At 42.4% G+C, this 72,089-nt stretch overlaps 1 protein-coding gene across 1 annotated transcript; it reads left to right on the top strand.

The window, feature by feature from the left end:
- Positions 1-18,666: 18,666 nt before the first annotated feature.
- Positions 18,667-57,118, top strand: LOC139377234 (RNA-binding Raly-like protein). The gene is made up of 7 exons (XM_071120240.1): positions 18,667-18,922; positions 51,739-51,817; positions 52,206-52,253; positions 52,376-52,584; positions 56,258-56,371; positions 56,473-56,609; positions 57,023-57,118. Exons 1-7 carry the CDS (start codon positions 18,667-18,669, stop codon positions 57,053-57,055), a joined length of 876 nt encoding a protein of 291 aa, XP_070976341.1. The 3' UTR covers positions 57,056-57,118.
- The last annotated feature ends 14,971 nt before the right edge of the window (positions 57,119-72,089 follow it).

The raw sequence follows: 72,089 nt of genomic DNA, 5'->3' as shown, positions 1-72,089 counted from the left end.
TAGCATAAACAATAACATAATCCCATTTACCCTTACTGAGCTTTAGGAATAACATATCTTTAGTCATACCTAGCATAAACAATAACATAATCCCCTTTACCCCTACTGAGAATAAGCAATAACATATCTTTAGTCATACCTAGCATAAACAATAACATAATGCCCTTTACCCCTACTGAGCTTTAGCAATAACATATCTTTAGTCATACCTAGCATAAACAATAACATAATCCCCTTTACCCCTACTGAGCTTTAGCAATAACATAATCCCCTTTACCCCTACTGAGCTTTAGCAATAACATATCTTTAGTCATACCTAGCATAAACAATAACATAATGCCCTTTACCCCTACTGAGCTTTAGCAATAACATAATCCCCTTTACCCCTACTGAGCTTTAGCAATAACATATCTTTAGTCATACCTAGCATAAACAATAACATAATCCCCTTTACCCCTACTGAGAATAAGCAATAACATATCTTTAGTCATACCTAGCATAAACAATAACATAATGCCCTTTACCCCTACTGAGCTTTAGCAATAACATATCTTTAGTCATACCTAGCATAAACAATAACATAATCCCATTTACCCTTACTGAGCTTTAGGAATAACATATCTTTAGTCATACCTAGCATAAACAATAACATAATCCCCTTTACCCCTACTGAGAATAAGCAATAACATATCTTTAGTCATACCTAGCATAAACAATAACATAATGCCCTTTACCCCTACTGAGCTTTAGCAATAACATATCTTTAGTCATACCTAGCATAAACAATAACATAATCCCCTTTACCCCTACTGAGCTTTAGCAATAACATATCTTTAGTCATACCTAGCATAAACAATAACATAATGCCCTTTACCCCTACTGAGCTTTAGCAATAACATATCTTTAGTCATACCTAGCATAAACAATAACATAATGCCCTTTACCCCTACTGAGCTTTAGCAATAACATATCTTTAGTCATACCTAGCATAAACAATAACATAATCCCCTTTACCCCTACTGAGTATAAGCAATAACATAATGCCCTTTACCCCTACTGAGCTTTAGCAATAACATAATCCCCTTTACCCCTACTGAGCTTTAGCAATAACATATCTTTAGTCATACCTAGCATAAACAATAACATAATGCCCTTTACCCCTACTGAGCTTTAGCAATAACATAATCCCCTTTACCCCTACTGAGCTTTAGCTTTAGCATAAACAATAACATAATCCCCTTTACCCCTACTGAGAATAAGCAATAACATATCTTTAGTCATACCTAGCATAAACAATAACATAATGCCCTTTACCCCTACTGAGCTTTAGCAATAACATATCTTTAGTCATACCTAGCATAAACAATAACATAATCCCATTTACCCTTACTGAGCTTTAGGAATAACATATCTTTAGTCATACCTAGCATAAACAATAACATAATCCCCTTTACCCCTACTGAGAATAAGCAATAACATATCTTTAGTCATACCTAGCATAAACAATAACATAATGCCCTTTACCCCTACTGAGCTTTAGCAATAACATAATGCCCTTTACCCCTACTGAGCTTTAGCAATAACATATCTTTAGTCATACCTAGCATAAACAATAACATAATGCCCTTTACCCCTACTGAGCTTTAGCAATAACATAATGCCCTTTACCCCTACTGAGCTTTAGCAATAACATATCTTTAGTCATACCTAGCATAAACAATAACATAATGCCCTTTACCCCTACTGAGCTTTAGCAATAACATAATCCCCTTTACCCCTACTGAGCTTTAGCAATAACATATCTTTAGTCATACCTAGCATAAACAATAACATAATCCCCTTTACCCCTACTGAGAATAAGCAATAACATAATCCCCTTTACCCCTACTGAGCTTTAGCAATAACATATCTTTAGTCATACCTAGCATAAACAATAACATAATCCCCTTTACCCCTACTGAGAATAAGCAATAACATAATCCCCTTTACCCATACTGAGTATAAGCAATAACATAATGCCCTTTACCCCTACTGAGCTTTAGCAATAACATAATCCCCTTTACCCCTACTGAGCTTTAGGTATAACATAATCCCCTTTACCCCTATTGAGCTTTAGCAATAACATAATCCCCTTTACCCCTACTGAGCTTTAGCAATAACATAATCCCATTTACCCTTACTGAGCTTTAGGAATAACATATCTTTAGTCATACCTAGCATTAACAATAACATAATCCCCTTTACCCCTACTGAGAATAAGCAATAACATAATCCCCTTTACCCATACTGAGTATAAGCAATAACATAATGCCCTTTACCCCTCCTGAGCTTTAGGAAAAACATAATGCCCTTTACCCCTACTGAGCTTTAGGAATAACATAATGACCTTTACCCCTAATGAGCTTTAGGAATAACATAATGACCTTTACCCCTACTGAGCTTTAGGAATAACATAATCCCCTTTACCTTCTACTGAGTTTAAGGAATAACATCATGCCCTTTACCCCTACTGAGTTTAAGGAATAACATCATGCCCTTTACCCCTACTGAGCTTTAGGAATAACATAATGCCCTTTCACTCGGATATGTTCCGTTAATGGTGAGTAATTATGGTGGGAAATAATGCTGAGTAACTATGTCTGAGCTAAGCTGAGATGCAGTTTTAAACAGAAAGCTGTGTGAAGAAAGCCTTCTCTTTTTCAGTTGTACAGTCATCACAGCATTACACCAAAACACTGACACTCTCTCTCTCCATGTCTCTCTCAGTCACAAACAAGCTGAGTACATTCACCATAAGGCCAATGTGAGTAGAAAAGGTTATCCTGTGACATGTCAGGAAACTTCTCCTGACTAGGGCACTGAGTATTCCTAACCACCTGACCATCACTGCTAACACATCAACTAATGGCAGCTACTGACCATGAAAGGGGCAATCGGCAGTTGATAGATCCATTTTTGGACTTATAAATGAATATGTACCCATTGATTCTTGAAGAATATAACTTATAAATGCTTTATGAGATTAGTTCAACTGCCATACCCCATCAGAGCCCAAAATATAAGCTCAAGTTTAAAGTTTTATTAGTCGTACGTATGGGATACATCGTCCAAGGAAATGCTTACTTACAGGTTCCTGCTCGATAATACAGCCACAAGAAATAAGAAAAGATAAAAATACAAACAAAATACATTTCTCAGTAGAATAGAATAAACATTTTAGCATAAGTATAATACAGGAAGGCACAATTTATAGTCCAACATTTACTGTATTGGAGAAGGGGGGGGGGGGGGGGGGGGGTGTATTAACTGACCAGTAGAATTAGAGTCTGGTAGCAGCAGTTGTATGTACATTACCTGTTAAAAAGTTTGGACACACCTACTTTCTTTATTTTTATTATTTTCTACATTGTAGAATAATAGTGAAGACATCAAAACTATGAAAAACTATTAAATAACACATATGGAATCATGTAGTATCCAAAAAAGGGTTCAACAAATTAAAATAGATTTTATATTTTTCAAAGTAGCCACCGCTTAGCTTGATGACAGCTTTGCACACTCTTGGCATTCTCTCAACCAGCTTCATGAGGTAGTCACCTGGAATGCATTTCAATTAACAGGTGTGCCTTGATAAAAGTAAATTTGTTGATTTTCTTTCCTACTTAATGCATTTGAGCCAGTCAGTTGTGTTGTGACAAATTAGGGCTGGTATACAGAAATAGTCCTATTTGGTGAAAGACCAAGTCCATATTATGGCAAGAACAATTCAAATAAGCAAAGAGAAACGACAGTCCATCATTACATGAACTTCAGTCAATATGTAAAATGTGAAGAACTTTTGAAGTTTCTTCAAGTGCAGTTGCAAAAACTATCATGCGCTATGATGAAACTGGCTCTCATGAGGACCACCACAGGAAAGGAAGACCCAGAGTTACCTCTGCTGCAGAGTTACGCAGCAGAGGTTCATTGGAGTTACCAGTTTCAGAAATTGCCGCCCAAATAAATGCTTATAGAGTTCAAGTAACAGACACATTTCAACATCAATTGTTTAGAGGAGACTGTGTGAATCAGGCCTTCATGGTCGAATTGCTGCAAAGAAACCAATACTAAAGGACACCAATAAGAAGAAGATACTTGCTTGGGCCAAGAAACATGAGCAATGGACATTAGACCGGTGGAAATATGTCCTTTGGTCTGATGAGTCGAAGTTTGAGATTTTTGCTTCCAACAGCTGTGTCTTTGTGAGACGCAAAGTAGGTGAACGGATGATCTCTGCATGTGTGGTTACCACCGTGAAGCATGAAGGAGGTGTGATGGTGTGGGGGTGCTTTGCTGTTGACACTGTTGGTGATTAATTTAGAATTCAAGGGACACTTAACCAGCATAGTCACCACAGCATTCTGCAGCAATACGAAGTCCCATCTGGTTTGCGCTTAGTGGGACTATCATTTATTTTTCAACAGGACAATGACCCAAAACACACCTGACCAAGAAGGAGAGTGATGGAGTGCTGCATCAGATGACCTGGCCTCCACTATCACCCAACCTCAACCCAGTTGAGATGGTTTGGGATGAGTTGGACTGCAGAGAGAAGGAAAAGCTTCCAACAAGTGCTCAGCATATCTGGGAACTCCAAGACGGTTGAGAAAATGCCAAAAGTGTGCAAAGCTGTCATCAAGGTAAAGGGTGGCTACTTTGGAGAATCTAAAATTTATTTTGATTTGTTTCACACTTTTTGGTTACTACATGATTCCACGTGTGTGATTTCATAGTTTTGATGTCTTCACTATTATTGTACAATGTAGAAAATAGTAATAAAAAAAAACACTTTTGACTGGTACTGTATATGTGTCTGGGTGCGTGTGTGCGTGAATGACTGAGTGTATGTGTACTAAGGTGTGGAGAATCAGAGCAGGTGGTCAGTCCAGATTGTTTTACTCCAATGTTTATTGCCAAAATCAATTTAAAACAAACACCGTATAGCCTTAAAACATGGTTAGAACTACAATTGTGATATCATAAGAGTGGTTACATTTCTCCAGACCCATCCCATAGCTTTTTAGTGAAACAGGGACGGGGAGTTATTGTTTCAACTGCTGATTGGCGCTTTAATGATGGTTACTTACCTCAGGGCCCCTAATGACTGTAATGAAGTGTCGCCGGAGAGATTAGCTCTCTCCTACAGTAGCTAGCCCAGTTCAGTGAACAGACAGACAGCTCTGAGACAGCTCTCATCTCCTCCCATTAGAACCACTTATGACAGGACCCCTGGATGGTTGATTAGTCAGCTAATGGACTCACCACTGTAAACCTCAGACTGGAACTGTGACATGCCCAACAGAGTTAGTAGGTTTCGATTAGAGAGCAGAGCACATCTAATGCACTCTACAGTTCACACCTACTCATCACCTGCAATGTTCTATAGAGCAGCGGTCGCCAACCTTAACAATCAAGGTTAGGTTCATTACCCTGGTCACAGATTAGTTTGTCTGTTTTCTGTCTTGCCATTCTTTATATTCTGTGGCTGTGAATAGCAGGATAACATTGCAGTGTGTGACAGCTGAGGAGAGACTTGGCTGTTGAGAGAAATGGAGAAATGGAGTGAAAAGGGAGGATGGGATGGTGAGAATTGTGTGGAAAGATAATGTCTTAGAGAGAGGAGATTAATTGTTGATAGGGTTCTCAGGCAGACTCTTCTTTGAGTGTGTGTGTGTGTGTGTTTGTGTGTGCGAGCTGGACTAGCCCCAGTCTCACAGCTCATGTTCTGCCTGCCACTCCAGTGGAATCAGCTGTTGTTACCAACAGTTATCACTACAGTGCTGTGAAAGGTTGTGAAAGGTGTCTGCTGAGAGACGACCTTCCAATCAGAAGTAGGCACAAATAGTTGAGATGCGCTTGATTTGGCTTTCACTGTCCTGTGGAGTAGTCCTAAGTCCTAAGCTCCATGCAAAATCAGACAGACCTCAGGGTGTTTTCACGTATTGTCCTCTTAAAAAGAGCCAATCTCAGTCGTCGTTGAAGTGAACTCAGTTCTCTTTGTGTTCGTGTTCACAATGCCCTTGCCTTTGAATGAGGACTCAACTCTTTTGCCAGGTCACTTCACCTATTTTGTGGTCTGAGTCCTCTTTGCATTCACATTGCTATGTTTAGAATGGAAACAAGTTATTTTTCCAAACATTCACTCAATGCAATGTGGATTTTTACAAAGTGCAGGAATGGCCATACCATCAGATCGTGTTATCGGACAGCTAGATGTAATTTTGGAAGCAAATAGATTTCATTTAGTTAAAAGATGAGACATGGGATAGTTCCGGTTTAGCAGGTGAATGGAGAAGAAGCTTGTGGACGAGGCTCCTACGCATTAGTTAATTTTGCCAAATTTGTACTTTGCATTCCACTTTCTTACATATCATATATTTATTTGATTGATGAGTTCGTAAGTTACCTTTTTGATTCAAATGTCACACGACATTGTGACATTGGCCGAAGACCTGTTACTAACGTTTCAACCGCGATGGCAAACGTGAATGGTAATAATGGAGCCGACTCCAGTCCAACTGTTACAGAGCCTCATGCGGTCACACTCATGTCAGAATTCTTTGCGGATGTGCTGGGTACGGCCATCGTTCCATCACCCCCAAAGCTGGACAGAGCCCACCGCATGCGGCGAAGACGACAACTCCAAGCCTAGAGTGTTTATCGTCCTTGTCACTACTACGGTGACAAGGAGCGCATCCTCCAGAGGCTGAGGTCTTTCCTGACCTGAGCACAAATGTCGCCAAGAAAATAGTTAAATTCCTCGATGTGAAATGCAAGCTTCATGAGAAGAAAGGGAAATTCTCACTCTGCATTTTGACTCCCATGAGGATGCCCAGCATTGGTTCGACAGTCACTTCTGAGCCGTATCCGGGATCTATGACCTATTATTTTGACAGGTAGCATGCATAGCCTAGCCTTTAATTCGTATCCTGGATCTATGACCTATTATTTTGACAAGTAGCATGCATAGCCTAGCCTAGCCTAGCATAGCATAGCCTAGCCTAGCCTTTAAGTCAAAGGTATGTTTGACTTTGGCCTACAGTTGTGGCTGTTGGCCTACAGTTGTGGCCAAAAGTTTTAAGAATGACACAAATATTAATTTCCACAAAGTTTGCTGCTTCAGTGTCTTCAGATATTTTTGACAGAATGTTACTATGGAATACTGAAGTATAATTACAAGCATTTCATAAGTGTCAAAGGCTTTTATTGACAATTAGATGAAGTTGATTCAGAATCAATATTTGCAGTGTTGACCCTTCTTTTTCAAGACCTCTGCAATCCGCCTAGGCATGATGTCAATTAACTTCTGGGCCACATCCAGACCGATGGCAGCCCATTCTTGCATAATCCATGATTGGAGTTTGTCAGAATTTGTGGGTTTTTGTTTGTCTACCCGCCTCTTGAGGATTGACCACAAGTTCTCAATGGGATTAAGGTCTGTGGAGTTTCCTGGCCATGGACCCAAAATATCGATGTTTTGTTCCCCGAGCCACTTAGTTATCACTTTTGCCTTATGGCAAGGTGCTCCATCATGCTGGAAAATGGCATTGTTCGTCACCAAACTGTTTCTGGACGGTTGGGAGAAGTTACTCTCGGAGGATGTGTTGGTACCATTCTTTATTCATGGCTGTGTTCTTAGGCAAAATTGTGAGTGAGCCCACGCCTTTGGCTGAGAAGCAACACCACACATGAATGGTCTCAGGATGCTTTACTGTTGGCATGACACAGGACTGATGGTAGGGATCACCTTGTCTTCTCCGGACAAGCTTTTTTCTGGATGCAATAAACAATCGGAAAGGAGATTCAGAGAACTTTACCCCAGTCATCAGCAGTCCAATCCCTGTACCCTTTGCAGAATATCAGTCTGTCCCTGATGTTTTTCTTGGAGAGCAGTGGCTTCTTTGCTTCCCTTATTGACACCAGGCCATCCTCCAAAAGTCTTCACCTCACTGTGCGTGCAGATGCACTCACACCTGCCTGCTGCCATTCCTGAGCAAGCTCTGTACTGGTGGTGCCCCGATCCCGCAGCTGAATAAACTTTAGGAGACGGTCCTGGCGCTTGCTGTTCTTTCTTGGGCGCCCTGAAGCCTTCTTCATAACAATTGAACCGCTCTCCTTGAAGTTCTTGATGATCCAATAAATGGTTGATTTAGACGCAATCTTACTGGCAGCAATATCCTTGCCTGTTAAGCCCTTTTTTGTGCAAAGCAATGATGACAGCACATGTTTCCTTTCAGGTAACCGTGTTTGACAGAGGAAGAAGAATGATTCCAAGCACCACCCTCCTTTTGAAGCTTCCAGTCTGTTATTCGAACTCAATCAGCATGACAGAGTGATCTCCAGCCTTGTCCTCGTCAACACTCACACCTGTGTTAACGAGAGAATCACTGACATGATGTCAGCTGGTCCTTCTGTGGCAGGGCTGAAATGCAGTGAAAATGTTTTTTGTCGATTCAGTTCATTTGCATGGCAAAGAGGGACATTGCAATTAATTGCAATTCATCTGATCACTCTTCATTACATTCTGGAGTATATGCAAATTGCCACCATACAAACTGAGGCAGCAGACTTTGTGAAAATTAATATTTGTGTCATTCTCAAAACTTTTGGGCACGACTGTACTTTACCGTTTTGTGAATGCCTTTTCAAATGTATTTCACGACTGGTGCTATGGAGCCTCTCCATGTTAGGAAATGAAGGTTTTCTGTTTATATGCACCAAAGCTGCATAAACTTCAACCTGCTGTCTCCATTCGCTGGGGAAGGAGACTTTGGGTTTGGGTGGGAGGGGGAGTGACCTTTTTCAGTCCTATTTTTGTATTATTCTGTAATTTTTGCTTTGCTTTTTTTATCAGTTTTCTCTGTTAACTGACCAAGCATTTGCAAAGATTTCACAGCTTTTTCATTTCAATATTTTAGATGGCTAACAATGCTAAAAGTAGTACTATAGGTAGGCCCTAATCCCATAAAGTTTTTATCTTGAAATACTAAGGCAATGAACAATCCTGTCAAGAGGTCTAGGTGGTATTTTTACAAGAGACCCATTTACGCATTAAAGATCATTCAAGGCTACAAAACTCCAGGTTTAGTCAGGTTTCCATTCAGACTTTAACTCCAAAGCCAGAGGGGTTGCAATTTTGGTTAGTAAACGAATACACTTCTCTATTACTAATGTTATTTCAGACAGCAATGGGAGATATTTAATCATAACTGGCACCATTTGACACACACCTGTAGTATTGGTCAATGTATATGCTCCCAATTTTGATGATGTTGAATTTGATGTGGTACTTACTATGAACATGGCGACATGGCAAGGCGTCTGCTCGCACACCAATTAGAACGCAGTGCTGCTACCCGGCTGCTACCTGTATGATCTTTGTTTTTTGCTTCATCAGACCAGAGGACATTTCTCCAAAAAGTACGATTTGTGACCCCATGTGCAGTTGCAAACCATAGTCTGGCTTTTTTTATGGCGGTTTTGGAGCAGTGGCTTCTTCCTTGCTGAGCAGACATTCAGGTTATGTCGATATAGGACTCGTTTTACTGTGGATTTTGATACTTTTCTACCTGTTTCCTCCAGCATCTTCACAAGGTCATTTGCTGTGGTTCTGGGATTGATTTGCACTTTTCGCACAAAAGTATGTTCATCTCTAGGAGACAGAACGCATCTCTTTCCTGAGTGGTATGACGGCCATGGTGTTTATACTTGCATACTATTGTTTGTAGAGTACAAACGTGATACCTTCAGGAATTTGGACATTTCGTCCAAGGATGAACCAGACTTGTGGAGGTCTACAATTGTTTTTCTGAAGTCTTGGCTGATTTCTTTTGATTTTCCCATGATGTCAAGCAAAGAGGCACTGAGTTTGAAGGTAGGCCTTTAAATACATCCACAGGTACACCTCCAATTGACTCAAATTATGTCAATTAGCCTATCAGAAGCTTCTAAAGCCATGAACATTTTCTGGTATTTTCCAAGCTGTTTAAAAGCACAGTCAACTTAGTGTGTGTAAACTTCTGACCCACTGGAATTGTGATACAGTGAATTATAAGTGAACTAATCTGTCTATAAACAATTGTTGGAAGAATTATTGCACAAAGTAGATGTCCTAACCGACTTGCCAAAACTATAGTTTGTTAACATGAAATTTGTGGAGTGGTTGAAAAACGAGTTTTAATGACTCCTACCTAAGTGAATGTAAACTTCCGACTTCAACTGTACGTCTGAATTTCCATCAGATACTGCCAATATGACTACATTTCTGGGTGAACTGGAGGCTCCCACAGTTGAGGCTGATAATGCAGATGACCTTGATTCTCCTCTCAGCCTTGAAGAAGTTATTCAGTCTATCAAGTCAATGCAGAGCAGTAAGGCTCCAGGGACAGGTGGGTTTCCAACTGAGTTCTTTAAGAAATTCTATACCAAGTTGGCCCCTTTACTTTTATCTATGTATAATGAATCAGTTGAACGTGGCTCGTTGCCATCTACCCTAACACAGGCTTCAATGGCTTTTCTCCTTGAGAAGGGGAAAGACCCCACTTCCTGTTCTTCATTTAGGCCCCTAAGCCTCCTTAATGTGAATGTAAAGGTGCTGGCGAAGTTGATAGCGATGCGCCTGGAAGTAGTCTTACCAGGACTCACAGGAACAAACCGGCAACCACGCAAGATCTCACCCCGTGGGGGCAAAATGATCACAAGAACGGTGAGCAAAAATCCCAGAACCACATGGGGGGACCTAGTGAATGACCTGCAGAGAGCTGGGACCAAAGTAACAAAGCCTATCATCAGTAACACACTACGCCGCCAGGGACTCAAATCCTGCAGTGCCAGGCGTGTCCCCCTGCGTAAGCCAGTACATGTCCAGGCCCATCTGAAGTTTGCTAGAGAGCATTTGAATGATCCAGAAGAGGATTGGGAGAATGTCATATGGTCAGATGAAACCAAAATATAACTTTTTGGTAAAAACTCAACTCGTCGTGTTTGGAGGACAAAGAATGCTGAGTTGCATCCAAAGAACACCATACCTACTGTGAAGCATGGGGGTGGAAACATCATGCGTTGGGGCTGTTTTTTCTGCAAAGGGACCAGGATGACTGATCCGTGTAAAGGAAAGAATGAATGGGGCCATGTATCGTGAGATTTTGAGTGAAAACCTCCTTCCATCAGCAAGGGCATTGAAGATGAAACGTGGCTGGGTCTTTCAGCATGACCATGATCCCAAACCTACCGCCCAGGCAACGAAGGAGTGGCTTCGTCAGAAGCATTTCAAGGTCCTGGAGTGGCCTAGCCAGTTTCCAGATCTCAACCAAATAGAAAATCTTTGGAGGGATTTGAAAGTCTGTTTTGCCCAGCAACAGCCCCAAAACATCACTGCTCTAGCGGAGATCTGCATGGAGGAATGGGCCAAAATACCAGCAACAGTGTGTGAAAACCTTGTGAAGACTTACAGAAAACGTTTGACCTCTGTCATTGCCAACAAAGGGTATATAACAAAGTATTGAGATAAACTTTTGTTATTGACCAAATACTTATTTTCCACCATAATTTGCAAATAAACTCATTAAAAATCTTACAATGTGATTTTCTGGATTTCTTTTCTCATTTTGTCTGTCATAGTTGAAGTGTACCTATGATGAAAATTACAGGCCTCTCTCATCTTTTTAAGTGGGAGAACTTGCACAATTGGTGGCTGACTAAATACTTTTTTGCCCCACTGTACATATGAGATGAGTAATGTAGGGTATGTAAACAAAGTGGCATAGAGGCTAGTGATACATGTATTACATAAAGATGCAGTAGATGATATAGAGTACAGGTTATACATATACATATGAGATGAGTAATGTAGGGTATGAAACATTATATTAAGTAGCTTTGTTTAAAGTGGCTAGTGATATATTTTTTAATCAATTTCCATCAATTTCCATTGTGGCTGGAGTTGAGTCAGTGTGTTGGCAGCAGCCACTCAATGTTAGTGGTGGCTGTTTAACAGTCTGGTGGCCTTGAGATAGAAGCTGTTTTTCAGTCTCTCGGTCCCTGATTTGATGCACCTGTACTGACCTCGCCTTCTGGATGATAGTGGGGTGACCAGGCAGTGGCTCGGGTGGTTGTTGTCCTTGATGATCTTTATGGCCTTCCTGTGACATTGGGTGGTGTAGGTATCCTGGAGGGCAGTTAGTTTGCCCCCGGTGATGCGTTGTGCAGACCTCACTACCCTCTGGAGAGCCTTACGGTTGTGGGCAGAGCAGTTACCGAGCCAGGCGGTGATACAGCCCGACAGGATGCTCTCGATTGTGCATCTGTAGAAGTTTGTGAGTGCTTTTGGTAACAAGCCAAATTTATTCAGCCTCCTGAGGTTGAAGAGGCGCTGCTGCGCCTCGTTGTTGGTAATCAAACCCACCACTGTAGTGTCGTCCGCAAACTTGATGATTGAGTTGGAGGCGTGCATGGCCACGCAGTCGTGGGTGAACAGGGAGCACAGGAGAGGGCTCAGAACGCACCCTTGTGGGGCCCCAGTGTTGAGGTTCAGCGGGGTGGAGATGTTGTTACCTACCCTCACCACCTGGGGCGGCCCGTCAGGATGTCCAGTACCCAGTTGCACAGGGCGGGGTCGAGACCCAGGGTCTCGAGCTTGATGACGAGTTTGGAGGGTACTATGGTGTTAAATGCTGAGCTGTAGTCGATGAACAGCATTCTCACATAGGTATTCCTCTTGTCCAGATGGGTTAGGGCAGCGTGCAGTGTGGTTGCAATTGCGTCGTCTGTGGACCTATTTGGGCGGTAAGCAAATTGGAGTGGGTCTAGGGTGTCAGGTAGGGTGGAGGTGATATGGTCCTTGACTAGTCTCTCAAAGCACTTCATGATGACGGAAGAGAGTGTTAATAGTCGTTACAGGTAGTCGTTTAGCTCAGTTACCTTAGCTTTCTTGGGACCAGGGACAATGGTGGCCCTCTTGAAGCACGTGGGAACAGCAGACTGGGATAAGGATTGATTGAATATGTCCGTAAACACACCAGCCAGCTGGTCTGCGAATGCCCTGAGGACGCGGCTGGGGATGCCGCCTGGGCCTGCAGCCTTGCGAGGGTTAACACGTTTAAATGTTTTACTCACGTCGGCGTGCAGTGATGGAGAGTCCGCAGGTTTTGGTAGCGGGCCGTGTCAGTGGCACTGTATTGTCCTCAAAGCGGGCAAAAAAGTTATTTAGTCTGTCTGGGAGCAAGAAATCCTAGTATGCGACGGGGCTGGTTTTCTTTTTGTAATCCGTGATTGACTGTAGACCCTGCCACATACCTCTTGTGTTTGAGCCGTTGTATTGCGACTCTACTTTGTCTCTATACTGACACATAGCTTGTTTGATTGCCTTACGGAGGGAATAGTTACACTGTTTGTATTCGGTCATGTTTCTGGTCACCTTGCCCTGGTTAAAAGCAGTGGTTCGCGCTTTCAGTTTCATGCGAATGCTGCCATCAATCCACGGTTTCTGGTTTGGGAATGACATGCTATGGGTATGACATCGTCAATGCACTTTCTAATGAACTCGCTCACCGAATCAGCGTATTCGTCAATGTTGTTGTTGGACGCAATGCGGAACATATCCCAATCCATGTGATCAAAGCAGTCTTGAAGCGTGGAATCAGATTGGTCGGACCAGCGTTGAACAAAACTGTTTGTATTCGGTCATGTATCCGGTCACCTTGCTCTGATTGAAAGCAGTGGTTCACGCTTTCAGTTTTGCGCCAATCCAATTGGTCAGACAAGCGTTGAACAGTCCTGAGCGCGGGTGTTTCCTGTTTTAGTTTCTGTTTATAGGCAGGGAGCAACAAAATGGAGCCGTGGTCAGCTTTTCCGAAAGGAGGGCGGGGGAGGGCCTTATATGCGTCGCGGAAGTTAGAATAACAATGATTTTGGGTTTTACCAGCTCTGGTTGCGCAATCAATATGCTGATACAATTTAGGGAGTCTTGTTTTCAGATTAGCCTTGTTAAAATCCCCAGCTACAATGAATGCAGCCTCAGGATATATGGTTTCCAGTTTGCATAGAGTCAAATAAAGTTCATTCAGGGCCATCGATGTGTCTGCTTGGGGGTGAATATATACGGCTGTGATTATAATCGAAGAGAATTCCCTTGGTAGATAATGCGGTCGACATTTGATTGTGAGGAATTCCAAGTCAGGTGAACAGAAGGACTTGAGTTCCTGTATGTTGTTATGATCACACCATGTCTCGTTAAAACTTCTTAAGGTATAGGCCAAAAGCCAGGGAAAATGCAGCGCAGCAAATTCAAATAAAATTATCTAAAAATCAAACTTTCATTAAATCACACATGTAAGATACTACATTAAAGCTACACTCGTTGTGAATCCAGCCAACATGTCAGATTTTAAAAAGGCTTTTCGGCGAAAGCATAAGAAGCTATTATCTGATGATAGCACAACAGTAAACAAAGAGTAGCATATTTCAACCCTGCAGGCGCTAAACAAAACGCAGAAATAAAATATAAAACATGTCTTACCTTTGACGAGCTTCTTTTGTTGGCACTCCAATATGTCCCATAAACATCACAATTGGTCCATTTGTTTGATTAATTCCGTCCATATATATCCAAAATGTCAATTTATTTGGTGCGTTTCATCCAGAAAAAAAACAGCTTCCAATTTGCGCAACGTCACTAAAAAAATATCTCAAAAGTTGACTGTAAACTTTGCCAAAACATTTCAAACTACTTTTGTAATACAATTTCAGGTATTTTTAAACGTTAATTATCGATCAAATTGAAGACGGGTCTATCTGTGTTCAATGCAGGAAGACATCAAACCAACGCTACTAAGTCTTGCGCAACTCTCAACAGTGTTACCCATTTCCTAGATGACCTTACTTCTTCATTGCACAAAGGAATAATCTCAACCAAATTCCAAAGACTGGTGACATCCAGTGGAAGCGGTAGGAACTGAAAACAAGTGCCGAAGAAATATCGTTTCCCAATGAGAAATCACTGAACAGACAGAGACCTAAAAAAAAATGGTTAGTCCTCTGGGTTTTGCCTGCTACATAAGTTCTGTTATACTCACAGACATGATTCAATCAGTTTTAGAAACGTCAGAGTGTTTTCTATCCAAATCTACTAATAATATGCATATCTTATATTCTTGGCATGAGTAGCAGGAAGTTGAAATTGGGCACGCTATTTATCCAAAAGTGAAAATGCTGCCCCCTATACCTTAAGAAGTTAATCATAAGGCTTCGCCCCTCTTCTTACCAGAAAGATGGTTGTTTCTGTCGGCGCGATGCGTGAAGAAACCAGCTGGCTGCACCGATTCCTTTAGCGTCTCTCGAGTGAGCCATGTTTCCGTGAAGCAAAAAACGTTACAGTCTCTGATGTCTCTATGGAATGCTACCCTTGCTCGGATTTCATCAACCTTGTTGTCAAGAGACTGTACATTGGCGAGTAGTATGCTAGGGAGTGGTGCGCGATGTTGCCCGTCTCCGGAGCCTGACCAGAAGACCGCTTCGTTTGCCTCTTTTACGACGTCGTTGTTTTGGGGTGCCAACTGGGATCCAATCCATTGTGCTGGGTGGAAGGCAGAACACAGGATCTACTTCGGGAAAGTAATATTCCTGGTCGTAATGATGGTGAGTTGGCGTTGCTCTTATATTCAGTAGTTCCTCCCGACTGTATGTAATGAAACCTAAGATTACCTGGAGTACCAATGTAAGAAATAACACGTAAAATAAACAAAATACTGCATAGTTTTCTAGGAACGTAAAGCGAGGCGGCCATCTCTGTCGGCGCCGGAAGTGGAAGACAATCTCCCTAGACGCAGAGAAGGCATTCGACAGAATTGAGTGGGAGTACCTTTGCTGTTCTTAAATTTGGGGACAAATTTAGCTCATGGATCTGTCTCTTGTATACATCTCCCAAGGGCAATGTCTGTACCAATGACCCCCGTTCTGATTATTTTGCCATGGAACGTGGGACACGCCAAGGCTGCCCACTGTCCCCTTTATTATTCGCCGTCGCCATCGAGCCCCTTTCAGTAGCTTTGCGGACATCCTCCTCTTTCCAAGGTGTAGCACGGAAAGGAGTTGAACATTGGTTATCATTATATGCAGATGATGTGTTACTCTATGTAAATAACACTGTAAAATGTTTACCTTCTATTCTGGAGAACTTTGGCTCCTTCTCCAGTTACAAGATGAATCTCCAGAAAAGTGAGTGCTTCCCAATCAATCCAGCAGCGCTACAGCTCCAGCAGACAGACTTGCCCTTTCAGCTTACCCACTCTGGTTTCATATACCTCGGAGTGAATGTAACTCGTTCATTAAATGCTCTTTTTTCTGCAAAATCTACTCCCCTTCTTGTGCAAATGAAAACTGATTTTCTGAAATGGGGTAAGCTTACCACTATCACGTACTACCACTATACAAATGAACAGTTAACCCAAATTCCTTTATTTATTTCAATCTATCCCATTGTTTTTCCCAAAGTATTCTTAAGCCAGTCAGGCTGTTTTTATGTTATTTTTACCTTTTATTAACTAGGCAAGTGAGTTAAGAACAAATTCTTAATTTCAATGATGACCTAGGAACAGTGGGTTCAGGGGCAGAACAATAGATTTGTACCTTGTCAGCTCGGTGATTTGAACTTTCAACCTTTCGGTTACTAGTCCTACGCTCTAACCACTAGGCTACCTTGCCGCCTGTTGCCACATTTATCTGGGGAGGAAAGATACCCAGAGTCAGTAGATCTTTACTTCGGAGATACAAGTTTAGTGGAGGGCTGGCACTGCCCAACGTTTTATACTATTACTGGGCAGCCAACTTTCAGAAATTGCCATTCTGGTTACATGCTCCATATACCCCATGGTGCCACCTAGAGGCACATTTTTGTATTAGGGAGGGAGGAAACCGAGGTGGGTGGACTGAGGTAGGGCGGAGAGTTAGGGAAAGGACTAGGGGGGTTGGATGGATGTGTTGTATGGAGGGAGGGTGATTGGTTGGGATATGGTAAAATCTTTGTACTTACATTTTTGTGCATTTTGTAAAACTTAAATAAAATATATATAAAAAAAGATGAGACATGAGTGGTGCAGCGGTCTAAGGCACTGCATCATAGTACTAGAGGTGTCACTACAGACCCTGGTTCGTTCCCGGGCTGTATCACAACCGGCCATGATCCATAGGGTGGAGCACAATTGGCCCAGTGTCGTCCGGGTTTGGCCGGGAGGGGCGTTACTTGGCTCATCGCACTCTAACAAACTCCTTGTGGCTGCCGGGCGCCTTCAGGCTGACCTCGGTTGTCAGTTGAACGGCAAGTTGGTGTGGCTGGCTTCCGGGTTAAGCTGGCGGGTGTTATGGATGCATGACTCGACTTTCCCCTCTCGAGCATGTTGGGGAGTTGCAGCGATGAGACTGAAAAGGAATAATTTTTTTAATTTTATTTTATTTTTAATTAGACAATTATAATCAGAAGATAATATTTACATGTAAATATTATTGGTAAGATAATAAATATTATAAGAATACTGCAGATTAAATAATGCTGTAATTGAAAATTGTACACTGAATGTAGGATACTGCCCCTTCAAGAGCTAGGCTTGATTTTGTGGGAAATGCTATCCGGGATCCTTAGGACGTCCCTACCCTAAATCCTAACCCTAACCCCTACCCTAGCTTTAACCTTAACCCATACATTAACCATTTTAAATATCAACTTCAAATGGGGTAATATCAGAGGTGGGATGTCCCAAAGATCCCAGATAGCAAAGACCTTGATTTTGGACTCTAGTTGTGATTCTGTCCAAATACGTCATTCTCACCACACACTATTCCTACCCCAAAAACAGTCTATAAAGCTGTCAGCCTATAGATCACCTATGGCAAACAAATAGTCTGAACATCGTGTCAGTACAAAACTCCACACAAATTTTGGAATTTCTTTGCATCCTTGACAATTGCTAATCAATATCCAAGAATAGCACACGTGTTTTTCCCACGAACCTGCACATCATCATCTTCTGTCTGAGGGGTTATGTCAGGGGAAACCGTGTTGCAGTAGTCTAGTGTGTGGTGCAGGAATAATGACAAGCGAACCTCGGGAGCTTTGTGTTGCCCCAAAATTGCCCCAAAAAAGGGAACCAGAACACGCAATTCAAGCGAACTGAACTCAGACCACCTCTCGAGATGGTCTCGGTTCGGTTCACTTCAGGGGCCTCTTTTGAGGGGTCTGGGTTCCTTTGGAGTGTTCACCCTGCAGAAAAATTAAGAGAGCCGCACTGAGTTTGCAAAAAGTGTCTGAAAAGGACCAATTGTGAAAACACCCTCAAATACTTGAAAGTATTGTGTTTTTGAGAGCTTGCTTGGGTGATCTCAGATTTCCAATGTATTCGTAATGGCAAATAAACTTGAAATACTTTAACTTGACAGTATCTGGCCCTGACAGTATCTGGCCCTGGCAATATCTGACCCTGACATCTTTTTTCTCTCCTTTCAGCACGGTGTGGTAGGATGACTGGAAATACTTTCTCTCTCTCACACACACACACTCCCCCCCCTACACAACCACCCACCCTACACACTCTGACATCTCTTCTCTCCTCCTCGGTCAGTCGGTCAGGGTACAGTAGGATGACTGGTAAGATTCCCACCAGCAGCGTGACCAACAAGAATGATCCACGCTCCCTCAACTCCAGAGTCTTCATCGGCAACCTCAACACGGCGGCGGTAACCAAGGCCGACATCGAGGCCCTCTTCGCCAAGTACGGCAGGATCGTGGGTTGCTCCGTCCACAAGGGCTTTGCCTTCGTCCAGTATGGCAGCGAGAGGAACGCGCGAGTGGCTGTAGCAAGGGAGAACGCCAGGGTCATCGCTGGACAGCCCTTGGGTAACTTATTTTTTTTTTGCTCGTCGATTGCAGGGAAGGAATATGTTAGGTCTATATTGTGGTAAGAAGATAACTATTGAGTTGTTGTTGATATCACATCAGTGATTGTACTGTGCTTCTCTTCAGCTGTTCTACTGTTTCTAGTATTGCACTCACTGTCGAGGCCTCTTGAATTGTTGAATGAATCATTAGTTCCAAAGGACAAGCTATTTCATAGTGGATCCACTGATGCAGAGTACAAGAGAGGCATAAAGTACATTGCATTCATATGAGTGGCGATTTTAGCATGTAAATCTTGGTGGGGCAAAATCCCCACTTTTTTTTTTTTTTACATGCATGCCAGAAAAGCCCCAACACAACAACACTAAAAATATATTAATTGCACTATAACGGTGACAAACGGTGCCCACAAACTGTTGGGACAGCTTTATGTAGGCCCTAACAGCAGAGTTTTCTTTTCAGGACCATGGAGGGAAACCCTTCCCACCGCTACACCTGGCTATCAGCAGAGCCTTGTCTGGCAGCGAAACAGTTAATTCTGCCTTAATTAGTGCCTTTTTAAAAAACATGGCTGACTTGCTTAAACAATTGTGCTTTCTATTGACAATTGAGATGTACAAACTATGGCATAAGGGAACGAGGAGCGGATGAAAGGCAATCCATAATTGTGATTAAGACATTAATGAGCGAGCTAGGACCGACGTCGTCAATATAACTCTTTGTGACTATTTATGTATCAAAATTTTAAATTGTGTTTTTTACATTGCATAAAAGCAGAGATACAGAGCTACAAAATGGTATATATCATACACTGCATTTGAGGAACAATGGGAAAGTAATTCTGCTTAGAAAATACATCAACTTGTAACCTCAATTTTGAGAAAATAACCTTTGAATGTTTTGGTACCAACTGGAGAGCTCTTCTTTGTTTACACACATTCAGCTTCGTTCACACCCTCTTAAGCTTTAGACTGACCCATCTCTTTAAAACCTCTTAGGGATCCCTTAAACCCCAATCCCGCTCGAATCCCGGTAACGGGATTGATTTGACAACGTCCAGTGAAATTGCAGCACCCCAAGTTCAAAAACAGAAATACTCAAACAAATATTCATAAAACATACAAGTGTTATACATCAGAATAAAGCTTAACTTCTTGTTAATCCAGCCACTGTGTCAGATTTCAAAAAGGCTTTACGGCGAAATCATACCATGCGATTATCTGAGGACAGCACCCTGCCTACAAACACATGAAAATCAGATTTCAACCAGGCAGGTGCGCAACAAAAGACAGAAATAGCGATATAATTAATGCCTTACCTTTGAAGATCTTCTTCTGTTGGCACTCCAAAATGTCCCAAAAACATCAGAAATTGTCCTTTTGTTTGATAATGTCCTTTTTTATGTCCCAAAAATGTCAATTTATTTGGTGAGTTTGATTCAGAAATACACCGGTTTCAATTCGCCCAACATGCCTACAAAGTATCTAATAAGTTACCTGTAAACTTGGTCCAAACATTTCAAACAACATTCCTAATCCAACCTTAGGTACCCTAAAACGTAAATAATCAATAAGACGGAATGAACTGTTTATAATACCGGATAAAAACAACGTGAAGCGCGTTCCAGGTCACGTGCACCAAAAGACTTGAGTCCATCTGAGTGACACATGGAAAGAATAGGACTACTTCTTCATTTCTCAAAAGAAAAACATCAACCCATTTTTAAAGACTGTTGACATCTAGTGGAAGCTATAGGAACTGTAACCAGATTCCTATTAAAAGGGCTTCCCATAGAAAACTAATGGAAAACACATTGACCTCAAAAAAACATTTCCCTGGATGGATTGTGCTCGAGGTTTCGTCTGCCAAATCAGTTCTGTTATACTCACAGACATTATTCAAACAGTTTTAGAAACTCCAAAGTGATTTCTATCCAAATCTACTAATGATATACAAATCCTAGCTTCTGGGCCTGAGTAGCAGGCAGTTTACTTTGGGCACGCTTTTCATCCGGACGTGAAAATACTGCAGCAGTCAAGCAAGCAACCAAGCTAATTGGCTAACATGCTAGCTACTTCCAGACACAAATGAGAGAACAGCTCACTGAACATTACTCGCCCTAGCAGGTTGTATTATGTTATCCAGAGCGTTGGTGACTGCAACTGTGGCAGATTGTCCAATCGTAAATTCAGAGCATTTCACTCTGGGAGTGTTCAGAGCGTACACTGGATGCTCTCGCCGACGAGTAGGGTTGATCTGAGCGATCTGTCCTCACAACAGCAGTCAAGCACCCAAGCTAACCGGCTAACATTGGCTAGTTTGCTAGCTACTTCCAGACACAAATGAACACTCCACTCTGACCATTTTAGTCACCCAGCAGAGCTGGTTAGGCTGTTTTCATATTGTCCAGAGTGTTGGTGACAGTAACTGTGCTGCTGCAACAATTTAATTATGTTTTTTTGCCGCCGTTTACTGATACCAGCCATATTCAAGGTGTTGAGCGTTCATCCCATCAGCACTCTGGCACACAGTGCTCTGAAATTGGAGTAGATTACCAGATAGGTAGCTAACCAACCAGGTTCAATGTTAGCTAGCTAAAATTAGGCTATAACTAGCAATGCAAATGGCTCTGAGATACAAATAATAAGATCATACTTGTAACGTTAGCTAGTGAGCCTGCCAGCTAACATTAGCTAGATAAACAGTAAAATATCTGAAAATGTAGCTAGCTACAGCTTACCCGTCCGTATACATCATAGATGGATGCATCTCCCTGTCACAGATGCCATGGTTGACCTTAGTTTGAAAATATAAATCAGGGGACAGGTGTTTTTTACATCTCCTTAGCTATCATACTCTAATTCCACTGATTTCAAAACTCGGTCCTCCAGAAAGTGGAGAGCAATACTTATGCAGTTTTACTACACAATGCATTTAAAAAACAGACGCGTTAACACAGGATTGCCGACACATACTGACCAGATCAAATAGACAGAAGCATGCTATATAGCAGACCAATCCGAACTCATCTCTCGGCATGTCCAGCCCACTCATTATCTCAGCCAATAATGGCTAGCGGGAAGGTTGCTGGCTTTTTCTGTGGCTAAACCAACTAGGCTCGTAATTTAACAATTGTATTCGTATTTACAGATGGCAAACAGGTTTGTTTCTAAGGCACATGAAAGTTCACATGTTCCAGAAGGCCTTTCTGACCAAAAACGCATTTTGATAAAAACAAAAAAGTTTACATTCAAACGGCTCTCCTGTGAAGTAGTAACCCGCACCCACTGGGGCAGCAGGGTAGCCTAGTGGTTAGAGCATTGGACTAGCAACCGAAAGGTTGCAAGCTCAAATCCCCGAGCTGACAAGGTACAAAATCTGTTGTTAACCCACTGTTCCTAGGCCATCATTGAAAATAAGAATTTGTTCCTAACTGACTTGCCTAGTTAAATAAAGGTAAAATAAAATAAAACAAGCCTAGTTTCCTGAAACGAGTAACATTTGTTCAGCACCTTTGAATTGTTCAGCGACAGGATTCAGAACATGGTCCATTATTACAGTATTCTCCCTGTACACCAAGTCAGAACCATATGATAAATGAAGGAGGCATATAAGCAGACAATGAAAGCTCTTACAATATTCAATTATTACATGTCTCTAAAACAGGCTATAGGCTACATGTGCACCACCAAGTCAGAACAGTAGGCTAAGTTACCAAATTATTAGGGTGAGGCACATGGGCTACTAACAGCTTACTCCTCAACATACACTTAGTATTACTTTCTTAGCTATAATATACATATCTCCCTAATATTACATCATTTATGCAGCAGCATACAATCAATTTTTGGACTCACGTTGTTGTGCTGTACTCACTTGAACAGGAAGGTGGAGCAGCGTCCTTCTTGTGGACAAATTTTGTCATGAAACTTTGTCAACAAAGTCGGGCATTATCTGGATTTATGGTGCTTTCAAGACAACTGGGAACTCTGGAAAAAAAACAAGGTTGAATCATGACGTCAGTTTTCTTCAGGTCAGAGCTCTAGAAAGAGGCCCCAGTTTCCGACTTCGAATTCCGAGTTGGATGACCGTTCAAAATGTATTTCCCCAGTCGGAGCTCATTTTTTCTGAGATTTTCCAGTTTCCAGTTGTTTTGAACGCGGCAAAAGTCATGCTTGATTGACAGCATGGTCAATGTCTTCAACCTTTTCTGGCCCATGACATGTGAATGTTTATCCTTTTCAGCTTGGAAATAAGACCCTTAAACCTACACTTGGACCACACACCTACTCCACTGAATAACAGGCTAGTGATTGCTTTGCAATGCTTGCAGTTAGCCACTGATTCCACTCATTGTTGAATTTGCAATTTCCAACTTGTTGTGTAATGTTTATGTCCAATGGCTGATGAGCACCGATACTTTTTAATCAAACATTTATTTTCATATGACAAGGATTTGCCAGTAGATTGTCGACCTGATTCATAATGATGACTGCTTGTGACAGAACACTGAGCCAATCACGGCCCAACTAGAGAACATTACCAACCCCTACACTCGGTTTTCGGCTGGCTGCCTAACAACCACAGAAAGCATTGAGCTGGGCTGAAACACCTACATTTTGAAGCTGCCTTACTCAAGAAAGACCATGTGTGTATGCAGCTTTATTAACTCAATTAGTTTATTTTTGACATTGTTTGCAAACTGATATGTGACACCTATTAATGCCAAAAGAACAAACAGGCAAAACTAATATGATATACACACACACACACACAATGCATTTGGAAAGTATTCAGACCCCTTCCCCTTTTCCACATTTTGCTACTTTACAGTCTTATTCTACAATTGATTAAATACATTTTTTTCCTCCTCAATCTACACACAAAACGCCATAGTGACAAAGCGAAAACAGGTTTATAGAAGTAAAAAACAGAAATACCTTATTTACATAAGGTATTCAGAACCTTTGCTATGAGACTCGAAATTGAGCTCAGGTGCATCTTGTTTCCATTGATCATCCTTGAGATGTTTCTACAACTTGATTAGAGTCCACCTGTGGTAAATTAATTTGACATTATTTAGAAAGGCACACACCTGTCTACAGTATATAAGGTCCCACATTTGACCTTATATACATGTCAGGTCGAAGGAATTGTCCGTAGATCTCCAAGAAAGGATTGTGTCGAGGTACAGATCTGGGGAAGGGTATCAAAAAAATGTCTGCAGCATTGAAGGTCCCAAGAATACAGTGGCCTCCATCGTTCTTAAATGGAAGAAGTTTGGAACTACCAAGACTTCCTAGAGCTGGCCGCCCAGCCAAACTGAGCATTCAGGGGAGAAGGGCCTTGATCAGGGAGGTGACCAAGAGCCTAGTGGTCACTCTGAAAGAGCTCTAGAGTTCCTCTGTGGAGATTTCAGAACTTTCCAGAAGGACAACCATCTCTGCAGTACTCTACCAATCAGGCCTTTATGGTAGAGTGACAAGACGGAAGCCACTCCTCAGTAAAAGGAGTTGCAGGGACTGGAGACTAGTCAGGATCGAGGGAAAGATGAACAGAGCAAAGTACAGAGAGATCCTTGATGAAAACCTGCTCCAGAGCGCTCAGACTGGGGCGAAGGTTCACCTTCCAACAGGACAACGATCCTAAGCATACAGCCAAGACAACGCAGGAGTGGCTTCGGGACAAATCTCTGATTGTCTTTGAGCGGCCCATTCAGAACCTGGACTTGAACCCGATTGAACATCTGTGGAGAGACCTGTGGAGGTAACTGTGCAGCAACGCTCCCATCCAACCTGACAGAGCTTCAAAGGATCTGCAGAGAAGAATGGGAGTAACTCCCCAAATACAGGTGTACCAAGCTTTGAGCGTCATACCCAAGAAGACTCAAGGCTGTAATCACTGCCAAAGGTGCTTCAACAAGGGTTTTTCTTTATTTGACTATTTTCTACATTGTGTAATAATAGTGAAGACATCAAAACCATGAAATAACACATACGGAATCATGTAGTAACTAAAAAAGTCTTAAACAAATCAAAATATATTTTATATTCTTCAAAGTAGCCACCCTTTGCCTTGACAGCTTTGCACACACACTCTTGGCATTCTCTCAACCAGCTTCATGAGGTAGTCACCTGGAATGCATTTCAATTAACAGGTGAGCCTTGTTAAAAGTTAATTTGTGGAATTTATTTCCTTCTTAATGCTTTTGAGCCAGTCAGTTGTGTTGTGACAAGGTAGGGATAGGTATACAGAAGTTAGCCTTATTTGGTAAAAGACCAAGTCCATATTTTGGCAAAAACAGCTCAGATAAGCAAAGAGAAATGACAGTCTGTTATTACTTTAAGATCAAATCAAATGTATTTATATAGCCCTTCGTACATCAGCTGATATCTCAAAGTGCTGTACAGAAACCCAGCCTAAAACCCCCAAACAGCAAGCACTGCAGGTGTAGAAGCACGTAAGACATGAAGGTCAGTCAATCTGGAAAATGTCAATGACTTTGAAAGTTTCTTAAAGAGCAGTCACAAAAACCATCATGTGCTATGATGAAACTGGCTCTCATGAGGACCGCCACAGGAAAGGAGGACCCAGAGTTACCTGTGCTGCAGAGGATATGTTCATTAGAGTTACCAGTCTCAGAAATTGCAGCCCAAATAAATGCTTCACAGAGTTCAAGTAACAGACACATCTCAACATCAACTGTTCAGAGGAGACTGCGTGAATCAGGCCTTCATGGTCGAATTCCTGCATAGAAACCACTACTAAAGGACACCAATAAGAAGAAGATACTTGCTTGGGCCAAGAAACATGAGCAATGGACATTAGACCGGTGGAAATATGTCCTTTGGTCTAATGAGTCCAAGTTTGAGATTTTTTGGTTCCAACAGCCGTGTCTTTGTGAGACGCAAAGTAGGTGAACGGATGATCTCTCCGTGTGTGTTTCCCACCGTGAAGCATGGAGGAGGTGTGATGGTGTGGGGGTACTTTGCTGTTGACACTGTCTGTGATTTATTTAGAATTCAAGGGACACTTAACCAGCATGGCTACCACAGCATTCTGCAGCAATACGCCATCCCATCTGGTTTGCGCTTAGTGGGACTATCATTTGTTTTTTAACCGGACAATGACCTAACACACCTCCAGGCTGTGTAAGGGCAATTTGACCATGAAGGCGAGTAATGGAATGCTGCATCAGATGACCTGGCCTCCACAATCCCCCAACCAGAGTGAAGGAAAAGCAAGTGCTCAGCATATGTGGGAACTCCTTCAAGACTGTTGGAAAAGCATTCCAGGTGAAACTGGTTGAGAGAATGCCAAGAGTGTGCAAAAGCTGTCATCAAGGCAAAGGTTGGCTACTTTGAAGAATCTCAAATATAAAATATATTTAGAATTGTTTAAAACCTTTTTGCTTAGTACATGATTCCATGTGTGTTATTTAATAGTTTTGATGTCTTCACTATTATTCTACATTGTAGAAAATAGTCAAATTAAAGAAAAACTCTTGACTGAGTAGGTGTGTCCAAACTTTTTACTGGTACTGTGTGTATATATATATATATATATATATTATGAATGTGATACGAATTAAAATGTCATACAAATGAACACATTTATCATAAAGGGTACAGTATATCGTTTGAAAATAACAACAGGAAATATCCCAGATTGTGTATTTAATACACCTCTGAATGAGGAGAGCACCAGATTGTGTATTTAATACACATCTGAATGAGGAGAGCACTATGGCTCATCTCTGAACTTTAGAACTGGAATCCTTCATGGTGAAACGGTCCGTTTGTGAGATTAAAACAATAAAGAAGCTACTGCAAACAACAAACACAGAGTTTTCCCCTCTGACATCATCGCACGTGTGATAGAAGAGTCCAATATGTACAGATTGTTGTTTTACCATGCTGCACGATGCTCCTCAGCTCTGCAACTAAAACAATAACCAATATGTACAGATTGTTGTTTTACCATTCTGCATGATAAAACAATAACCAATATGTACAGATTGTTGTTTTACCACGCTGCATGATAAAACAATAACCAATATGTACAGATTGTTGTTTTACCATTCTGCATGATAAAACAATAACCAATATGTACAGATTGTTGTTTTACCACGCTGCATGATATAACAATAACCAATATGTACAGATTGTTGTTTTACCATGCTGCATGATATAACAATAACCAATATGTACAGATTGTTGTTTTACCATGCTGCATGATATAACAATAACCAATATGTACAGATTGTTGTTTTACCATGCTGCAGGACGCTCCTCAGCTCTCCAACTAAAACAATAACCAATATGTACAGATTGTTGTTTTACCATTCTGCATGATAAAACAATAACCAATATGTACAGATTGTTGTTTTACCACGCTGCATGATAAAACAATAACCAATATGTACAGATTGTTGTTTTACCACGCTGCATGATAAAACAATAACCAATATGTACAGATTGTTGTTTTACCACGCTGCATGATAAAACAATAACCAATATGTACAGATTGTTGTTTTACCATGCTGCATGATAAAACAATAACCAATATGTACAGATTGTTGTTTTACCATGCTGCATGACGCTCCTCAGCTCGGCAATAACAGCAGTAGTGGGGCGGCCAGTGGCGCTGTTTCCCCCTACTGTGGATTCCATCTTTAACCTTGCAGTCACACTGCACCCTCCCACTAACATACCATCTATCTGAAGCCATAGTGTTAAGCAGGATAGAATATCAGCTGCGACCTTCTGGACTCTAGTTCATATTTAATAAGAGAAGAGGACTAGACAGGCTTTCTCATTTTTCATGGCGGAAGCAGGGAGTTAATCAATAAGTCATATGGTGAAGATGTATTGTAGAGAGAGAGAGAGAAAGAGCATAGAAGTATGTGGTTTAATGCAGGGATGTGACAAAGAAAAACAAATATTTACAAATTAAATGTATTTGTGGTTTTCTATTAAAAAGAAAATAACATTTCATAACATTCCACTTCAAATCCTATTGCGTGGTATGGCCGATAGGTGGCAGTCAAACAGAAGGGCGGCATCTGGAATCTGCTTTGGGCAGGTGAAATTAAGTCCCTTAGACAACCGTTCATTTACGTTGCTCGTGTCCCTTCCATTGTTATGTGTATTAGCGACTCACCAAAAAAAAGAAAAAAAAAATAAGGTAGCCAGGTGATCACAGTTCTTCTCCCTACATTCTCTTTTCCCTCCACCTCTCCCTCTACACACGTGTGGTGCGCACCTGCCATTAGATCTACAGAAATGACTGCCTATAAAGACGTGTCTAACTTACGGGATGCACTAAAACAAAACTGTAGACGAGATACATTCTTTGCCAAATCACGACAGCTTTAAAACAAATTCTAAATGGACTGGTTGATTACAGTAGGGAAATATGAGTTCCCAATCACGCGCTGCAGTTAGGAATAATAAATACATCTCCGTCTATTTTAGGCTTTTTTTTTGCTTAGTGCCGCAGCTGTAGTGTGCCATGTAGATTAGGTTACACCCCCCTCCCTAAACCTAGGCAGGTTCCAGACTGAAATATGCAACAAAAACATTGTTTTGATGTTGTCAAATTGCGTATTCATTAGTCTAGTCTATAGGGGCCTACTTTGTTCCATGTTAAACAAAAGCTTGTCCACCAAGTTTAAACTCACGAATCAAACACAGAGCAAAAGAAAACACGTGCCAAATATGGATATCTATCGGTTAAAAAATGGAAGAATTTATGCTTTGTAATTGCTGTTAACTGTATGTCTCAACTCCCTGCTCAAAACACTGGAAGAATTATCATTGAATCACTGTAATGTTTGTTTATGTGTGAAATAATCCCATACGGGATGGGATGGGTTGCCAAATGGTGATTTGACATAAAAATGTAAATGTAATATCTATTCATTCATAAAGGGAATAAGACCCTGTTAAAGTGGGAGTAAACGGTGAACAGTGATATGAGAGAGAGAGACGCAACTTTTTAACTGTTAACTATGATGGCGTGTGGAGCGTTTACATCCCGCAAATCATTTGAAAGATGCTGCATTAATGTAATCTACTTGAAACAGAGCGCCATCATGTGGTGGCCTCTGAAAGAGGTGCTGGTTTAGATTGTAGGTACATCTGTCCCGGTTAGAGGACAGAAATGACCAGGAGATAGGAGATAGATTTACAGTCCACACTTTATTACCTCACACCAAACAGGAAGAGGAGACCAGTGATAGTGACAGTGGATTATGGTCAGTGACACACGGTTAGGAAGTCCAGGGTGGAGGCTTGTCCTTGTTGGAAGGGTCCAGTGGTGAATTGTGTTGAGGTGGTGCAGAGTTCTTCTGACCTTTGGTCTCTCTGGACCTCTATATCCAACAAAAGAACAGACTGTGTTGGGGGGTTTGAGATCCCCACCAGGTACAGCATGTGATTGGCTGACCCCCTAGCGATGGAGTAGCCAAGGGCAGAGGTGTGAAACCGGGGGATGGTAGCCTCTGCTGGGGACAGAGTCCTAAAGTTTATCTCTATCTCCCAGGGCCAGAGAGAGGTTCTGTCTCTAACTCCCAGGACCAGAAAGAGGTTCTGTCTCTAACTCCCAGGACCAGAGAGAGGTTCTGTCTCTAACTCCCAAGACCAGAGAGAGGTTCTGTCTCTATCTCCCAGGACCAGAGAGAGGTTCTGTCTCTATCTCACAGGACCAGAGAGAGGTTCTGTCTCTAACTCCCAGGACCAGAGAGAGCTTCTGTCTCTAACTCCCAGGACCAGAGAGAGGTTCTGTCTCTATCTCCCAGGGCCAGGGAGATAGTCTGTCTCTAACCCCCAGGACCAGAGAGACGGGTTTTCTACACTATCCTATTTTCTTCCACCTCTCACATCTGTCTCCTCCCCAAACACACACACACACACACACACACACACACACACACACACACACACACACACACACACACACACACACACACACACACACACACACACACACACTTATAGAAGTAGGAAAGGGTTCAAAAAAGAGCAAAGCTGCAGAATAAATAGCAGATGCAGAGAATTACATTTTCCCAGATTACAAAAGGTGTGTGTGCGTGTTTGTGTGTGTCTGTGTGTTTATGTTCGTGATCATGATACTGCTGTGGATTTGGCCAGCAGGTGAGGAGAGGCTTGAATGCTTGAGTGAATTTAATAGCCACATGAGAGACGGAGCTCAGCCTTTCTATTCATTCACTCAGGTTAATTTCACCAGCCAGGGCTCCATTTCCATCACAATGACTTTAAGTGGCATATGCAAATAATATACACACTCAATCATACTGGGGGAGCTAACAGGAACTGAGATTATTTTTATCCAGGTAAAGATATCTACCGACTCCAGATCATTTGCCCCCTGTGATGCGTTGGGCAGACTGTTCCCCCCTCTGGAGAGCCCTGCCGTTGTGGGAAGGTGCAGTTGCCGTACCTGGCGGTGATACAGCCCAACAGGATGCTCTCAATTGTGCATCTGTAAAAGTTCCTGGGGGGTCTTAGGAGCCAAACCGAATTTCTTCAGCCTCCTGAGGTTGAAGAGACACTGTTGCGCCTTCTGTCTGTGTGGACCATTTCAGATCGTCAGTGATGTGTACGTCAAGGAACTTGACGCTTTCCACCTTCTCTACTGCGGCCCCCGTCGATGTGGATAAGGGCGTGCTCCCTCCTGCTGTTTCCTGAAGTCCACGATCAGCTCCTTCATTTTGTTGGGTACAGACCCAGGGCCCGAGCTTAATGATGAGCTTAGAGAGTACTATGGTGTTGAAGGAAGAGCTATAGTCAATGAACAGCATTCTGATGTAGGTATTCCTCTTGCCCTGATGGGATAGGGCAGTGTGCAGTGCGATTGCATCGTATGTGGATCTATTGGGGGGTAAGCAAGCAAATTGAAGTGGGTCTAGGGTGTCAGGTAAGGCAGAGGTGATATGATCCTTGACTAGTCTCTCAAAGCACTTCATGATGACAGAAGTGTTAGTCATTTAGTTCAGCTATCTTTGCTTTCTTGGGTACAGGAACAATGGTGGATATCTTGAAGTACTGTAAGTGGGGACAGCAGACTAGGATAGATAGATTGAATATGTCTGTAAACACTCCAGCCAGCTGGTCTGCACATTTCTGTCTGTAATAAAGCCCTTTTGTGGAGAAAAACTCATTTTGATTGGCTGGGCCTGGCACCCAAGTGGGTGGTCTATGCCCTCCCAGGCCCACCCATGGCTGCACCACTGCCCAGTCATGTGAAATCCATAGATCAGGGGCTAATTTATTTATTTCAGTTGACTGATTTCCTTCTATGAACTGTAACTCAGTAAAATCTTTAAAATGGTAGCATGTTGCCTTTATATTTTCGTTCAGTATACTTTTTGGACTATTCCATTCGTTCCATTGCACAAGACATGCTCAATAAAGTGGAAGTAAAGTTTTTTAACACTGGAAAAGCTGGGCCTCGAGGGAACCCCCTATGAGCCAATGAGCAATCAGTTTGACTCAAACATTCTAAGAGTCAAAAAAATGTAATTCATATATATATATATAAAAACTTAGCAAAAAAAGAAACGTCCCTTTTTCAGGACCCTGTCTTTCAAAGATAATTTAGAAAAATCCAAATAACTTCACAGATCTTCATTGTAAAGGGTTTAAACACTGTTTTCCCATACTTGTTCAATGAACCATAAACAATTGAAAAGATGGCGCCGACAGAGAACGTCAACTTACCAACTTTACGACCAGGAATACGACTTTCCCGAAGCAGATCCTCTGTTTGGACCACCACTCAGGACAATGGATCGGATCCCAGTAGGCGACCCAAAACAACGGCACCGCAGAAGGGGCAGACGGAGCGATCTTCTGGTCAGGCTCCGTAGACGGGCACATCGCTCACCGCTCCCAAGTATACTACTCGCCAATGTCTAGTCTCTTGACAACAAGACAATTCGAGCTTCCAGAGAGACATAAGAGATTGTAACATTCTCTGTTTCACGGAAACATGGCTCAGAGTAGATACAGCCACCTGGTTTCTTCACGCATCGCGCCGACAGAAACAAACATTTCTCTGGTAAGAAGAAGGGCGGGGGTGAATGCCTTATGATTAACAAGTTGTGCTGTGATCATAACAACATACAGGAACTCAAATCCTTTTGTTCACCTGACCTAGAATTCCTTACAATCAAATGCCAAACGCATTATCTACCAAGAGAATTCTCTTCGATTATAATCACAGCCGTGTTTATCCCCCCCAAACAGACACCTCGACAGCCCTGAAAGAACTTCATTCGACTCTATGTAAACTGGAAACCATATCCCCTGATGCTGCATTTATTGTAGCTGGGGATTTTAACAAAGCTAATCTGAAAACAAGGCTGCCTAAATTTTATCAGCATATCGAATGCACGACCGGCTGGCAGCATTCTGGATTATCGTTACTCTAACTTCTGCGATGCATTCAAAACCCTCCCTCGCTCTCCTTTCGTCAAATCTGACCATGACTCCATTTTGTTGCTCCCATCCTATTGCCAGAAATTAAAACAGGAAAGGCCCGTGCTCAGGTCTGTTCAACGCTGGTCCGACCAATCTGATTCCACTCTTCAAGATTGCTTCGATCACGTGGACTGGGATATGTTCCGGATAGCCTCAGACAACAACATTGATGTATACACTGATTCGGTGAGTGAGATTATCAGCAAGTGCATTGTTGATGTTTTACCCACGGTGACTTAAAACCTTACCCAACCAGAAACCATGGATTGATGGCAGCATTCGCGCAAAACTGAAAGCGCGAACCACTGCTTTTAATCATGGCAAGGCGACGGGAAACATGACCGAATACAAACAGTGTAGCTATTCCCTCCGCAAGGCAATCAAACAAGCTAAGCGTCAATATAGAGACAAAGTAGAGTTGCAATTCAACGGCTCAGACACAAGGCGTATATGGCAGGGTCTACAGTCAATCACTGATTACAAAAAGAAAACCACCGACGTCTTGCTCCCAGACAAATTAAACAACTTATTTTCTCGCTTTGAGGACAATAGAGAGCCACTGACATGACCCGCTACCAAAACCTGGGGGCTCTCCTTCACCGTGAGTAAAATATTTAAACGTGATAACCCTCGCAAGGCTGCCGGCCCAGACTACATCCCTAGCCGCGTCCTCAGAGCATGCGCAGACCAGCTGGCTGGTGTGTTTACGGACATATTGAATCCTTCCCTATCCCAGTCTGTTGTTCCCACATGCTTCAAGAGGGACATCATTGTTCCTGTTCCCAAGAAAGCTAAGGTAACTGAGCTACCTGACATCCTAGACCCATTCCAATTTGCTTACCGCCCAATAGGTCCACAGACGACGCAATCGCAATCACACTGCACACTGCACACTGCCCTATCCCATCTGGACAAGAGGAATACCTATGTAAGAATGCTGTTCTTCGATTGCAGCTCAGCATTTAACACCATAGTACCCTCCGGACTCGTCATTAAGCTCGAGACCCTGGGTCTCGACACCACCCTCTGCAACTGGGTACTGGACTTTCTGACGGCTGCCCCCAGGTGGTGAGGGTAGGAAACAACATCTCCACCAAGTTGATACTCAACACTGGGGCCCCACAGGGGTGCGTTCTCAGCCCTCTCCTGTACTCCCTGTTCACCAATGACTGCGTGACCATGCACGCCTCCAACTCAATCATCAAGTTTGCAGACAACACTACAGTGGTAGGCTTGATTACAAACAACGACGAGATGGCCTACAGGGATGAGGTGAGGGCCCCCGGCGTGTGGTGTCAGGAAAACAACTTCAACGTCAACAAAATAAAGGAGATGATTGTGGACTTCAGGAAACAGCAGAGGGAGCACTCCCCTATCCACATCGACGGGACAGTAGTGGAGAAGGTGGAAAGTTCCTCGGCATACACATCACAGACAAACTGAAATGGTCCACATACATAGACAGTGTCATAAAGAAGGCGCAACAGCGCTTCTTCAACATCAGGAGGCTGAAGAAATTTGGTTTGTCACCGAAAACACTCACAAACTTTTATAGATGCACAATCGAGAGCATTCTGTTGGGCTGTATCACCGCCTGGTACAGCAACTGCTCCGCCCACAACCGTAAGGCTCTCCAGAGGGTAGTGAGATCTGCACAACGCATCACGGGGGCAAACTACCTGCCCTCCAGGACACCTACACCACCCGATGTCACAGCAAGGCCAATAAGATCATCAAGGACAACAACCACCCGAGCCACTGCCTGTTCACCCCGCTATCATCCAGAAGGCGAGGTCAGTACAGGTGCATCGAAGTTGGGACTGAGAGACTGAAAAACAGCTTCTATCTCAAGGCCATCAGACTGTTAAACAGCCATCACTAACATTGAGTGGCTGCTGCCAACATACTGACTCATCTCTAGCCACTTTAATAATTCAAAATTGGATGTAATAAATGCATCACTAGTCACTTTAAACAATGCCACTTTATATGTTTACATACCTTACATTACTGATCTCATATGTATATACTGTACTCTATACTATCTACTGTATCTTGCCTATGCCCCACAGCCATCACTCATCCATATATTTATATGTACATATACTTATTCATTCCTTTACACTTGTGTGTATAAGGTAGTTGTTGTGAAATTGTTAGATTACTTTGATATTACTGCATGGCCGGAACGAGAAGCACAAGTATTTCGCTACACTCGCATTAACATCTGCTAACCATGTGTATGTGACCAAAAATGTTTGATTTGAATTAATTAACATGCACCTGTGGAACTGTCATTAAGACAATAACATCTTACAGACGGTAGGCAATTAAGGTCACAGTTATTAAAACTTAGGACACTAAAGAGGCCTTTCTACTGACTCTGAAAAACACCAAAAGAAAGATGCTCAGGGTCCCTGCTCATCTGCGTGAACGTGCCTTAGGCATGCTGCCTTAGGCGTACAGACAGTGCTAAAGGGAGACAGGACGGACAGCTGATCGTCCTCGCAGTGGCAGACCACGTGTAACAACACCTGCACAGAATCGAACATCACACCTGCGGGACAGGTACAGGATGGCAACAACTGCCCGAGTTACACCAGGAATGCACAAAACCTTCCATCAGTGCTCAGACTGTCCGCAATAGGCTGAGAGAGGCTGGACTGAGGGCTTGTAGGCCTGTTGTAAGGCAGGTCCTCACCTGGCAACAACGTCGCCTATGAGCACAAACCCACTGTCACTGGACCAGACAGGCAAAAAGTGCTCTTCACTGACAAGTCGCAGTTTTGTCTCACCAGGGGTGATAGTCGGATTCGAGTTTATCATCGAAGGAATGAGCGTTACACCAAGGCCTGTACTCTGGAGCGGGATCGATTTGGAGGTGGAGGGTCCATCATGATCTTGGGCGGTGTGTCACAGCATCATTGCACTGAGCTTGTTGTCATTGCAGGCAATCTCAACGCTGTGCGTTACATCCTCCTCTCTCATGTGGTACCCTTCCTGCAGGCTCATCCTGACATGACCCTCCAGCATGACAATGCCACCACGCACAGAATGAGCAGTATGGCTGATTTCCTGCAAGACAGGAATGTCAGTGTTCTGGCATGGCCAGCGAAGAGCCTGGATCGCAATCCCATTTAGCATGTCTGGGACCTGTTGGATTGGAGGGTGAGGGCTCGGGCCATTCCCCCCAGAAATGTCTGGGAACTTGCAGGTGTCTTGGTGGAAGAGTGGGGTAACATCTCACAGCAAGAACTGGCCAATCTGGTGCAGTCCATGAGAAGATGCACTGCAGTACTTAATGCAGCTGGTGGCCACACCAGATACTGACTGTTACTTTTGATTTTGACCCCCCCTTTGTTCAGGGGCACATTATTCCATTTCTGTTAGTCACATGTCTGTGGAACTTGTTCAGTTTATGTCTCAGTTGCTGAATCTTGTTATGTTCATACAAATACAAAGTTTTCTTAAAATAAACGCAGTTGACAGTGAGAGGATGTTTCTTTTTTTTGCTGAGTTTATATATACACACACTGTATAGAATATATACTTTTTTTGTTCGTTTTCAAATTTGAGAACATGGAGACATTGACATCAATACAACATCCACAGTTCTTTATCCCCCCACACCGATACACAAAAGAGAAAATAAAATGGATAAAATAAAAGTAGGTGTCATAATAACACTGTAGCCACTGACATAACTACCTATACTGAAAAAAATAATAATTAAATAGCCATTCTCAAGCGGCTCAGGCACTATCTGGCCCATGACATCATTTTCCAGTCCTGGCCCCGGGACCCGAAGGGGGCCACACATTCCCACTCCTGCATTCCCACCCCCGCTCACTCGACTCCTGTCACAAGTTTGGCAATGAGTTGGACAATTGAATCAAGTGTGCTAGGGCTAGGGAAAAGCCTGGCCCACTGGGCCCCCAGGTGTGTTGTGAAATCTGTTATGAATGAATTGTAATAACTGCCTTCATTTTGCCGGAACCCCAGGAAGAGTAGCTGCTGCCTTAGCAGGAACTAATGGGGATCCATAATAAACCCCAGGAAGAGTAGCTGCTGCCTTAGCAGGAATGAATGGGGATCCATAATAAACCCCAGGAAGAGTAGCTGCTGCCTTGGCAGGAACTAACGGAGATCCGTAATAAATACAAATACCAGGAGAATCCGGTCCATACATTGGCTGGCGAAAACAAGGCAACAGTGCTTGGATAACAGAATATAATATAAAAAAATAGCAAAGATAATGAAACGGGTGTGACAGTAACAGTGGATTCCTATTAGCACATCAGCCTCTTACATAGGACATGACTGCCTATACTAAAATGTGAGCACTAAACTATGTAAAAAAAAAAGATAGGCTCTCTACATGTTCAATGAAAGGGGACCACGTGAGGCCAAAGTTCTCTCGAGACCCTTGCAAAGTGTATCTAACCATTTTAAGTGGCAGAGATTACAGAATTTCCTTAACCCACTGCGTTAGAGAAGGTCTTGCCGACTTCCAATTAAAAAGGAGGATAAGACGACGAGCTAAAAGTGAAGCAAATGCAACATTTCATGTATGTTATTGGAAAAATAATCACTTGGTTGTGTTTATGAAGGTCTTGGGTAACATTAGAATACAAAAACATTTCAATGAGCGCAATAGCATTTTCATGAGTTTCTCGATGTGCAAAACTGATAGAGACATACCCCAAGCGACTTACAGCTGTAATCGCAGCAAAAGGTGGCGCTACAAAGTATTAACTTAAGGGGGCTGAATCATTTTGCACGCCCAATTTTTCAGTTTTTGATTTGTTAAAAAAGTTTGAAATATCCAATAAATGTCGTCCCACTTCATGATTGTGTCCCACTTGTTGTTGATTCTTCACAAAAAAATACAGTTTTATATCTTTATGTTTGAAGCCTGAAATGTGGCAAAAGGTCGCAAAGTTCAAGGGGGCCGAATACTTTCGCAAGGCACTGTATGTGGAGCTCATGGAACAGTGGTTAGTCTTGGAAAACTTTGATTTTTAAATAAAGCTCTTCTCTTCAATTTTGAGAGTTAATTAGCAATGGTGAGGGGTTTGGGAAAACCTCAGCATCTTCTCTTTCTGATACTATATAGAATGAAAAACATCTTACCTGCATGTGACTGTAGGTGTAGGAGGATTTGAAAAAGTGCCTTTCTGTCCAAAAAAAAATGATGTCCTCTTAAAACTGCTTATGACACATTCTGTTTGTGATGTCAACATTCTTACAACATGTGTTTGTTAAATATACTTATTTAGGAAAAGTCAAGGACAGAGAGGGGCATGCATTTTAAAATGGCAGAGATATTTGAATTCTAAATTCATATTTAGTCAAAACAACTCACTTCCAGTGTTTAAAAGAAAACCTACTATTTGAACCCTCGTCTGATCGGAGTATGAGGTAAGATGGTCTTTGGTTTTAGTCATTTATTTCTAAAAACACAGTGGTTTTCTGCTTGCCTTGTGCCATTCTGACAGGAGAGGAGAGCTCTCTAATGGTGCTTGAGCGCCTTGTTGGGTCTGTTATTATAACTACAGTACAGGATTGTGCATTGATTCTTGTGTGTTGTTTGGGTGTAGGTTAGTATGCATTTCAAGTGTATTGTCCTGATTGAGGTGTGTATATGTATGTTTTTAACAAACACATTTCCGGAGACTTATGTAGGTTTGGCAGTCATTTCTAGCATTTTGTTATCTCGGACTAGAGAAAATATCATAATTGTATACATATTCTTTCAACCCTTGCATATGTATCCATGAAAATGTTACTTAAATAGTTCTCTGCATCCGTATGAACAAGTTGATAGTTCTTATTCTGAATAATATAAATTTTCTTGAATTGTAATTTAAATAAGTCGTTTCAAAATCATCAGGAGGATAATGTCGTATCTATCTCTACGTGTCAGTCCACTCTGACATGGTGATTGATTTTGTAATATTACTGATTTTAGCAGTAGTAATTCAGTTATACTAGCCTGGTCCCAGATATGTTTGTGCTGTCTTGCCATATACAGCACAAACAGGTCTGAAACCAGGCTACAGTTACTATTGACGTGAGTGGACTGCACTTTCCTAATGTGAACACTAGGTGGTGGTAGCGGAGTAGTTATGGAGGCTACTACAGCACTTGTCTCAGTTGTGTAGCACATCTTATTAAGATTCAACAGCTTCATCTTTCCTGAGAACACATCGTGATATCAGATATTTGTACTTTATAGCGGGAATACTTAATTGGTGGAACTACCACGCCCGTTTGCGATATTACAACAACAAATACTTTTCTGCAAACAACTAACAGTTTTTTCCACCTCGGACATCACTGCCCTCACGATAGAACAGCAGAATATATACTGCAAATTATTTTAGCACGTTGTGCGACGCGCCTCACCTCCACCTCGTCAACAAAACAATAGCAACGGCCATGGGGCAGACAGCTATTTCCCCCATTGCGGATCATCTTTAACTAACTAAACTGAATCTCACGTTGTGAATATAGTGGTTTCGCCAGTCTTCTTGTATTAGTATTATAATTCATCTGATAATATGTATAGTTATCCTCTCTTAAAATATGCACTATGCAGAAATCAATTCTGATAGTTAGCCTAATTTCAGTTTTTGTGACAAAACAAGCAAGTATAGTGTATAAGAATCATTCTAGCATCTAAACCATTGTGAAACATATTTTCCATAACAAAAATATTGTAATTTCAGCTGGTGTACAAAACCAAAAGTAAAAGATACAAAAACAAAACTTAAAAACGGGAAGCATAGTTATCACACATATAGAACAGATCTTACGCTTCTTAGACTTGCTTTTCATGATAATTACAGATCTATAAGTCACATTTCTATGGGAATTTTGTTGGGTCTGCCAAAAAAAGTTACATATTGCAGCTTTAAAATGTATAGAGAAAGATTAGAAATATCTCGGTCTAGGGGGGATTTTTTTTTTGTTCAATGATACATGAATGCCAGGACAGTCTAACTGAAAAGTTATACTACTTCAAGAGAATACAAATTGACTGGTGCAAAGTCAGTGGGCTATTGAAAGAGACAAGTTATCAATGATGAGCCTCTTTTCTTGTGTGGAATAAAAAGGTCAGACGATAAAGATGTCATCCAGGAGAGACAGAGGCCTCTACTTTCAGCAGGCTTCATTGTCCTTCCTGTGTGATGGTGAAATGAGCACGGATTTGAATCATTTTTCAACATTTGACAGTCATTCAAAAGATGGTCTCAATACACTGGGTACAATGGAGTCTCCGAAGATGTGGTTTGGGTATAGCCGAATTCAAGAGGTCTAATCTTGGTCTGAAACTGGGTCTTGAGGGCTCTAGACAACTACAGACATGTGACCTTCTATTGAAGACCTTTGTTGGATGGTGTGGCCACTCCTACATGGTACTGAATGTTAAGAAAACCAAGCATATGGCTATTGGAGCTCACTGACACCAATGAGGACTCTTATCAATGGTGAGCCAGTGGAGACCATTGATCAGTACAAATATTTTGGCGCTTTCCTTGACAGCAAACTAAGTTGAGGCCAATGTGGATGCTATGTGTGCAAAGGGAAATTGGTGCTTGTTCTTCCTGAGGAATCTCTGCAGTCTCAGAGTGGATAAGACTATTTTCTATAGATCATTCATTGAGTCCAAAAGTATGTGGACACACATTGCTGCAGGGACTTAGTGAGGTCAGGCACTGATTTTGGGCGATCAAGCCTGGCTCAAAGTTGGCGTGTGAATTCATCCCAAATGTGTTTGATGGGGTTGAGGTCAGGGGCTCTGTGCAAGCCAGTCAAGTTCTTCCACACCGATCTCAACAAACCATTTCTGTATGGACCTCGCTGTGTGCACGGGGGCATTGTGATCCTGAAACAGGAAAGGGCCTTCCCCAAACTGTTGTCACAAAGTTGGAAACACAGAATCGTCTAGAATGTCATTGTATGCTGTAGCGTTAAGATTTCCCTTCACTGGAACTAAGGGGCCAAGCCCGGACAATGAAAAACAACCCGAGACAATTATTCTTTCTCCACCAAACTTTACAGTTGCCACTATGCATTCGGGCAGGTAGCATTCTCCTGCCATCTGCCAAACCCAGATTTGTCCATTGGACTGCCAGATGGTGAAGCATGATTAATCACTCTAGAGAGCGTGTTTCCACTGCTCCAGATTCCAATGGTGGCTAGCATTACACCACTCCAGCCAATGTTTGGCATTGCGCATGGTGATCTTAGACTTGTGTGCGGCCATGGAAACCCATTTCATGAAGCTCCTGACAAACGTTTCTTGTGGTGACGTTGCTTACAGAGGCAGTTTGTAACCATAATTTGCAAATAAATTCATTATAAATCCTACAATGTGATTTTCTGGAATTTTCTTTCTCATTTTGTCTGTCATAGTTGAAGCGGTCCTATGATGAAAATTACAGGCCTCTCTCATCTTTTTAAGTGGGAGAACTTGCACAATTGGTGGCTGACTAAATACTTTTTTTGCCTCAGTGTATCTCCACCAGTCCTATTTATGATATTATTTACAAAGATTATACTGGTAAAAAAAATTATCTTCAAAAATAATGTGTTTTTTTAACAATTCGTATATTTGAGTCTGACCATAATATTTGTTTTGTCTTTTCTGATTAAACAGAAATCGCAACCAACTTTCTATGGCTTGTCCTTAAAAAAGCAATATTATTTCATTTTCAAATAACCGAAAGTAAGATGTTGTAATCTGAATAAAGGGAAAAAGGCCATTCTTACTAATCTGCTAGAGAACTGGTTCGGTTTTAAGAATAACTTTTGTAGGACTGAAGCCTTTAGTAAGATGTCTAATGCTTTAATATTTAATGCATTTATATATTTAAATAGGCCCATTGCTGCCTTCTAGGTGTAGGCAAGGCCATTTATATTCATTATATACACAAATAGACAGGGCCCGTTTAAATTGTATTGTAGTGAGATTATTTCTTTGTTTTTTGGGATATTAACACAGAGTACGTCCACTTCACCGTCAGACCATTTTAATGGTAAACTATAAGGTAATGTAAAGGTTGTATTTTTGTTGTGATCAAATACGTAATATAGTACATTTATCATTAGGCCATAAGCAAATAGGTAAACTGTGATATAACTAAAGAGCCCTTGATATTATTGTTATCTGATTTTAATAGCTAACATTTCGATGGCCATAATAAATAGATATGACAATAGTGAACAACCTTGTTTTATTCCTCGACAGTTTAACACTTTCAAATCAAATCAAAGTTTATTTGTCACGTGCGCCAAATACAACAGGTGTAGACCTTACTGTGAAATGCTGAATACAACAGGTGTAGTAGACCTTACAGTGAAATGCTGAATACAACAGGTGTATTAGACCTTACAGTGAAATGCTGAATACAACAGGTGTATTAGACCTTACAGTGAAATGCTGAATACAACAGGTGTAGTAGACCTTACAGTGAAATGCTGAATACAACAGGTGTAGTAGACCTTACAGTGAAATGCTGAATACAGCAGGTGTAGTAGACCTCACAGTGAAATGCTGAATACAACAGGTGTATTAGACCTTACAGTGAAATGCTGAATACAACAGGTGTAGTAGACCTTACAGTGAAATGCTGAATACAACAGGTGTAGTAGACCTTACAGTGAAATGCTGAATACAACAGGTGTAGTAGACCTTACAGTGAAATGCTGAATACAACAGGTGTATTAGACCTTACAGTGAAATGCTGAATACAACAGGTGTAGTAGACCTTACAGTGAAATGTTGAATACAACAGGTGTAGTATACCTTACAGTGAAATGCTGAATACAACAGGTGTAGTAGACCTTACAGTGAAATGCTGAATACAACAGGTGTAGTAGACCTTACAGTGAAATGCTGAATACAACAGGTGTAGTAGACCTTACAGTGAAATGCTTACTTACAGGCTCTAACCAACAGTGCAATTTCTAAAAGGTATTAGGTGAACAATAAGTAAGTAAAGAAATAAAAACAAGAGTAAAAAGACAGTGAAAAATAACAGTAGCGAGGCTATATACAGTAGCAAGGCTATATACAGTCGTGAGGCTATATACAGTAGAGAGGCTATAAGAGTAGCCAGGCTATATACAGTAGTGAGGCTTTAAGAGTAGCGAGGCTATATACAGTAGCGAGGCTATATACAGTAGCGAGGCTATATACAGTAGAGAGGCTATATACAGTAGAGAGGCTATATACAGTAGCGAGGCTATAAGAGTAGCGAGGCTATATACAGTAGCGAGGCTATAAGAGTAGCGAGGCTATATACAGGCACCGGTTAGTTGGGTTGAGAAGTAGCCATTATTTACTATTTTCCACATTGTATAAGAGATTCTCCAAAATGTAAATATTATATATCAATTCCAGTCATACTTTATCAAAAGCCTTTTCATAACCAGCTATGAACTTAAGGCCTGGTTTTCCCAGATTTGTCATAGTGTTCTTTTGTTTCCAGTACTTGTCTTATATAATCTCCAACGTCTCGTCCATGTAAAACAGCAGTGTTATTGGGATGAATAATATCCGACAATACCTTTGTAATTCTGTGTGCATTTTGCATCACAACACTGAAGTGTAAGGGGCCTCCAATTTTTTTTAATGGACCGGGTCTTTATATTTACCACTTGGGTTCTGTTTCAGTAATAATAAAATCAGAACTTCTTGTCGAGTATCTGATAATCTACCATTTGTACAGGAGTGGTTAAAACATGCTAATAACGGTCCTCTGAGTACATCACAAAAGGTTTGGTATACCGCAACTGGTAGGCCATCCAATTTTCCCCGTCTTTAAGGCTTTAATTGCATCAGGAAGTTCCAGGATTGCATCAGGAAGTTCCAGGAAGTTCCTCCTCGTCTTCACATGAGTCTTTCTGTACAGCTGTTCCTTTTACATTATTCATAGAAAACAAATCCTTCCAATTCACTTTGATTAGTGTAGATGGAGGAGACTGAAATGAAGACATATGCTTAAAGTACTTTGCTTCCTCTTTCAAAATATAACTTGGTTGACTCCGTCATTTGTAACAAGAGTTTCAGTAAATTATTTTTGGTAGAATTTCTGCCGTATGTTGAAGATTACAAAATAATTGTGTGTATTTTTCCCCATATTACATTGTGTATATTGATTGTCATGTGTCCATTGATTAATCCACTCAGACTGTATGTGTGTGTGAGTGTGTGATGCTGTAGTCCCCCCCCCACAGACCGGCTGTGCCATGGTACAGTCCAGGGAGGCACTGTGAGTCCTGCCTAGTACTGTCGGCAGTCCATTTTTGGAACCCCGACTAGAATAGAGCATCTCTACTTGCATGAAACCGTTTCCAGTTCGTCATGGCAATGTATAATAAGGGCAGACGCCGCAATCAAAGATGTGAGTAGTTAGTCATGTTTCTATGTAAAGGTGTGAGTAGTTAGTCATGTTTCTATGTAAAGGTGTGAGTAGTTAGTCATGTTTCTATGTAAAGGTGTGAGTAGTTAGTCATGTTTCTATGTAAAGGTGTGAGTAGTTAGTCATGTTTCTATGTAAAGATGTGAGTAGTTAGTCATGTTTCTATGTAAAGGTGTGAGTAGTTAGTCATGTTTCTATGTAAAGATGTGAGTAGTTAGTCATGTTTCTATGTAAAGATGGGAGTAGTTAGTCATGTTTCTATGTAAAGATGTGAGTAGTTAGTCATGTTTCTATGTAAAGATGTGAGTAGTTAGTCATGTTTTTATGTAAAGATGTGAGTAGTTAGTCATGTTTCTATGTAAAGATGTGAGTAGTTAGTCATGTTTCTATGTAAAGGTGTGAGTAGTTAGTCATGTTTCTATGTAAAGATGTGAGTAGTTAGTCATGTTTCTATGTAAATATGTGAGTAGTTAGTCATGTTTCTATGTAAAGATGTGAGTAGTTAGTCATGTTTCTATGTAAAGATGTGAGTAGTTAGTCATGTTTCTATGTAAAGATGTGAGTAGTTAGTCATGTTTCTATGTAAAGGTGTGAGTAGTTAGTCATGTTTCTATGTAAAGATGGGAGTAGTTAGTCATGTTTCTATGTAAAGATGTGAGTAGTTAGTCATGTTTCTATGTAAAGATGTGAGTAGTTAGTCATGTTTCTATGTAAAGATGTGAGTAGTTAGTCATGTTTCTATGTAAAGGTGTATTAATTACATCATTATTGTATTTACAGTATTACATTATGTACAGTAGAATTTGCACAATTTGTGCTTCTCACATTCGGCTTCTATATATATATATAGATATATATATATATATATATATATATATATAGATGTGTGTGTTGTGTATGAGGATGAGACAGATGTGTGTGTTGTGTATGAGGATGAGATAGATGTGTGTATTGTGTATGAGGATGAGATAAATGTGTGTGTTGTGTATGAGGATGAGACAGATGTGTGTGTTGTGTATGAGGATGAGACAGATGCAACAGGTGGAAGACGAGGAGTAGAATACATTAAACCCAGACTTCTCTCTCTCTCATAAACCTTCACCATACGACTTATTGATTAGCTCCCTGCTTCCTCCATGAGAAAGTCCTTCGAAAAATATGTGAAAGGCTAGTATGAAATGGATGGACCTCCTCTAAGTGGAGAGACAGAGTATTGCCCCAGTCACTCGGTTACATCATGCCCCAGTCACTCAGTTACATCATGCCCCAGTCACTCGTTTACATCATGCCCCAGTCACTCGGTTACATCATGCCCCAGTCACTCGGTTACATCATGCCCCAGTCACTCAGTTACATCATGCCCCAGTCACTCAGTTACATCATGCCCCAGTCACTCAGTTACATCATGCCCCAGTCACTCGGTTACATCATGCCCCAGTCACTCGGTTACATCATGCCCCAGTCACTCGGTTACATCATGCCCCAGTCACTCGGTTACATCATGCCCCAGTCACTCGGTTACATCATGCCCCAGTCACTCAGTTACATCATGCCCCAGTCACTCGGTTACATCATGCCTTCAGTCACTCGGTTACATCATGCCCCAGTCACTCGGTTACATCATGCCCCAGTCACTCGGTTACATCATGCCCCAGTCACTCGGTTACATCATGCCCCAGTCACTCGGTTACATCATTAAACTAAACCTCAGGCAGTTGATTCCAAAAGAGAACTGAAGTGGAAACAACAGCAAGTCAACAGTAATAGCAAATGAGATGATAACAAGGATTGTGTGTGTACGTAAGGCAGGGGTTCCCAAACCTTTCTGACCCGCGATCCCATTTTGATATCCATGTAAAGAAAATGATGTAATCAACGGCCAATGTTTACTTTTTTAAATTGGGGCTATGACAGTCTGTTACAAATCAGTCTGACAGTATTTCCATCTGAAGGAAGTATGCATCAGGAAGGTGTTGGGAAGTTCAGAAGATCATCAGGCAATAATGTTGTATGAGCTTCTGTGTAGAAAAGAATAACATTGATGAATGATATTTTCCTGGTCTTGTCCACTCTGTTCTAATGACTCCTTGTGGGCATTGTAGAGGGAAACAGAAGACATGCACATGTTCCTGAGAGTCTTATCTTTCAGTGATCAGGTCATAATATTTTGTAACTTTTACCGAGCCACATTTGTAGGAAGAAACCACTCTGTTATTTACAACCATATCTAGCGGCTACCGGAGTTTACCGACATATTTATTTTATCTGAATTTCCCATGTGGAGTCGCGACCCCTAGTTTGTGAAACACTGATGTAAGGACTGTTTTGGAATGTCATCATATGCCTTAGATGATGCCTTATCAATGTTAGTTAGTTAACCTTTAGGCTATATCTAACATTATAGAATATAGAGAGTTCTATTGAGTGGAGTATTTTTGAAGTGTTTTTTTGGAGTTGAAATGCCATAATATGCTTTAAAATGCCAAGGTAGTGGGCAGGCTGAGGCAGGGATTCAATCTGTATAGCGCTGCCGACAATGCGGTTTTAAAAGGTAATATTCCTGCGTTCGCGAAGACCGCATTCATGGTAAACGATGCATATGTAAGCTCAATCGGAGATGACCTTTTAACGGTGCATCGACGAAAAAGGGGATTGCAGTTACAGTGTTGACTATAGAGTCATATTGTGCAAAGCCAGCGGCTTTTTGACCTGGTATCTATAGGTCACTAAATCCATAGAGGAGCACTAATTTAGTATGGATACTAGGAAAAGAAGTCTTAGTTTGAAGTCAAAAGTTATTTTATCTATTCAATCCAAGGCATGTTATCGACAAACGCATAACATTTGACCTTTAAAGGTGATTTTACACTTCAGCCGACATGCACAGCGTTTATTGGGAATGCGATCTCCGCAAACATCGGGTAAAATGGGCATTGTTGGCTATCTAGTTAGTGCAATGCTCTACAACGCGCCTTGGATTAAATCACGGCCTGTCTTGGCTCAGCATCAGGGGGGCTATACACTCTTAGAAAAAAAGTGCTTTCTAGAAACTAAAATGGATCTTCTCGGTCCCCATTGGAGAACCTTGTTGGTTCCAGGTAGAACCTTTTCCACACAGGGTTCTACATGGAACTAAAAAGGTTTGTACCTGGAACCAAAAAGTGTTCTCCTACGGGGAGTGTTGAAAAACCCATTTTTTCTGGCAGGTATGATGTGCCAAACCTCTGTGCCAAGTTTGTCTGTGGAAAACCAGTTTGCTCATCCCCATTAGCTATATGGAGAATAGACTGGTAGGGAGCGCAGATGGATACACTTGTAGAATATCAAATAGTACTTTTAAAAAATATATATTTTTTAAACATGCATTCTTGATCACACAAAAAAAAGCTCAATTGTTCCAGTCTCCTGCGTGATAAAGCCATATACTGAACCATAGATATCAGCCATGCCCTTAAAGAAAGATAACTCATACCTGGCTCTCCCAGACATCCAGACTTTAAAATCACAGTTATTATCTGATGGTATCTGTTACCAACGACATGAGAGGTCTCTTACACATTCAAATTCAAGGCACATCGAAACTCTCAAAAAACTCTATCATGAACACAATCTGCTGTTCACTCACGCAACTATACTTTATTGTACGTAGCTAGTCCAATAGAGTTACCATACTGTAATTTCCTAAAAGGGAGGCATAGACCAAGTGACTGTGAGAGCTCTCAGCAGCAGCTTTGATGGTCTCTAAAACACAGACTGTTCCTCCATCAAGGACTGTGGACAGGGATAAGAATGGTTTGAAGAGAGTACAAGCTGATGTAGCAATGCTAATGCTGTACATTCTGCTAAATGGGGATGGTTTGGCACTTCAGATGTCCTTTGATATCCTTTTAGCCAAAATAGAACATTGTAAAAGGTCAGAGTTCAAATTGTATTTATATGCATGTTCTTAAGTCGTGGTCATTGCTTAGCAACACATTATTTGTGTGTGTACCTTGTCTTGCGCACACACACACACACACACACACACACACACAACACACCCACATATACTCTCTCTCTCACACACACACACACTCTGTCTCTCACCATATGCACACACTCTCTTACACAACCCCAAAGCACACAATTATATGATTAGTATAATGACTGACATCAATCACAGTACTGTGTGTTCCCTGGATGAACGGCACAGTGTTCACTTAAGAGTCCCACTCTTATCATTAGTGACCTCAGCAGGATTCCAGGGGAGAACGTACTCTGTTGAGTGCCACTCTATCATTAGTGACCTCAGCAGGAGTCCAGCGGAGAGTGTATTTTATGGAATGGATGAGTTGTTCATCAGGACCCTCACAGAGTATGAATTTAAGAAAGGCACTGTGTGATCTACTGTAGCTGTCTCTGTGATGTAGCTGTATGTATGTGTTTGCTGTGTCTGCGTGCTTGTGCCTGTCTGTCCTATTACCTTGAGAGACCCTCAGGGCTCATAGGATTGAGCCGACAGACAGACGCTTCAACACTGATATCATCTCACTCCCCGACCAGTGTCCTGCCACTCTGAATGGGACAGGGATGAGGTGTGAGTCAGTGCTGTCAATGTGTGTGCAGATGTTTCCTTATCTGTTGTACTACTCTGTATTTATTCAGGGAAAACCCATTGAGACCAGGGTGTCATTCCCAAGGGTGCCCTGATCACAACAATACGACAACCAATGTACAACAAAACGGCAATCGATACAAAACAGTTACATTCCTCAGCTGCTAGGTCTTCAATCAGCACCCTGAACTGCCAGAGAGGCACCAGAACATCCAAATTGTAACGAGTTCTGAAAATTGTCCCAGCAGTGAGGCGCATTAAAACTTAAATGCGGATTTACCTAATTCAGCGGAGACCTGAGGAAGTTAACTAACCCTGTGAACTGGTTTGGTAACACGTCTTTATACTTCAATAAGGAAGATAGGCAAGTCGGGAAGCTTGTGTAGTAGAGCTTTGTAAACAAAAAGGGAGAAATCAAGAGATCTACAGGACTTTAATGAGGACCAACCAACCTTTTGATACAGGACGCAGTGAGGAGTAGTAAAACTGTCACCTGTGATAAAGCGAAGGGCGCTACGGTAGACGTCATCCAAAGGTTTAGGAGAAATGGCTGCTGCATTCTGGTAAATTGAGTCGCCATAGTCAAGAACTGGCAGGGAAGTTGACTCTACAATCTGCTTGCTGCTGTTTCGGGAGAGGCAAGATCTATTTCTAAAAAAGAAGCCCGCTTTACATTTTTGCTTTTTAACTAGTTCATCAGTGTTTTTTAAACATTAAATCCTTGTCAATCCAAAACCCCAGATATTTTTAGAAGAAAAAAAACTTGCCCAAATGAATAGCCCCGTTGGAAAATATAAATGGACTGTTTGAAAATGTGAATCACTTTTTTTTTTTTTTTTTCCCGTATCCCAGTTTGGGAATACCTGTCCTCGGCCAATGACTTCTCCAAAAGATAACTGGAGTCAGGAGTCAGCTAACCTGGAGTCCAATCAATGAGATTGGAGATGTTGTTTAGAGCTGCCCTGCCCTATAAAAAAAACACTCACAATTGGAGTTTGTTATTCACAAGAAGCATTACCTGATGTGAACCATGGCTCGAACAAAAGAGATCTCAGAAGACCTAAGATTAATTGTTGACTTGCATAGAGCTGGAAAGGGTTACAAAAGTACCTCTAAAAGCCTTGACGTTCATCAGTCCATGGTAAGACACATTGTATATAAATGGAGAAAGTTCAGCACTGTTTCTACTCTCCCTAGGAGTGGCCGTCCTGCAAAGATGACTACAAGAGCACAGCACAGAATGTTCAACGAGGTGAAGAAGAATCCTAGAGTGTCAGAGTGGAACATGCTAACAACTATGTTGACGAGGCCACTAAACCAAAATGGTGTTCATGGGAGGACACCATGGAAGAATCCACTGCTGTCCAAAAAAACATTACAGCACGCTTGAAGTTTGCAAAAGAGCACTTGGGTGTTCCACAGCGTTACTGGCTAAATATTTGGTGAACAGATTACAGTTGAGTTGCTTGGAAGGAACTTAAAAAAAGGCACAAGCACACCAACATCAAAACCTCATCCCAACTGTAAAGTATTGTGGAGAGAGCATCATGGTTTGGGGCTGCTTTGCTTGGATCATCGATGGAAAAATGAATTCCCAAGTTTATCAAGACATTTTGCCGGAGAATGTAAGGCTATCTGTCCGCCAATTGAAGCTCAACAGAAGTTAGGTGATGCAACAGGACAACGACCCAAAAACACAGAAGCAAATCAACAGAATTGCTTCAACAGAAAAAAAATACGCCTTCTGGAGTGGCCCAGTCAGAGTCCTGGCCTCAACCTGATTGAGATGCTGTGGCATGACTTCAAAAGAGCAGTTCACACCAGACATCACAAGAATGTCTGAACTGAAACAGTTTTGTAAAGAGGAATGGTCCAATAATCCTCCTGACCGTTGTGCAGGTCTGATCCGCAACTACAGAAAAAGTTTGGTTGAGGTTATTGCTGCCAAAGGAGGGTCTACCAGTTATAAAATCCAAGAGTTCACATACCCACCCTGCACTGTGAATGTTTACACGGTGTGTTCAATAAAGACATGAACACATATACATTGTTTGTGTGTTATTAGTTTAAGCAGACTGTGTTTCTCTATTGTTGTGACGTAGATGAAGATCAGATACAATTGTATGACCAATTTATGCAGAAATCCAAGTAATTCCAAAGGGTTCACATACTTTTTCTTGCCACTGCATAAGTGCTGCTCTCCAATTTCTGGAGGACCGAGTTTTCAAATCAGTGGAATTAGAGTATGATAGCTAAGGAGATGGAGAAAACACCTGTCCCCGGATTACATCTTCAAACTAAGGTTAACCATGGCATCCATGACAGGGAGAAGCGTCCATTCCAGAAAAGATAGTCTAGCTTGCTACATTTTCAGATATTACACGTTTCTAATTTTGACAAAGTCTTTTTCATTTCAAGTTAAAGTGTACTGTTAGCTAGCTCGTTATTCATATCTCAGAGCCAGTTTGCTAGTTATAGCTGGTTTGTTAGCTAACATTGAATCTAGTTGGTTAGCTACCTGCAGATTCATGCAGGGTAGAAACATCATAAATTGTGATTATGGTTCATTGTTTAGCTAGCTAGCGACATGTCGTGACAAAATAATCCACTATGCAAGCATCCATTTCAATAGGGCGAGTAAAATGGTCAGTGAGCTGTTCGCTCATTTGTGTATGGAAGTAGCTAGCAAGCTAGCCAACGTTAGCCAGTTAGTTTGGGTGCTTGACTGCTGTTGTTAGGTCAGCTAGCTGTATGATCTGTGTAGTATAGTAATATTAATCGTATCTCAGAACCATTTACTTTGCTAGATATAGCCTAATGTTAACTAACTAACATTGAACCTGGTTGGTTAGCTACCTGCAGATTCATGCAGGGTAGTAACGTCATGAGTTGGGATTATGGTTTATTGTTTAGCTAGCTAGCTACAGGTCTTAGACTTGACACCATCAAAAATCACATATTGTGTCTGTCCTGTCTGACCACTTCCAATAAGCCTGCTTTCAGTAAACCTTTGAATGAGTGTTTAACAGTGTGAAAGACCTTGGAAAGATCTATAAATAGGGCAGCACAATGATTTTTTATCATCTAGGCAATTTAACACATCTAAAACAAGCGCAGCTGCTGAAACGGTGTTATGTCCAGGTATAAAACCAGACTGGTGCACATTAAGAGTAGAGTGAGAGGTTAAAGTTATTCGCTGCCAGTTGGCCATGGATTCTAAAAGTATGTGTGGTCTGTGTGAAGCGTTCAGACAGTGATCCTGCAGCTGCTGTGCTTGTCTTCCAGACATCAACATGGCAGGAGAACAAAGACCCTACAGGCCAAAGGTGGTGGGCTCCAAGAGGCCCCTCTCCTCTCTCTACAGGTCAGAGTCATAGCATGACCATAGAAATAGATTGTCATTCTGTGAGCAGGACAACCATAGAAAACACTTTGTACTACTCTATAAATAGAGTTGGCTAAAGGAGCGTTTCTCAAACCCTTTTTTTTTGTGCCAGAGAGTGACAAGCTATGCCCACTTCCTTCTTGGAAGACCACTTTCATTAAAACCACTTACATTAATAAACCACTTACACTAAAAACCCACTTACATTTATAAAACCACTTACACTAAAACCCACTTACATTAATACTAGCCCTTGAGTAGGGACAAAATCAGTGTCAACCATACCAGGGACTGATCAACATCCCTTTTATTGTTTTGGCAGTGTATCAGTGGCTTATTGTATGTACATCTCTATTTCTGTCTTTAGTGGCTATGAGTTTGACTACGACTATTACAGAGAGGATTTCTACAGCAGGTATGGAAATCATTCTGCTCTGTTCTATTCTAGTATTTGTTTTGGTAAACAATGTACTCCGCTTTACCTATTTAACTACTTCTTAAAACTTTTGCCCCTCTCACCTTTCCTCGTCTCCCTAGATTATTTGATTATCATGGACGCGTGGTGGAGCCCCCCATCCGATCGCCGATACCGGCCAAACGCTCTCGTGTCTTGGTCCCGTCCCTGCGGCGAATCAAATCTTCCTTGCCGGTCAGGACCTGCTCTGACTCCTTTTCTTCTTCCAGACCTCTTCCTCCGTCCTCGCCTCTACCTCTCACTTCTGGGTCTTCAGCTGCAGGATCTATGTGTATGTCTAATACTCTAGTCACTCTGGCTGCCTCTATCCTCCCCTCTCTCTGTCCTACTCTTTCTCCCTCTATCCTCCCCTCTCTCTGTCCTACTCTTTCTCCCTCTATCCTCCCCTCTCTCTGGCCTACTCTTTCTCCCTCTCTCCTCCCCTCTCTCTGACCTACTCTTTATCCCTCTATCCTCCCCTCTCTCTGTCCTACTCTTTCTCCCCTCTCTCTGTCCTACTCTTTCTCCCTCTATCCTCCCCTCTCTCTGTCCTACTCTTTCTCTCTCTATCCTCCCCTCTCTCTGTCCTACTCTTTCTCCCTCTATCCTCCCCTCTCTCTGTCCTACTCTTTCTCCCTCTATCCTCCCCTCTCTCTGTCCTACTCTTTCTGCCTCTATCCTCCCCTCTCTCTGTCCTACTCTTTCTCCCTCTATCCTCCCCTCTCTCTGTCTTACTCTTTCTCCCTCTATCCTCCCCTCTCTCTGTCCTACTCTTTCTCCCTCTATCCTCCCCTCCCTCTGTCCTACTCTTTCTCCCTCTATCCTCCCCTCCCTCTGTCCTACTCTTTCTCCCTCTCTCCTCCCCTCTCTCTATCCTACTCTTTCTCCCTCTATCCTCCCATCTCTCTCTCCTACTCTCTCCCTCTCTCCTCCCCTCTCTCTGTCCTACTCTTTCTCCCTCTCTCCTCCCCTCTCTCTGTCCTACTCTTTCTCCCTCTATCCTCCCCTCTCTCTGTCCTACTCTTTCTCCCTCTCTCCTCCCCTCTCTCTGTCCTACTCTTTCTCCCTCTATCCTCCCCTCTCTCTGTCCTACTCTTTCTCCCTCTCTCCTCCCCTCTCTCTGTCCTACTCTCTCCCTCTCTCCTCCTCTCTCTCTGTCCTACTCTTTCTCCCTCTATCCTCCCCTCTCTCTGTCCTACTCTTTCTCCCTCTCTCCTCCCCTCTCTCTGTCCTACTCTTTCTCCCTCTATCCTCCCCTCTCTCTGTCCTACTCTTTCTCCCTCTATCCTCCCCTCTCTCTGTCCTACTCTTTCTCCCTCTCTCCTCCCCTCTCTCTGTCCTACTCTTTCTCTCTCTATCCTCCCCTCCCTCTGTCCTACTCTTTCTCCCTCTGTCCTACTCTTTCTCCCTCTATCCTCCCCTCCCTATATCCTCCCCTCTCTCTGTCCTACTCTTTCTCCCTCTCTCCTCCCCTCTCTCTGTCCTACTGTTTCTCCCTCTATCCTCCCCTCCCTCTGTCCTACTCTTTCTCCCTCTATCCTCCCCTCTCTCTGTCCTACTCTTTCTCCCTCTCTCCTCCCCTCTCTCTGTCCTACTCTTTCTCCCTCTCTCTGTCCTACTCTTTCTCCCTCTATCCTCCCCTCTCTCTGTCCTACTCTTTCTCCCTCTCTCCTCCCCTCTCTCTATCCTACTCTTTCTCCCTCTATCCTCCCCTCTCTCTGTCCTACTCTTTCTCCCTCTATCCTCCCCTCTCTCTGTCCTACTCTTTCTCCCTCTCTCCTCCCCTCTCTCTGTCCTACTCCTTCTCTCTCTATCCTCCCCTCCCTCTGTCCTACTCTTTCTCTCTCTGTCCTACTCTTTCTCCCTCTATCCTCCCCTCCCTCTGTCCTACTCTTTCTCCCTCTATCCTCTCCTCTCTCTGTCCTACTCTTTCTCCCTCTATCCTCCCCTCTCTCTGTCCTACTCTTTCTCCCTCTCTCCTCCCCTCTCTGTCCTACTCTTTCCCCTCTCTATCCTCCCCTCCCTCTGTCCTACTCTTTCTCCCTCTATCCTCTCCTCCCTCTGTCCTACTCTTTCTCCCTCTATCCTCTCCTCTCTCTATCCTACTCTTTCTCCCTCTATCCTACCCTCCCTCTGTCCTACTCTTTCTCCCTCTCTCCTCCCCCTCTCTATCCTACTCTTTCTCCCTCTATCCTCCCCTCTCTCTGTCCTACTCTTTCTCCATCTCTCCTCCCCTCGCTCTATCCTACTCTTTCTCACTCTATACTCCCCTCTCTCTATCCTACTCTTTCTCTCTCTGTCCTACTCTTTCTCTGTGCTACTCTTTCTCCCTCTATCCTCCCCTCTCTCTGTCCTACTCTTTCTCCCTCTCTCCTCCCCTCTCTCTGTCCTACTCTTTCTCCCTCTATCCTCCCCTCTCTTTGTCCTACTCTTTCTCCCTCTATCCTCCCCTCTCTCTATCCTACTCTTTCTCCCTCTCTCCTCCCCTCTCTTTCCCCCTCTATCCTCCCCTCCCTCTGTCCTACTCTTTCTCCCTCTATCCTCTCCTCCCTCTGTCCTACTCTTTCTCCCTCTATCCTCCCCTCTCTCTGTCCTACTCTTTCTCCCTCTATCCTCCCCTCTCTCTGTCCTACTCTTTCTCCCTCTATCCTCCCCTCTCTCTATCCTACTCTTTCTCCCTCTCTCCTCCCCTCTCTGTCCTACTCTTTCCCCCTCTATCCTCCCCTCCCTCTGTCCTACTCTTTCTCCCTCTATCCTCTCCTCCCTCTGTCCTACTCTTTCTCCCTCTATCCTCTCCTCTCTCTATCCTACTCTTTCTCCCTCTATCCTACCCTCCCTCTGTCCTACTCTTTCTCCCTCTCTCCTCCCCCCTCTCTATCCTACTCTTTCTCCCTCTATCCTCCCCTCTCTCTGTCCTACTCTTTCTCCATCTCTCCTCCCCTCGCTCTATCCTACTCTTTCTCACTCTATCCTCCCCTCTCTCTATGCTACTCTTTCTCCCTCTGTCCTACTCTTTCTCTGTCCTACTCTTTCTCCCTCTATCCTCCCCTCTCTCTGTCCTACTCTTTCTTCCTCTATCCTCCCCTCTCTCTGTCCTACTCTTTCTCCCTATATCCTCCCCTCTCTGTCCTACTCTTTCTCCCTCTATCCTCCCCTCTCTCTGTCCTACTCTTTATCCCTCTATCCTCCCCTCTCTCTGTCCTACTCTTTCTCCCTCTATCCTCCCCTCTCTCTGTCCTACTCTTTCTCCCTCTATCCTCCCCTCTCTCTGTCCTACTCTTTCTCCCTCTATCCTCTCCTCTCTCTATCCTACTCTTTCTCCCTCTATCCTCTCCTCCCTCTGTCCTACTCTTTCTCTCTCTATCCTCCCCTCTCTCTGTCCTACTCTTTCTCCATCTCTCCTCCCCTCTCTCTGTCCTACTCTTTCTCCCTCTATCCTCCCCTCTCTCTGTCCTACTCTTTCTCCCTCTATCCTCTCCTCTCTCTGTCCTACTCTTTCTCCCTCTATCCTCTCCTCCCTCTGTCCTACTCTTTCTCCCTCTATCCTCCCCTCTCTCTATCCTACTCTTTCTCCCTCTATCCTCTCCTCTCTCTATCCGACTATTTCTCCCTCTATCCTCTCCTCCCTCTGTCCTACTCTTTCTCTCTCTATCCTCCCCTCTCTCTGTCCTACTCTTTCTCTCACTGTCCTACCTCTATCCTCCCCCTGTCCTACTCTTTCTCCGGCTCCTCTGTCCTCCCCTCTCTCTCCCCTCTCTGTCTTCGGATCCTCTGTCCTCCCCTCTCATTTCTCTGTCCTCCCCTCTCCCTCCGTTCTCACCCCTATCTCTGTCCTCCCCTCTCTCCCCCTTCGGCACTGCTCTGTCTGTCTCCTACTCTTTGACATAACTATTTTGGTGAAGTCATAGTTAGAAGCATATTCTTTTCAAGAAACATAATTTGTCTACGTTTTTGTATATTCCCAGTAAAGACCGACCAGTTGGTAACCATCAAACAGGAGCTGTCCCAGATCAAGACCAAGATCGACTCTCTACTGGGGCGTCTGGAGAGGATTGAGAGACAGCATTGCACAGAGGCAGGTAAGAGTGTTCAGACTGTGTGTGTCCTGTTTTGTGAGTGTCAGACTAACCTTTAACCTGACCTCATCTTCTCTCTATCTCTCATCCCCCCCTTCCCCCAGCAGCCCAGAGGAAACAGGGAGGAGTGTATAAGTGTCTCCGTGCCAAGACAGCGGACCTCTCCGAAGACTTGGAGGCGGGAGAGATGACAGATGAAGCCAACGAGGATGTCTTTGACGATGAAGGCACTAACGATATGGTGAGGAGGCCAAGGGTTATTTTAGGTATTTTATTAGGATCCCCATTAGCTGTTGCAAAAGCAGCAGCTACTCTTCCTGGGGCCCACACAAAACATAATACAGAACGACAGAACACAGAACATCATTAGACAAGAACAGCTCAAGGACAGAACTACATAAAACAATTTTTTTAAATGTCAAGTTAGAGGTTAGTCTGTCATCGTACATCTGAAGTCTTAATGGGGTCAAATGACATCCTATTCCCCTATGTAGTGCACTACTTTTGCCCAGAGCCCTATGTGGATGATACCTAAGCAGCATTATGAGTAAGTCACTGTGTGTTGTTAAACAATATACAATGGGTGAGTCTAATCCTGAATGCTGAATGGTTAAAACAGTATCACTGCTTACTGTGTTGTTTTCTTCTTTGCAGATAGAAAACCACTTATCAGACATTGACAATTGAGAGAGGTCAGTTATTACTCAGGTGACATGTTTGGTTCAATTTAAACGTGTTAATTAGAAGTGTTTATTATAAGTGTCAGTGTAAGGGCCAGTGGGTGTAGGCTTTTGTTCCAGCCAAGCGGTAGCGACGGGCATTCCAGATCTTTTGGCTCCGCTCACCGAAAATGAGCCGTCTATTTGGATGAAAAAAAACAACATGAAAAATAGCACATTTCACAGCAAAAAAAATGCAACATTGCAAAAATTGAGCGTGAACCAGAATGAGGCTTTTCCCCCGACGACCTATTGTTCCTGCCGTGGCTCAGGAATCACCATCTCCAGGGAATGTTTTTACAACTTACCTACAGATAATCATTGTCTTTGTCCTCATAAAGCAATAGTAGGATCGTTCCACCAATTCAGTGCCTTTTGAGAAGAGTAAACTTGGTGCAAATTTAAATACATGTACATTTCACAAAAATGTTTCCATTCTGTCATAAAGAGCACATGTTCAACTTAATAAAAAAATGTTTCCATCTCAAGAGGTTAAATAAAAATGTTTACTACAGGGTTGACGATTCATTTTAAAATCAGCCATATATCCCTGTCTGACTGGGGAATGGAAGCTTAGTGTGAAACAAGGAGGGGCAATTGAATGCAAGCTAAACAAAAATAATAACACACATTGTTAAAAAAATGTTTGCCTGTCTACAGTACCTATGGTATCTATGGTTAACGTGACCCGCTCAGTTTTCCACCACAAAACGCCAGAAAAATGTCCAAAAAGAGTAGAACCAGCTCACCTTCTTTTACAATATGATGTCTATTTCTTTAGAAAAAAAAGATTGAAAAATGAATAGTTTCACTATATTAAAATGAGAGTTCAGTTCATGTAACAGGTGTGACTTTAAAATGAGGAACAGATGTAAATGAATCACATGAAGTAAAAAATAATAATCCTCAGAAATGACTTGTAAAAGCAACAACATAACTAGGGCTTCACAATGATGGTGAAAACTTGACATTTTGGGGTTAAGTGGGTTAAAATATTCCCAGAAGTCACTGCGGGTGCAGGGAGGGACATGTAAAAATACGTTTAGCAAGTCTTTACTCAGAGAGACAAATGAGTGGCTCGGAGACAGATGCAATTCGGATCCTGAGGTTCACTAAAGAGATCTGTTTGTTTACGAACAACCCATCCCTACCAAGCAGTAAGACACCTGATAGCAATGATCAGCAAATCATAGTCTTCTATCAAGACTTTTAAAATCGGGTTTGTTATGGCTTGGTTGGCACAAAGCCTTCACTGACACTGCGGATAAGAATGGCCACCTATGCTGTAGATCCACAACTCGTTTGACTTAATATGATTAGTCCATAGAATGCAGGGATTAGCCTGGCCCCAGATCTGTTTGTGTTGTCTTGCCAACTCCTATGGTCTGTCTTGCAAGAGCACAAACAGATCTGGTACCAGGCTAGGAAAACAGATTTGGTACCAGGTTCGGAAAACAGATCTGGTACCAGGCTAGGAAAACAGATCTGGTACCAGGCTAGGAAAACAGATCTGGTACCAGGCTAGGAAAACAGATCTGGTACCAGGCTAGGAAAACAGATCTGGTACCAGGCTAGGAAAACAGATCTGGTACCAGGCTAGGAAAACAGATCTGGTACCAGGCTAGGAAAACAGATCTGGTACCAGGCTAGTAAAACAGATCTGGTACCAGGCTAGGAAAACAGATCTGGTACCAGGCTAGGAAAACAGATCTGGTACCAGGCTAGGAAAACAGATCTGGTACCAGGCTAGGAAAACAGATCTGGTACCAGGCTAGGAAAACAGATCTGGTACCAGGCTAGGAAAACAGATCTGGTACCAGGCTAGGAATTTGCTCCATAGGAAATTGCTGTGTTTTACTTGTCTTTATTTCAAGTTGAGAAGAACCCAAATAGGCAATCATTATCTTCTAGTTTAATTCACAGTTTTTCTAAATTGCCTGTCATTTTTGGTGTCTATAGCAGTAAAATGGCTGTTTTTCAGCAGTTATCTCTGATGTCTGTTGAGCATGTCAAAAAGACAACCTCTCTCCCTCCCCTTTTTCCTCTGCTGGGTCACATTGAAATGCCCCCTGATTTGTCTAATATTTTTGGGGGCAGAGATCAGAGATTTTTTTTATATAATATTGGGGGAAACTCCTTTCTAAGGTTCTCCTTGATTAGGATGAGGATGTTGACGATGACAATAAAAATGTATATTGTTTTGGCTTTTACTGATCATGCCAATGACAATAAGGTTCACAATTAAAATAGTTCATCTTATTGTGTGTTGTTTTGCTTCTTGTTCGCAGGGAGGTAAAAATAAAGCCTCATTGGTGGTTTGAAGAATCTATAGACAACATCAGGACCTGAATGACCAATCAATGACCTGATCAATGGAAAAAAGGAAAAGACTCTCAGAGAGAAAGACTCATGGACCAGTGTGCTTGTTTGCCCATCAAGACACAACACTGTGTGCGTATTGATGCGGTACTACAATGTTGTACTTTAATTTCATACAATACATGTACCAAACTACTGTATTTTATTCTAGTCATCTAAGAAATGAGTTAATGCAGGGTGTGAAAAAAAGAGTTGCTCTCATTGAGTGTGGCTTACATGGCACTCTGATCAATGCCGAAAATCGGCAATCAAAATAAATGTCTTTTTTTTAATCGGCATATGCTTACTTTTATTTTGACCTTACACCGATTAAGATAAACAGAGTAAGGATGTTACATGACTATTGTATAATCTGTCTACTGTCATAAATCAGTTTGATATCGAATTATATTAGTGTGCATGTAAACATGCTCATTGTTCTCAGACTAATAGTTCTGGTTTCAAGGTATTATCGTCTAAAACGTGAATGGCAAAATTCAGAAGAAATGTTTTGTTGGAATTGTGACTTTGCATTTTAATTTATGTGTTGAAACTGTTGTATGGCCACCTATGAAATGGGTTAGGGGACATGAGAAAAAGGTTTTCGAAATTAGTCTCGCAGGGAGCAGTTTTCAGATGTTTGAAAATGGCAGACCACAAAATTCTGCCATTTTCTTAATATTGGCACTAAAATGTGTGTTATTTAATAAACTACAGTACCAGTCAAAAGTTTGGACACACCTACTCATTCCAGGGTTTTTCTTTATTTTTTACTATTTTCTACAATGTCGAATAATAGTGAAGACATCAAAACTATAAAATAACAAAAATGGACTCATGTAGTAACCAAAAAAAGTGTTAAACAAATCAAAATATATTTTATATTCTTCAAAGTATGCACCCTTGTCTTGATGACAGCCTTCCACACTCTTGGCATTCTCTCAACCCATGTTCATGTACAATGGCTGATGAGCACCGATATGTTTTATCTATAATTTCTCTTCAAATGACAAGGATTTGCCAGTAGATTGTTGACTTTACTCACGATGTCGACTGCTAGCTAAGATTTTGAAAGTATGATGTTGCCATGATCAGTCCACACATAGCTAGCTACCTACGGTAGGTAGAAAGTGATTTGACATCATTTTATCTGTGGCCAATGACCATGAACCTTCTCGGATGGGCACTTCTAATGTAAATCAATGTCAGCACCCAAGGGGCTTGAATTTGAGAGCTCTACCCTTAGATTTGGCCGAGACGTAGTGTCCCCATGAGTAACAGAACACCGAGTCCAATTACAGCACAACTAGAGAACATTACCAACCCCAATGCTCTGTAATTTCCTCTGGCTGCCCCACCACCACAGAAAGCACTGAGCTAGACTGAAACACCTGCATTTTGGAGCTGCCTTACTCAAGAAAGCAAAAAAGAGATCATGTTTGTATGGAGTTTTCATTAACTCAATGTTTTTTTAAATTCAATTTTTACATTATTTGCAAACTAATATGTGACACGTATCAATGCCAAAATAACATGCAATACAGGCAACCCCCTCATTTTTTATAGCAAAAAAACAACTCCAATTTTATTTGTCACATGCCTCGAATATAACAGGTTTAGACCTTACAGGGAAATGCTTACCTAGAAGACGTTAACCAACAATGCTTTGAGAAGTTAAGAAGAAAAACGTGCTAAGTAAAAAATAGAAAAGTTAAAAAAAAATGAAAATAAGAGTAACAGATAATTAAACAGCAGCAGTAAAATAACAATAGCGAGGCAATGTACAGGGGTGTACCGGTTAGTCGAGGTAATATGTACATGTAGATAGAGTTAAAGTGACCATGCATAGATAATAAACAGAGGGTAGCAGCAGTGTAAAGAGGGATCTGGGTAGCCCTTTGATTAGCTAGTCAGGAGTCTTATGGCTAGGGGGTATTAAGAAGCCTTTTAGACCTGGACTTGGCGCTCCGGTACCGCTTGTCGTGCGGTAGCAGAGAGAACAGACTCCCCAGACCTGAATCCAATTGAGCACATCTGGGACATCATGTCTCGCTCCATCCACCAACGCCACGTTGCACCACAGACTGTCCAGGAGTTGGTGGATGCTTTAGTCCAGGTCTGGGAGGAGATCCCTCAGGAGACCATCCGCCTCATCAGGAGCATGCCCAGGCGTTGTAGGGAGGTCATACAGGCACGTGGAGGCCACACACACTACTGAGCCTCATTTTGACTTGTTTTAAGGACATTACATCAAAGTTGGATCAGCCTGTAGTGTGGTTTTCCACTTTAATTTTGAGTGTGACTCCAAATCCAGACCTCCATGGGTTGATAAATTTGATTTCCATTGATAATTTTTGTGTGATTTTGTTGTCAGCACATTCAACTATGTAAAGAAAAAAGTATTTAATAAGAATATTTTATTCATTCAGATGTAGGATGTGTTATTTTAGTGTTCCCTTTATTTTTTTGAGCAGTGTAGATTGATTGTACATTGGCTAATAGGACCGATGGTAAAGGTAGATTACCCTCTCGGCGACGGATCCTAACAAGGCACCCAGATCTTTGTCCACGATACCTCCGTCTCTTTCTCCTGTGAATGACGGGGATGAGGGCCTTGTTGGGCGTATGAAGTAAATCCTTCCCGTCCGACTGGTTGAAGAAAAAGTGTACGGGGTGAGTAATCGCTGTCCTGATATCTAGAAGCTCTTTTCAGTCATAAGACACAGTGGCAGAAACATTATGGTAGAAAACAACGTGAAAAAACGTACGCTTTAGCACAATTGGTTACGGGATCGTAAAACGTCAGCCATCTCCTTCGGCAACATTCTCACAATGTGGGGCTCAAAACAGTTGCCCTGGATGGCGGGTTGCTACTGTTTACAGCTGTCAAATCTGCAAGCGGCTCGTTGCGTTACCTTATCGCGGAGACATCCATTTGATGCAACGAAACCACACTATAATCTTACAAATCCCATGCAGCCGCGTTTGAAAGTCATGCAGCATCGTTACAAGTTCAAACACTCTAATTAGACTGACAGACATAAATCCATAAACCCTAACATCAATGGTTTGACATTTGAGTCATTTCTATTATCGATAGAGCCTACACTTTCTAGCGCCATTTTGAACTTCACAATAACAGTAGGAATAGTAAGGAAGGGAGTGGTTTTGAAAACACGAGCAGCCGCTCATTGCTATGTCAGCTCATACCGCAATTACACCTCCAAAACATCTGCTATTTGGATGTCAGACAACATTGGTTAACGCTCCATCTGACTGAATCCAGGCCAGAGTTAACTTTTTTTTTTTTTTTTAATTGTTAAAAATACCTATATCACATTACAAATTTTGAAATTAGAGAATGCATTTGAAACTTCACGCACAGTAAAACTTATTGGACTTAATACTTAAGTATTTTATCGACAGGAATGGTAAAAAAGGTAATTGTGCATTGATAAGCACGCCAAAGATGGCATTAACAATATGTAATAAAATAAAAACGCCACTAAATAAAGACTAAAATCCTATTTCACGCCTGCTGAATTTGCAAGGAAACCTTTCTTTCATTTTCATTTCAGCACAAATAAAAAATAAAAAGTGGCACTGCCCATAGAATTAGAGCTCAGAGCGCGCGCCGTTACAAGACCAGCTCAAGTAAGCGGCGGGTGGACGATAAATATCCACCTTCGTAACATGGATAAAGCCTGAGCTGGAATGTGAAGCTAACTGAAGCTGGCTAGCGTTATAAAACCCAGAGTAGATCTAGCTTGCATCGTAGTATACCCCTCTGCAGGGTGAGAGAATGCCACTATTTATAAACCTTGATATTATTTGAACTGCTCCAGACACCTGGCTGCTACCTGAGGTGTATTGTTTACATGAGCCGATGTGTTGGTGGCTCGCAGACGCCACGTAAGAATATTTACAGAAAAGGTCCGACGTTAAAGATCGCCCGCTGGCCCGGGGCCAGTGAAAAGTAATGTCGGGCCAGTAAGCCAAGATAGTCACTGGGGCCAGTCCTCAATTTTCACAACTCTGTTCATGATCTCATGTTAAAATGTAAATCTGCCTTGTCCTCCTGCTGCGTCTCTGTGTGTGTGTCACAAGATCAAGAGGCGTGTTTGGAGGCTTGTCATTATTTTGACCAATCATACTTGCGTACGCAGATTTGGGTATTGTCACCATTATGCCGCCTAGTAAAGCCCACATTCTTTTGAAATGGCTGCGAACCCCAGAGCCTACGAGAGTTCCTTCAGTCATGGAGTCAGCAATAAACATGGGTTGAAAATGACCCAGCAAGAGGACAGATGCACTGTGCGCTCTGTTACGCCATCCTAAGTCCTTGCACCATGTAGCCTGTGTCGTGTCTAAAAGACTAGCTGACGTCCCCATGGCTGGTCCAATCAACATTTGCCTTCTGCGGATGAACCAAGGGGCAAATTCTAATTCTCAAGTAGAAAAACCGCATGCGTACCTTTTCATAAAACGGGAGAAATTGTGCAGCCAGAAGAATGGAGTGGACCTGGGATCCAAATACCAGATCGATGTCGCATGCCGAAGGTAAGACCAACATAACTTTAACTAGCTCGCGAGCTGGATTTGAAGTTACGTAATCCACTGCAAATATTAACTAAACCTAAAGATAAACAATAGTGTTTGTTGTGTGTGTGTAATTGAAAGAGAGACAGAAGGAGAGGAAGACCATACCAGAGAAGGAGACCACACCAGAGAAGAAGATTTGCGTCTCAAGTCTCAAGTCCCACCACATTGCCTGGGTCTAAAGTAACAGTGGTAGGGGTTTTGGAGTTTCTTTTAAAAGTGGTGTTTAACACCAACTTGTCCGCCACCACATCCAATGCCTCTCCATCATGGTTCAGCGCATTTGAGGAGTTTAAATGCTTCAAAAGGCATCAATCATCTCATGGGCATCCAAAGCTTACCCGCTGATAGATCACTGGTCTACTGATGCCACTCTCAGGGTACCATACTGTCGTGTCTTTACTATGGTTAATACATGAGATGACATGCTATTTTCAAGTCGATTACCTAACGTTTAATTATTTGTATTAAATTAATCAGGCAATAACTAACTCATTAGGAATCCGGGGCAATTAGTTCATGTAGAGCGGCTATCTCCCGAATCCACTCTTAAAGATCTTTTATATCAATAGCAGTCAATCATGAATTATTCTTTAACTTCTATCAGTCTCATCTGAATGTCGTAAAATTCTTGCTTATCTGCACGAACTCTAGCATAAATTATGAATCAGCAATATACAAATTGGCTTATTTATTAACTAACTAACTAACCACAGAAATACATAACAAACAAACAGTAGATATTGGTTACTAGCAATGATAGAAAAGTCCCTAGTGGGCTAAGCCGATATGACGGCTTGGTTGTCAAAAGAAAGGGGTGGGGACTGAGAAAGAGCGGGAAAGACAATGGATTCATTACACACAGTCTATAATCATATTAATTACATGTAGGCTGAGTCTGGTTTCAGTGCATTCAGAAAATATTCAGGCTCCTTGACTTATTCCACATTGTTACATTACAGCCTTTTTCTAAAATGGATTAAATGGTTTTCCCCACCTGTTTTCCCCACCATCAATCTACACACAATACCCCATAATGACATCACAATACCCCATAATGACATCACACTACCCCATAATGACATCACAATACCCCATAATGACAAAGCAAAAACAGGTTTTTGGGAATGTTTGCAAATGTATTAAAATAAAATAAAACTGATATCAGTATTCAGACCCTTTACTCAGTACTGTTGAAGCACCTTTGGCAGTGATTAAAGCCTCAAGTTTTCTTGGGGATGACCCTACAAGCCTGGCACACCTGTATTTTGTGGAGTTTCTCCAATTCTATTCTGCAGATCCTCTTCAGCTCTGTCAGGTTGGATGGGGAATGGATGGGAATAGCTGCAGCTATTTTCATGTCTATGTTGGGAAATTACAAACTCTGTTATGCACATGCTGTTCATTGACTACAGCTCAGCGTTCAACACCATAGTACCCACAAAGCTCATCACCAAGCTAAAGATCCTGGGACGAAACACCTCCCTCTGCAACTGGATCCTGGAATTCCTGGCCGCCCCCAGGTGGTGAGGGTAGGTAGCAACATCTGCCACACTGATCCTCAACACTGGAGCTCCCCAGGGGTGTGTGCTCAGTCCCCTCCTGTACTCCCTGTTCACCCACGACTGCATGGCCAAACACGACTCCAATACCCTCATTAAGGTTGCTGATGACACAACAGTGGTAGGCCTGATCACCGACAACGATGAGAAAGCATATAGGGGGGAGGTCAAAGAACTGTCAGTGTGGTGCCAGGACAACAACCACACCCTCAATGTGAGCAAGACTAAGGAGATGATTGTGGACTACAGGAAAAGGTGGGCAACACAGGCCCTCATTAACATCAACGGGGCTGTAGTGGAGCTGGTCGAGAGTTTCAAGTTCCTTGGTGTCCACATCACCAACGATTTATCATGGTCCAAACACACCAATACAGTTGTGAAGAGGGCATAACAAAACCTTTTCCCCCTCAAGAGACAGAAAATATTTGGCATGGGTCCCCAGATCCTCAAAAAGTTATACAGCTGCACCAGAGAGCACCTGACTGGTTGCATCACCACCTGGTATGGCTCGGCATCTGACCGTAAGGCGCCACTGAGGGTAGCGCGTACAGCCTAGTACATTACTGGGGCCAAGCTTCCTGCAATCCAGGAACTATATAATATGCGGTGTCAGAGTAAAGCCCATGAAGTTGTTGGAGACTCTAGTCACCCAAGTCATAGACTGTTTTCTCTGCTACCGCACAGCAAGCGGTACTGGAGCACCAAGTCTAGGACCAAAAGACTCCTTAACAACTTCTTCCCCCAAGCCATAAGGCCGCTGAACAATTAATCAAATGGCCATCGAACTATTACATTGACCCCCCCCCCCCCCCCCATTTGTTTTGTACACTGCTGATACTCGCTGTTTATTATCTATGCATAGTCACTTCGCCCCCACCTACATGTACAGATTTCCTCAACTAGCCTGTACCCCATCACACTGACTCGGTACCCCCTGTATATAGCCTTGTTATTGTTATATTATTGTGTTACTTTTTAACTTTAGTTTATTTGGTAAATATTTTCTTAACTCTTCTTGAACTGCACTGTTGGTTAAGGGCTTGTAAGTAAGCATTTCACGGTAAGGTCTACACTTGGTGTATTCGGCGCATGTGACGAATAAAGTTTGATTTGATTTCAATTAGTTTCTTGTTGAATTATTAATGGGTTCTTGCATATTTGAGTTCAATTTTCATAGTGTATAATACTGACCCTAGATCGGCACCCGTACTATGAGAAGCATGATAACTTCTATGGCTATTAAATATTAAATCCTACTCATGTGATTAAAGCTAATCTGGCCATGTACTTATCAAGATTCTCAGAGTACGGGTGCTGATCTAGGGTCAGTTTTGCTATCTAGCAAAGAATAAGGATAGAATATAGACAGGGGATATGTGATCATAGATCTGCACCATAGGGCAAGAAGCTGGACAGCTGGCCCAGATATCACACCATTTTGAAGGTCCTGTCAGTTAGATGTACACTCGCCGGCCACTTTATTAGGTACACGTGCGTGTTAACGTAAATAGCCTGCTCCTTCGAAGAGCGAATAATATGGCTGCCTGCAACTCAATCTATAGAGTAGAGAGCTTTAGTTGTTGTCCTACCCAACGTTAGAATGGGCAAGATGCAAGCAACTTTGACAGTGGTATGATTGTAGGTGCCACACTTGGTGGTTCCAGCATCTCAGAAACAGCTGCCCTCCTCGGAGTTTTAACTAATAAAAAGTGTATATAATGATAAAAATCAGGTTTGAAAGTAATATATATATTTTGTTTGTCATTATCCCACCAGGTAATCAAGAATTCAAGCTCACCAGAATTTGTGGAGTTCATTTTAACTTTGTTTCCAAAGTTGAGACATGGGCTCGAGCTGCTGAAAATGTCTGGAACTACACGGAGCCATCATCTTATGCCCCAATCTGGGCTACAGTGTGAGAAATCTTTAATACCCTTGTGTCATGATAAATCATGCTACTCTGTACATTGGCCTCCTGCAAAGGAATTTGAGTATGGAGCCTAAATTTCTAATTTCTCAGTTTATGCATATATTTTTTTTTACCCCCTTTTTCTCCCCAATTCAAATCAAATCAAATTAATTTATATAGCCCTTCGTACATCAGCTGATATCTCAAAGTGCTGTACAGAAACCCAGCCTAAAACCCCAAACAGCAAGCAATGCAGGTGTAGAAGCACGGAGGCTAGGAAAAACTCCCTAGAACGGCCAAAACCTAGGAAGAAACCTAGAGAGGAACCAGGCTATGTGGGGTGGCCAGTCCTCTTCTGGCTGTGCCGTGTGGAGATTATAACAGAACATGGCCAAGATGTTCAAATGTTCATAAATGACCAGCATGGTCAAATAATAATAATCACAGGCAGAACAGTTGAAACTGGAGCAGCAGCACGGCCAGGTGGACTGGGGACAGCAAGGAGTCATCATGTCAGGTAGTCCTGAGGCATGGTCCTAGGGCTCAGGTCCTCTGAGAGAGAGAAAGAAAGAAAGAGAGAATTAGAGAGAGCATACTTAAATTCACACAGGACACCGGATAGGACAGGAGAAGTACTCCAGATATAACAAACTGACCCTAGCCCCACGACACATAAACTACTGCAGCATAAATACTGGAGGCTGAGACAGGAGGGGTCAGGAGACACTGTGGCCCCATCCGATGACATCCCCCGGACAGGGCCAAACAGGAAGGATATAACCCCACCCACTTTGCCAAAGCACAGCCCCCACACCACTAGAGGGATATCTTCAACCACCAACTTACCATCCTGAGACAAGGCCGAGTATAGCCCACAAAGATCTCCGCCACGGCACAACCCAAGGGGGGGCGCCAACCCAGACAGGAAGATCACAATTTCGTGGTATCCAATTGTTAGTAGTTACTGTCTTGTCTCATCGCTACAACTCCCGCACGGACTCGGGAGAGGCGAAGGTCGAGAGCCATGTGTCCTCCGAAACACAACCCAACCAAGCCGCTTCTTAACACAGCGCACATCCAACCCGGAAGCCAGCCGCACCAATGTGTCAGAGGAAACACCATACACCTAGCGACCTGGTAAGCGTGCACTGCGCCCGGCCCGCCACAGGAGTCACTAGTGCGCGATGAGACAAGGATATCCCTAACCCTCCCTAACCCGGACGACGCTAGGCCAATTTTGCGCCGCCCCATGGGCCTCCCGGTTGCAGCCAGCAGCGGTAGTGCTCACTACCTCATCAATTCCCAATGGCCTTGCAGGCAGTTGCATTCTAGATCCTATTGGAGGAGGAACCTGAAGCTGAGGGGCCAGTTCAAAGGCCTTAGACTTATCCCTATTTAAAAGTCCTGTCTTGAAAAGTTTCCTCAAGGAAGTGCCTATGCAGTCAAGCAGCAGAAGAGAAATGTGCCTTTAGAAGCTCAGTGTAATTGGCTAATCCAAATGTATGGCCAAAAACTAGCAGAGGAAAATAATTGCTGGTTGTAAATTAAAAATTAAAAAGGAGTTTCTAGGAAATTGTGATATTAATGCACTGCCTCATTTCTATATTGGATAAATTAATTAAGGACGTGAGGACAAATATTGAGTTGGTATGTGTTCTAGGTCCCTCTCAAAGAAACAAATACTAATTGTGACTGACAAATCCTCTTTATAGATGGCAAACAATTTACCTTTGAAGCCAGGTGGGATTTTCCAGCTGTGGGAAACATACTGCATTAGGGAATATTGTGTGGTATGTCTATCGGGTATGAAGGTAAGACCCAGATGCAGACAACATCGAATTAACAATGGTTTAATAATCCAACAGGGGCAGGCAATAGACAGGTCAAGGCAGGCAGAGGTTAGTAAACCAGAGGTGGGGCAACGGTACTCGACAGCAGGCACGCTCAGGGCAGGCAGAGGTCAATTATCCAGAGGTGAGGCAAAGGTACAGGTCGGCAGGCAGGCTCAGGGGCAGGCAGAGTGGTCAGGCAGGCGGGCTCAGAGTTCGGAAAGGCAAGGGACAAAACCAGGAGGGCGAGAAAAAGTGAGACTGGGCACAGCAGGAGCTGAGACACAAAAACGCTGGTTGACTTGACAAACTAGACGAACTGGCAACAGACAAACGGAGAACACAGGTATAAATACACAGGGGATAATGGGTAAGATGAGCAACACCTGGAGGGGGGTGGAGACAACCACAAAGACAAGTGAAACAGATCAGGGTGTGACAATATCAGAATACCCATGTACTTTTTCTATGCCTGCACTACAAAGTGAACTGTAAGGCAAGTTACCTTCTAAAACTGAAATAAAAAAACTGAAGCTTCATCGGATGCTTGATTTTTTAAAATATATATCTACAACATATCCTCTCGATATAACTGCCTTTACCCTGAAATATGTTTTCCACCACACCGAGGGAGAAGGTGTCTCAAATGGCCAATCAATGTTGACAAACCAGGCCCATCCCCCCATCACTCCTCCAGCTTACCTCCATCCACTTTGTGCTCTGGTTTTCTGCAATAAAGCGTCTGACGTATATTAACCGTCATTGGTGTTCATAAGGTTCAGAGTCTCAAAAGGTCTAATAGACAGATCCCTCATCTGGTGAAAAAGTGGAGGTGTTTCTTTAACTGGGTCTGAGAGGAGCAGGACACCAGAGGCAGCAATGAAGTGAAAACGGATGGATTCTGAAAGCTCAAATTAATTAGGATTTTTTTTTTAATAGTGTACAGGGTTCAGTACAGGGGCATCCAAACTGCCTGTGTGCACTCTGGGCTTGTATAATTCAACTGAACAGGTCACGCTACAAAACTGTTTTGAGGAATTAACACAGAGGCCAGGGGAAATCTGGGTGGACTAAAAGCCAAAAACCAGACAGAGACTTAAATGTTGCATGCCCATGGGTAAGGGGCCAGATCCAAGCCAAAGCCATGTTAGAAATTCAAAGAGGCATTATGTTTCTGACTTGTTATGTCTCACTTTCTGCTTAATTACCAAGTTACCTCAAACAGCCTGTCTGTTGAATTTAACATGACGTTGTAGGAAGGACAAGCCCTTCTGAGTAAACAACTAATTATAACTGTGGGCATTCTCCAGTTAGGAAGTCTTCTCTTCCTTGTACTGCAAGACATGGAAATTATAGCTCTAACGCTGTATAAATGTTCCAACAGTGTGGGACAGCGTGATAAGACATTATTCTTGTTTTTCAGCCCAATGCCTTCTCTTATATTGAAATATGCAGCAAGGCCTTTGGCACAGTTCATTAAGACAAGAAGATAGTATATCAAGAACACATTATTTGGGGACTTTGAGAATATGTGACGGCGGGTAATTACAATGAACTGTGTATACTGTTGCATTAACATAATTTGATTAGATTTACAATATCAAATTGGAGCCAGGAGGATATTTAAGGCCAACAGGGGTTAATTCAGCACCCAGGAGTCAGTGTTTCCTGTCACACGCTGAGGGATGAACATGTGAGCTATGTCTCAAGGCCTCCCCAGTGTTATAAAATCTGACAGTAGAAGGGCAGTGCAGCTGTTTGACCCCTGAACCCTCCTGATGAGAGGGTGGTGTTTCAAGGCGATGATAAGGGCTTTAGCCCAGGGAATCCTGACACTGGATAAACGTGATGTAGTGCATTGTAACAGAAGCCAGATGTGGGGTCTCACCACTTGCACATTCCACTAACACCTTATAACAAACTTCCCTCAGAGTCCAAACATTTAAATGAAAAAAATGATAGTCTAGTGTGAAAGAGTCAAAGTGAAAAGGGAGAGGCCCATTTACATGTATTAGTGTACCCTACCAAGGTGACTGGCTTCAGTTGGTCTTGACAGGGTTTGGAGCACCTGATCCTATTTGAGGCCCCCCGGTCACATTCCATCCCTGGCTCCCTACGCTGTGATGTGATGTCCTCGTTCCGTGGCCTGGCTCAATTTTAAATCACAAGTTGCTCACAACGGCCTCTGTGTTCTGGGTGTCTGTGGAGAGCTGGCTGTGTCAGCAAGCCTATCCACACTGTTGCAGTGTTCGCCCCCAGATTATTATAGCATAGATAGCACTGAGGAATAAACGGACCACAATAAAATCCTAAATTATTAGTCACATATACAACAGGTGTAGGTAGACCTTACAGTGAAATGCTTACTTTTGAGCCCCTAACCAACAATGCAGTTTAAAAATAAGTACAGATAAGAATAACTTCTTGGTGCACCCATCCCGTTAGCGGGATCATTTTCGTCAACATCCTCTGAATTGCAGATTCAAATTAATTGCTTACCTTTGATGATCTTCGGATGTTTGCAATCACGAGACTCCCAGTTACACAAATAATGTTCCTTTTGTTCCATAAAGATCTTTTTTAAATCCAAAAACCTCCATTTGGTTGGCGCGTTATGTTCAGAAATCCACAGGCTCGAGCGGTCACAACGGGGCAGACGAAAATTCCAAATAGTATCCGTAAAGTTCGTAGAAACATGTCAAATGTTTTTTATAATCAATCCTCAGGTTGCTTTTACAATAAATA

This window comes from Oncorhynchus clarkii, chromosome 20 (assembly GCF_045791955.1).
Source record: "Oncorhynchus clarkii lewisi isolate Uvic-CL-2024 chromosome 20, UVic_Ocla_1.0, whole genome shotgun sequence".
Taxonomy (NCBI): Eukaryota; Metazoa; Chordata; class Actinopteri; order Salmoniformes; family Salmonidae; genus Oncorhynchus; species Oncorhynchus clarkii.
Note: the sequence above shows the minus strand (reverse complement) of the source record. Positions and strands in the feature narration are given on the sequence as shown.

What these genes read in the sequence shown, in the direction of transcription:
- LOC139377234 (XM_071120240.1), top strand. Translation starts at nt 18,667, where the DNA reads ATGACTGGTAAGATTCCCACCAGCAGCGTGACCAACAAGAATGATCCA. An exon ending in CCCCTCTCCTCTCTCTACAG is followed by an intron (nt 51,818 to 52,205) that starts GTCAGAGTCATA and finishes TTCTGTCTTTAG; the next exon opens with TGGCTATGAGTTTGACTACG. An exon ending in ATGAAGGCACTAACGATATG is followed by an intron (nt 56,610 to 57,022) that starts GTGAGGAGGCCA and finishes TCTTCTTTGCAG; the next exon opens with ATAGAAAACCACTTATCAGA.